This window comes from Pleurodeles waltl, chromosome 8 (assembly GCF_031143425.1).
Source record: "Pleurodeles waltl isolate 20211129_DDA chromosome 8, aPleWal1.hap1.20221129, whole genome shotgun sequence".
Classification (NCBI taxonomy): domain Eukaryota; kingdom Metazoa; phylum Chordata; class Amphibia; order Caudata; family Salamandridae; genus Pleurodeles; species Pleurodeles waltl.
In genome coordinates this window covers 20,109,020-20,173,298 of record NC_090447.1, presented here as the reverse complement: position 1 = coordinate 20,173,298, position 64,279 = coordinate 20,109,020, and the positions used below count along the sequence as shown (strand labels likewise).

At 46.9% G+C, this 64,279-nt stretch overlaps 1 protein-coding gene across 1 annotated transcript; it reads left to right on the top strand.

The window, feature by feature from the left end:
• Positions 1 to 13,884: 13,884 nt before the first annotated feature.
• LCMT2 (leucine carboxyl methyltransferase 2) lies at positions 13,885 to 63,571 on the top strand. The gene is made up of 14 exons (XM_069203633.1): positions 13,885 to 14,027; positions 21,620 to 21,744; positions 22,136 to 22,217; positions 23,193 to 23,382; positions 27,617 to 27,773; positions 29,106 to 29,295; positions 33,640 to 33,747; positions 48,034 to 48,121; positions 50,641 to 50,892; positions 51,319 to 51,540; positions 54,371 to 54,468; positions 58,420 to 58,607; positions 61,383 to 61,518; positions 62,138 to 63,571. Exons 1-14 carry the CDS (start codon positions 13,989 to 13,991, stop codon positions 62,294 to 62,296), a joined length of 2,034 nt encoding a protein of 677 aa, XP_069059734.1. The 5' UTR covers positions 13,885 to 13,988; the 3' UTR covers positions 62,297 to 63,571.
• Positions 63,572 to 64,279: the final 708 nt, after the last annotated feature.

Sequence of the window (64,279 nt, the reverse complement as noted above, 5' to 3'; positions counted from 1 at the left end):
CCATCTGGGCTTCATGTCCCTATATTGGGAGTCTTGTTTGAGACTGAGGCCAGACATCTGGGAACAGTCACGTTGTTGTGGTCTTTTGCACAATAGGTGATTAGAAAAAGCCTGATTGTTTTTTGGGGAGAGAGCCAGAGTCAAGAGTGATGTAGGTCCTGATCTTTGAGCCCCTAATGGTTGCTAGGTGTGGGTTTATTTTGTAGGCAAATAACCCTGAGACCACAATGGATGAATGTCTGATGCAAGCAGTGGTGCTAAAACAAATTTCAGAGTGGGCGTGATGGACAACAACACCATATCACTAAAGTTAGGGTTTCTTACGTTCAAACGGGTTTGTTTACTGCAATTCTTCTCCAGAACACTCCAGAAGAGAGGGTTCTCTTAGTCAATGTACCAGCATAAGCAAGAGAACAGGGTGGCAATTATACCATTCAGCTTACTGAGCATTACTTAAGTAAGGTGCACATTCGGTAATGATGGGTTTTGTGAGACTCACAGAAAAAGCTAGTGGAACATGAATCCTCTTTCAGCATGTATAGACACACTAAAGAAAACTAGGAATATATTTGTAGGACTTACTAAACCAAAGCCTATCCTACTGAATACAATATGAACAGTGGTGACTATGAAAACAAACAAGATAGTGGCAATTGTATTTGTCAATAGACAGAATAACAGAAAATACTGTTAACATTTTGATAGTAATTTAGGGTTTCTATGCATCAATATTACCAATCAGCCCTTCAATCTTCTAATTAAGCTGATCTTTGTACTAAAAAGGGCAAAGGGGCCTTCTACAAATTTCTTAGAGTACCTTGCTCACACGTGCCTAGTGTTAGAAGAACAGCCAAAGCATTGTTCAGTAGGGAGACAGCTGCTCTTTTGGGCTCTACTACATCACAGCCGCAGTATTGTCCTCAGGCTTGCAACTTGCAGCACTGAAGAAAACAATACATAAATCAGAATAATGATGATTCATGTTAGCTGAGAAGACAAAAATCTTTAAACTTTGGTGAAGCTTATGAATTTCCCCAGACGCGGATGAGGAAGCCGTAAGTCTCTCATTGAACGAGGACCCTTCGTTTTTGCTCCTGGTTCAGCTTCTGGAACCCCAGTTATTTGACTTTGAGCTGCGACAGGGGACCCTCAGAAAAATAATTCTAGTCTGGTAAGCTATCACAGGACTCCAGGCCACCCTGTGAGCAAGCTGCAAATTTAAAGCTGTTGCTGCTCTTGGTGCTGGCTTGATTATATTAAAACGATCACTCAAGGTCAGTGCTTGAGGGCTGCCACACAGAGCCTATCACAAATAGCAGTCACACTAGTTTATGTCCCAACTCCTGTATGCTATGATTACTCTCCAAAGACTAGTCCCAGAGGCTTGTGATGAATGACAGCTCTTGCTGTTTCCTATCAGTGGTAGGTTAATACTGTATTCCAATGGTCAGCATGATGATCATCTCACCACTACAGTTTTAAGTTTAATAAAACATCTACTGCCTCAGTCTCCCTCCCAACTTGGGCTGCTGTCAAAATAATTTTGAGCAATGTGTAACAACAGGCCACATGTACGAACGATTTTACACGCCGTTTGCGATGTGCAAAATGCACTTCCCGATGCACAAACCCAGTTTTGCGATTCAGTAAACTTTTTACTGAATCGGAAAAAGGGATTGCAACTCGCAATTAGGAAGGGGTGTTCCCTTCCTAATTGTGACTCGCAGTCCCATGTATGATTGTTTTGTGACCGTGAATGCGGTCGCAAAACAATCGCAGTTAGCAACAATGTCACACTGGTGCTAACACATTTGCAAACGAATGTCACTGAAAACATTTTTTCAGAGCAGACAGTGGTCCTTTGGACCACTGCCTGCCTGCTCTGAAAAAATGAAACAAAAACGTTTCATTTTTTGTTTTTGTAATGCATCTCATTTTCCTTTAAGGAAAACGGGCTGCATTACAAAAAAAAAAGACTGCTTTATTTAAAAACAGTCACAGACATGGTGGTCTGCTGTCTCCAGCAGGCCACCATCCCTGTGAGAGCCCCCATTCCCAAAGGGGTCGCAAATTGCAACCTACCTCATGAATAATCACGAGGTGGGCATTTGCAACCCACTTGCGAGGCACAAATAGTGTCAAGGACACTATACTAAATACGGTTTTGCGACTCGCAAATTATGAATCACTCTGACTCGCAATTTACGACTCGCAAAAAGATTTTTGAAACATAAAGCCCTAAATTACAAATGTATATTACTGTTGGGCTTTTAATTTCAGAAACTACTGCTTGTTATTGTTATACATATAGCAGGGTGAGGCTGTGCAATCTTAAACTCCACACCTTCATGTTCAACAGAGCGAACAAATCTGAAGCAGGAGTGTCCTGTAACAACTGAACACCTTCACTCTTTTTCTCATCTTCAAAAACTGCATGCAGAGAACCCTTTGACCAGGTGAAAAAAGCGAACTAGTCAAATAGAGCTAGACTGTTAAAATTGCTCCGATATTAACAGTTAGATACACCTATTTCAAGAGCAGAACTGACAGATATACATGCAAACCGGGAGAACGTCAGGGATGGAAAGTCACTGACTGAGCCCTACAAATTAGACCATATTCCAGTATTGAATAAATTACTTGATGCAGTGTAGGAAGGTAGCCTCTTTCTAGCCTTGTTACCCCCACTTTTAGCCTGTTTGTGGGTATATGTCAGGGCGTTTTTACTGTCTCACTGGGATCCTGCTAGCCAGGGCCCAGAGCTCATAGTGAAAACCCTATGTTGTCAGTGTGTTTGATATGTGTCACTGGGATCCTGCTAGTCAGGACCCCAATGCTCATAAGTTTGTGGCCTATATGTGTTCCCTGTGTGGTGCCTAACTGTATCACTGAGGCTCTGCTAACCAGAACTTCAGTGTTTATGCTCTCTCTGCTTTTAAAATTGTCACTGCAGGCTAGTGACAAATTTTACTAATTCTGATTGGCACACTGGAACACCCTTATAATTCCCTTGTATATGGTACCCAGGATATTGGGGTTCCAGGAGATCCCTATGGGCTGCAGCATTTCTTTTGCCACCCATAGGAAGCTCAGACAATTCTTACACAGGACTGCCACTGCAGCACGAGTGAAATAACGTCCATGTTATTTCACAGCCATTTTTCACTGCACATAAGTAACTTATAAGTCACCTATATGTCTAACCCTCACTTGGTGAAGGTTAGGTGCAAAGTTACTTAGTGTGTGGGCACCCTGGCACTAGCCAAGGTGCCCCCACATTGTTCAGGGCAAATTACCCATACTTTGTGAGTGCGGGGACACCATTACACGCGTGCACTACATATAGGTCACTACCTATATGTAGCGTCACAATGGTAACTCCGAACATGGCCATGTAACATGTCTAGGATCATGGAATTGTCAACCAAATACCATTGTGGTATTGGGAGGACAATTCCATGCATCCCCAGGTCTCTAGCACAGAACCTGGGTACTGGCAAACTGCCTTTCCGGGGTCTCCACTGCAGCTGCTGCCAACCCCTCAGACAGGTTTCTGCCTCCCTAGGGCCTGGGCAGCCCGGTCTACAGGAAGGCAGAACAAATAATTTTCTCTGAGAGGGAGTGTTACACCCTCTCCCTTTGGAAATAGGTGTGAAGGGCTGGGGATCGACCGCTGACTGCTCCAGGAAGCCTGCAAAACAGCAACACAGTAGCAAGACGACTACCAGCAACATTGTAGCTTCTCACCCTGCTGGCTTTCTCAACTGTTTCCTGGTGGCGCATGCTCTGAGGGCTGTCTGCCTTCACCCTGCACTGGAAGCCACGAAGAAATCTCCTGTGGGTCGACGGAATCTTTCCCCTGCCAACGCAGGCACCAAACTTCTGCATCACCGGTCCTCTGTGCCCCCTCTCATCCTGACGAGCGTGGTCCCTGGAACACAGGAGCTGGGTCCAAGTGTCTCCCACAGTCCAGTGGCCGTTCTGTCCAAATTTGGTGCAGGTAAGTCCTTGCCTCCCCACGCAAGACAGCAAACCTGTGTACTGCGTGATTTGCAGCTGCTCCGGCTTCTGTGCACTTTTCCAGGACTTCCTTTGTGCACAGCCTAGCCTGGGACCCCAGCACTCCGTCCTGCATTGCCCAACTCGCTGAGTTGGACTCCGACGTAGTGGGACCCTCCTTTGTGACTCTGAGTCGACCACTGTCCTCAGATCTACTAAGTGTCTGTTCCGGTACTTCTGCGGGTGCTGTCTGCTTTTGTGGGGGCTCTCTGAGTTGCTGAGCGCCCCATCTGTCTCCTCCTCTAAGGGGCAGCATCCTGGTCATTCCTGGTCCCCAGCAGCACCCAAAATCCTCAACCGCAACTCTTGCAGCGAGCAAGGCTTGTTTGCAGTATTTCTGCGTGGAAACACTTCAGCATCCTCCAGCACGCCGTGGGACATCTTCTGACCAAAGGAGAAGTTCCTGGCACCTTCCGTTGTTGCAGAATCTTCGGCTTCTTCCACCCGGAGGCAGCCCTTCTGCACCTTCATCCGGGGTTTAGTGGGCTCCTGCCCCCCCTGGACACTTGTGTGACTCTTGGACTTGTTGCCCTTCCTTTACAGGTCCAGGAATCCGTCTTCAGTGCTTTGGTAGCAGTTGTGGTTCTTGCAGAATCCCCTATCACAACTATACCGTCTTTCTGGGGTAGTAGGGTAACTTTACTCCCTACTTTTCAGGGTCTTGGGGTGGGGTATTGTGGACACCCTTACTGTTTTCTCACAGTCCCAGCGACCCTCTACAACCTCCCATCGGCCTGGGGTCCATTTGTGATTCGCATGCCACTTTTGGAGTATATGGTTTGTGTTACCCCTAGGCCTATGTCTACCTATTGCATCCTATTGTGATTCTACATTGTTTGCACTACTTTTCTTACTGTTACTTACCTGTTTTGGGTTTGTGTACATATAATTTGTGTATATTACTTACCTGCTAAGTGAGGGTATCTTCTGAGATACTTTTGGCATATTGTCACTAAAATAAAGTACCTTTATTTTTAGTTACCCTGAGTATTGTTTTCTTATGATATTGTGCATATGATATAAGTGGTATAGTAGGAACTTTGTATGTCTCCTAGTTCAGCCTAAGCTGCTTTGCCATAGCTACCTTCTAACAGCCTAAGCTGCTAGAAACACCTCTATTCTACTAATAAGGGATAACTGGACCTGGCACAAGGTGTAAGTACCACAAGGTACCCACTAGAAGCCAGGCCAGCCTCCTACATGCAGCGAATGAGCCCTATAGCAGTGGATACCTACCTACTGGATTAAAGAAGAGATGCTTCTATGATAATTAACACTGTAACGAAAATTATTAGCAAGCTCCTGCCTGAAGAACTTTAAAAAGTATTACTGCAGTTGTGCATGCAGACCTTTTACTCACATGGGAGTATAATATGTAACGTGGATAGAGAGGCATGCGTGCAGGATTGCTTAAAACGGAGGAGAAAATATTAAATATTAAAATGCTTCTCTGGATCTCTAGGAAGCTTTTGATTCTTTGGAATGGGGGTTCATGTCCAGGGTACTAAAAGAAATGACTCTGGCCTGCATATGATGCGCTGAATTAAATGGATGCACACTAAGATGAGAGACATGCTCTCTGAAAAGTGGTAACTGGGGTGAGGCACGAGGCAGGAGGGTCCAACGTTAGCCCTAATGTTTGTCCAGGCCATGGGCTTGCATAGTACGAAAGGAGATGGCGAAGAAGGGTATCGAAACAGGATACAGGGCCCAAGTAGGGTTCCTTTGTGCAGATACCACTCTAGTATACATGATGGACCTAGAAAGGGCAATGCAACGAATGCTATAATGCTCGAGGTTAGTAATTTATCTGGATTAAATACCTAGGTATATATGTGGCATTCACTGATTGCTGTGGATATAGGCAGGGTACTGTAAGGCGTTTATCATTCCTCCCGTTCCGTTGTTCTTAGGGAAGGCAGCCCTCACTGAAATGAAGTTAATGCTTAGGTGGCTGCACGCACTTCAGAGGACAACGTGCCAAACTAGCCCACGAAAATAACAGTATAATCACAGCTGCGCCCATCCTAGAAATAAACTGGCTGTGCCTAAAGTTGGGCACGAGTGACTGGCTCTCTCAGAACTTGAATTTTATTATTTGGCATTTCAGTGCAGAATTTGTCATTGTGATTCGGAGGCAGTCCCACCTGGAGAGGAGCAGTGTTCGGAGGAGGTGGGCTCCCGTTCGTGATCCGAGTGGTGGTGCAGGTCTGAGACAGCATGAGTACAAAGTAGTGAAAGGAGTGTATAATTTTTGTCCCATTAATATCTCTGACCTGGGAACCTTGAGAAGTTAAATAATATTGATGGTGGGAACGTAAAAAAATAAAAATCTGGAATTCCATCAGAAAACCCGAGAAATTTAAAGGAAGTCCTGAGAATATCTATCTCTATGTATCGGATAAGTGCCTGCTCCCGGCTCCCCTGCTCCACCGGCAGCGCCGCTCACCACGCGCCGGACCCGGAGCGCGACACCCAGGGCCCTCCACCCTCCGAGGCTTTCCCACCGTGTTAGGCCGCGCTGCACAGGTAAAGTGCTGTGTCTCCTTCAAGGATCCATCCGGAGGGGGCGAACACGCGGGGGCTGGAGAAGTGTGTGCTAATATTCTGTAACGTTTAAAAGTAAACAAGGGGCTCTTTGCGAGGAGATTGCCTCTGCCTGTCCACGCTGGAGAGGCGCTCCATCTTCAGGCAACCGGAAGACGCCGGTGATTCGTGAACAGCTGCGTTGCTGGTAAGCAGACCCTTCCCTAAGGCAGCCTTAGTACGCCAGCACCGCTGCATACATTAATCCCAACTACTCGGGAGGGGAAATCAAGCGCTCCCGCACCGCCTACACCCGGCAGCAGGTGCTGGAGTTGGAGAAGGAGTTCCACTACAACCGGTACCTGACCCGGCGGCGGCGGGTGGAGATCGCCCACACCCTGTGCCTGTCCGAGCGGCAGATCAAGATCTGGTTCCAGAACCGCCGCATGAAGTGGAAGGACCACAAGCTGCCCAACACCAAGATCCGCTCCAACCCATGCGCACGGCCCGGCGCGGCCCCCAGCAGCCTCTAGCCGCCCCGCGAGGCACTGGACATTGGATGGATTTTTGTTTTCTTTAGTTGGGGTTCCACGAGGTATCCCTCCCGTTACAAAAGAAATCTGTTATTTATAGAAGGGAATTCCTGCTACAAAGAGCACAGTTTGTGTTGTCCTGATGCACGCAGTACAAGATGAAAACAAGATGGCGGCCGCCATCGGGAGGATCACTCTCCCGGAGGGAGCGGAGGCGTTCTTCACCCCCTGAGCTGAGGGGAGAGGTCCCAGCAACGCACTGAGCGGAGCGGCAGCCCCGACAGGTTCGGCGGGGGCTGCTGCGGTGTTTCGGGGCCCCAGGGGGGGAGCCAGACTTCACTTGAGGAAGGCGAGAGAGGGGGGTCTTGGCCTGTCCTGGGCCCGGGTGGTTCCGAGGCGGCCTCAGCTGGCTCAGAGGCCCTGACGAGCGAACCATATTAGTGGAGGACAGTGGGGCGCCCTCTCCCCTTATAGTGGCAAAGCCGCCTGATGATAGGGGGGGACCAAGACGGATCCGACAGGGAGTCTTACTGAAAGTTATCCTCCTCTAGACTCTTAGGGCTTTTGGAAGTAGTTCTGTCTGAGTTAGGAGTGAGATGCACCCCTTGCACCATTTCTTCACAGCTGTGCAGCACTTAGTGCCAGTTGCAACGTTTAGGTTTGCGCAAGTACGCACGCTGGTCTTTCGCTGCATTGGCAGCAGCCCCGACATTCTGGACACAGGGCATTTGAGCCCCTTTGAGTTGGCCAGTTGACCAGGGGGTCCTGGTGGTTTATAGGGCGCCAGGCCCCATTGTTTATTTGTGGTGCTAGGAAATGTATTTCTTGTAGTTTGATTTTCAGACCCTGTTCTGGCTACCTCTAAACTGTGTTTTATGATTTTGAGGTTGTCTTGCATACTTTGGATTATGCTAGTGAAATTATGTTCCACCCTGTGCTTTTTGCCCATAATGTTGGTGATACGTAGGAGGTAAGTGTCTAATATTAGACTGTTGAGATTTTGGGCGTATAATGCGTTTGCTACCTATTGTGATGCTGTGCTTTATGTGGTTTATATCTCAGGATGATAAGTACAGTGATTTTCCTCTTACACCACTCCATCTTCAGTCCTACCTTGTTGAATCAGCCCTGTTCTGAAGTATCAATCTATCCCTAATCGCCTCACTTTCCTGTCTCCACAATACCTTCACCCGACGCCTGGATTTTGTGCCCCCTTCTTGCACTCATACTTCTCCTCACCACCACCGTCCTAGTAACACCCTTCCCTTATCCCCACCACCCTCCTCCTCCACAATTTCCCAACATGGCCACCGCTCGATTTAAGTCTGGAATTAATTGCTACAAAATCATCTACCCTTCTAACCTGACTAAAGCTGCAGCAAAACGTTTCAAGCATAACACCATTGAATGTTTCCCCGATTCCCTTTTTGTCGATCACTTTTACAATGGTCGGTATGGGGGGCTCAAAAACGATCTAATTTTTTTCACGCACGACATACCCTCTTGGTCTACCAGCTTTTACAATTCCTTTAACGTCACCTTCTCCTCCTCTATCCCTCATGGGAAACAGCTAAAAATTTCCCCCTCTGCGGGTTTTAACGGCTCCCTCACCATCTCACTCTATAACAACGGTACTGTTATGATCCAAGCCAAAGACACCTGTCTCTCTCTCTTTGACCGCCTCTTCCCTTCCCTACTCCCCTCCCCTGCGACCGGGCTATCCCTTGACTCTCCATCTAGCTCCACCAATTACTCCCTTTCTCCTCCCTTGACCCCCCCACTCTCCAACAGGCTGCACCCTGGGGAGGCACAGCTCGACCCTCTTCTCTCCCCTCGGACCTCCCCTCCTATTCTTCCCCCCTCACAGTTTGCCCCTCCCCTCTTCACTTCAGCCTTACCTCTAGCTAACACGCTCCTCGTCCATTCTGCACCGTCCCGGCACTCCATTCTCATCTCCTCCCCCCTATCCCTTCCGGCCACCCCCCTCCTGAGACCACCTCTCCTCCAGCCCTCTCCCCTTGTCTATGTTCCCTACGTTCCCCTTGTTCCCTCCTCCTCTCTGCTTTTCCACCCACTCCTCCCCTCACTATGTACCCCGATTTCCCCACAAATACATTCTATCTCTCTTCCTCCACACTCTCCTTCAGCAATGCTGTGCTACCCCCTTTCCTCCCCTGGTAACACCTTCCCTCCCTCGGACCGAGCAGAATCACCTCCTTTCTTCAACTTCCCTTTCTCCCAATCCCCCCCACTCTGCCTGATACCCGCTCCCTCACAGCCACCTCACTTAGCTACCAGGACCCATCCAACCCCTTCCCCTCCCTTCCTTCCAAACCTCCCTAATCCCTATGACTCCTCACACTCCTCCCCTCTCCTTCCGCCCCACCGCCCCACTCCTCTCCTATCGCCCCCTAATTCTGCCCCTAATTCCTATCCTTCTTGCAATGCGTACAACGTCAACTCTCCTCTCACCCCTGGCGCACCAACTCCTGCTCTCATCCAAAACCTTTCCCCACCTCTGAACCCTATACCCCTACTCCCCTCCCGTTCCCCCACCTCTCCCTGCCGTACACTGCCTAGTGCACCCCCTCCTGTTTCCATCGAGCCACCCAACATGCCGTGCTCTTCCTTACTCTCTCTGGAAAATAAGCTAGGCTCTCTAATCACCGCCATCTCCCAACTTGAAGCAACCATTTTAGTTTTAAGCTCCAAGATCTCGACTTTTCCTCACACCTCAATTCCTTTGACAAACACTCACCCTTCCACGAGATGCACCTCACCCCCACATCCCATTATAGCTAAGCATAGCCTGTCGTCTGCAAATCTACACAAGCACTCGAATGCCACCCTTCCATCACTTCCACTTCCCAGTAACCCTGTTATCTACTCTATTCCGACCATCTCCTCTGTCAGAACCACTCGCCCACCTAAACCCCGAGCGCCCTCATATAAGTACAATATCCCTATCACCCCTCATAGCCCAAGTGCCCCTGTCACCAAAACAGTTGTGTCAGAGCTGCGCTGTTTGCTCCACAACTGCAGATCTGCAATAAAACACAAACTTGAAATCTCCGATACCATCAACTTGCACAATATTGACATGCTCTTCCTCACAGAGACCTGGTTCAACGATACCTCTCACTCTATGTTTGATCTCCTTGTACCCACAGGCTATTCTATACTTAGAAATGACAGAATTGACAAAGTTGGGGGAGGTGTTGCAGTCATCTTCAGAAACTCCCTTCAACTTAAGGCTCTTCCTAACAGCTCCTTCCACACTTTTGAATGCCTATCTCTTGAGCTTCAATAGCACCACCGCACACCTCTCAGATTCCATGCTATTTACCACCCGCCTGGTAGCAGCCCTTCGTTTATGGAGGAACTCACGGACTGCATCAGCGACCAATACACGCAAAGCGACAATCAGATCTTCGTGGGTGACTTCAATGTCCATTGGGGCTCGCCTCAAGACACCCATGCGAATTTGCTGGCCACCTTCCTCTCTGCAAACGATCTTATCCAACACTCCACAGAAACAACACACTCTAAAGGCTCAATCCTGGACCTTGTTATTTCTAAAGCAGGCTTGCTGACTATCGCTACCCCTATTCATGTAGACTGGTCGGACCACCTCCTCATCCCATTCTCTCTTCACCTATCACACTCTATAACTCTTGGCCAGCCTAAGAGGGCTACTTCCTGGTTCCGTGACACTAAAAATATTGACCTCAGCACCCTCTGTGATTCTGCTTTATCATCACTTCCAAGGCTAGACCCGGACCTAGATGTTAACGAACTCACCTCCCAATGCCTCACAGTCCTTGCAGTCGAAATCAATAATGTCGCTCCTCTCCAAAGCAAAAAGAAAAGGCCCACTCCCTCAGCACCTTGGTTCAACAAATCCCTCTATGAAGAAAGGAAGTTCCTAAGAGCCCTTGAGAAACAATGGAGACATGCGCCATCCACTGAAAATTTGGCCACTCTTCGTTCAGCAAGATCCAAGTACCACAAGCTCATCTTCCTTGGAAAAGCGTCGCACTACAAATCCCTCCTTGACTCAGCCAAAAATAGACCCAAAAAACTATTCGACCTCATCAAGAACCCAAACAGCTCTCCCCCAACCTCCAAATTGGAAGATTCCACAAAGAAAGCAGCGGAATTCGCTGTATTCTTTGACGAAAAAGTAAAATCACTTGTAGATCAGGTCAGTCATCCTACCCCTACAGAGGAGCGCAAATCCTTAACCATTTGGCAGAACTTTGACCCCATCTCTGACGATGCTCTCCTTAAATGCATCCTCGATACAAAGCCCTCTAACCACTCTCTTGACCCCATCCCTAGTGCCATTGCCATTGACTTCTATACTAATTCTCTTTCCTATTGGACCACTCTGGTCAACCTCTCCCTCAGTCAAGGCTCCCTTCCTGTTTCCTTCAAAACTGGGCAGGTCACCCCTCTGCTTAAAAAACCCACCGCTGATGCGAACGACCTCAACAACTACCGTCCCATCACTAACCTACCCTTTCTTGCGAAAATCACAGAAAAATGTGTAGCGAAACAACTCTCTCGCCATATCAAGGAAAATGATCTCCTTGACAATTTCCAGTCCGGCTTCATTCAAAACTGCAGCACTGAAACAGCCCTGCTGCTAGTGATTGATGACGCGCTGCGGATACTCGATTCAGGGGAGTCTTGTCTTCTAATTCTTCTTGACCTTTCTGCAGCCTTTGACACTGTCAATCACAACACTCTCCTTAACACTCTTCAGCAGAGAATGGGCATGGAGGGCACTGTGCTCAAATGGTTTGCCTCCTTCCTCTCTGATAGATCCCAAATTATCAAAATAGCGAACAGTCTTTCAGCTCCTTTAGCGGTCAGTCAAGGTGTTCCTCAAGGCTCCATACTTGCACCCACACTGTTCAATCTCTATTTAGAACCGTTGGGAAATCTCCTGAGTAAATCCGGGATCCACTATCATCTATATGCGGATGACACTCAGATCTACCTTAAGGTGGCTTCCAAACATGATCTCTCCTTCCTTAGCTCTACTCTCGACTCCATTCAAAACTGGATGTCAACTCATCAACTGATCCTGAATCCCTCCTCCTCTCCTCCTCACTTTCTCATCCCCCAGTGCAATCATGGATGGATCAGATCAATCTAATGAACAATAAGCCCATCATTGTCGAGAGCGCAAAATCCCTTGGTGTCATTCTCGACAAAAAACTCAATCTACTCTCCCACATTGACTCCATTGCAAAGTCTGCTCGACACCAACTGCGCCTTCTTTGGGGGATTCGTCGCTTCTTCCCGGAGCACGACCTTAAAACCCTGGTCCAATCGCTGGTTCTCTCCAGATTGGACTACTGCAACTCTCTTCTTACTGGCCTTCCCAAATCCCACCTTTCCCCCCTGAAGTCTATTCTCCATTCAGCAGCTCGTTTCATATATGGGGCCAAAAGAAGCGACCACATCACACCCATTTTATCCACCCTCCGTTGGCTTCCCATCGAGGCAAGATCTATCTACAAAACTGCATGTATCACCCACAAAGCCTTGCACTCCTCCTCCCCTCGCTACCTGGTGAATAAACTGAAACTCTCTGGGGGCTCCAGACCATCACGTAATGCAGAAAAGTTATTGCTTGAACCTCCCATTTTCAAGAAGGAAAGATCGATGGCCCAATCCTTTTCAGGCAACGCGGTGAGAATCTGGAACTCACTTGCGCCTCAGCTTCGGACCACCACCTCTTCCCAGGCCTTCAAAACTGACCTCAAAGCTCTCCTCCTTCAAAGACACTTCCAAATGTAATTCTAGCCCTCTGTTTTCAGAAGGAAGTCCTTCCATTATAGGAAATTCTGTTCTCCATGCCTATAGAAGTGCCTTCCCAGGGTGTTTTTGTGTTTTTAGTGTCTGCCATTTAGTGCAGTATTTTACCTCTACCTGTATTTTGTACTCGTTTGTAACATGCACACGGCACCTTTCCTTTTACAACGTATCATTTGCTACCTCTTATATCGTTTGCTTTTGATACATGCACAACGGCCACCACTGCCTCATGTAACGTAACTATTGTTTGAGTGTTTTGAGTGTCTACCATTTATTGCAATTTTTTTTTTACCTCTACTCGTACTTTATGTGCTCTTGTAACCTGCACACGTCACTTTTTCCTCGTCACGTATCGTTTGCTACCTCGTGTATTTTTTTGCTCCTGATACTTGCACAATTTTCACTATTGCCTCATGTAATGTAACGCTTGTTTTTGTAACAGGCTCACTTGTAATTCTTCTCCTCTTGTATCTTTACTTTGCCTATTGTGAAGCGCTCTGACACCTTCGGGTAAAGTCCGCGCTATATAAAAAGGCATTAAATAAATAAATAAATAGGAGCCGGACACGCGCGCAGCGTCGCCTGATGTCAAACGGGGCCTGAGACAGCAGCCTGCGCACGGCTGAAGTGAGAGATTGATACCCCCCGGGGAGCCAGGACCGTTGTATGCAGAACCAGTGACAAGAGCTATCACTGGCACCAAAAATATAATTTAAAAAACATTAATAAAGGTCCGCGCGCACTCGAGCACCGTCTGTTGCGAAGGCGGAAGTGACCGTTTCCCTTCAGCAGCCTCGACCGGTGACCACGCCCCTTCACCGTCCCGCCCAATAACATCCGGCCTCCTAACCACGCCCCTCTATCCCGTCCAATCACCTCGGGCCTCCCGTAGTAGTCCTTTGTCGACGACTTTTCCGTCTGGTGGAAACCCAACGCACCCTGTGAATGTTTCAGGTTGCGGGCGCCTTGTCCGTTTTCAGTGTCTACGTGCGCCGTGCAGTGTAGTCCCTTTTCTGTGTCAGTGCCACCTCCAGGCCGGAGATGGGGAAGCGGCGGGGCCGAGCGGCCCGGGACACCGCGGTGAGAGGGGCCGGGCGCTGGGGGAGGCCCAGGCGTGCGGTGCTAGGAGAGAGCGGGGGCTGGGCGGTTTGTGCCCTGCTGCCCGGTGTGCGTGTTACATGTGTGAAATTCAGTGCTGCTCCACCCGTGTGGCGCAGATCATGTATGAGCCCGCCAGGCGTCTTCAGCTGGCAGCGCGCCTGCGCCCCTGCTTTACCCGTCACACTCAAAACTACAACTCCCAGAATGCACATGCGGTAATACTTTCACCCCGCGCACAGCCTGCAGTGGCCCCTCCGTGCCCCGGGCAGGGGGTCCGGCACTAGCACAAAACATACTGTGTCCATGTGACGAGGGTCATTCATGAGAGCAGAGAAGAGGGGGATTAACCAAATTACTCGTGGTGTGTGACATCACACCATCACAGGAAGTGACACCACAGCCCTTCACCTCACAGGAAGTGACATCACGAGAAGTGACATCAGATCTTAACTCTTCACACACGTTTCGCAGGTCTATCAGTACATTTTGAGATTTAACAAATGAGATTTTGTTTCTGGGTTGTGCCAAAAACCTTAAGCAACCCCAATGCAATATGTGTTCCTCAATTCATACATTTTTTTTTGCCACAAAGATGTTGGCAACAAGGACAAACATAGCAGTAAATCTATTCAGCGTAATTGGTTGTGAAGTCTGCATTTTAAAATATCTTATTGGGTTAAAGCAACTGCTGCAGAGTTCTTTGTGTGCCCAGTAAATCCCAAGAAACTAAAACAGCAGGATAACTGTGGGGGGTAACAGATTAGCATGAGAGACTTATATTTCTCTAGTCAATGTATAATGTAAACGTTTGATGTAAAGCGCTCTGACACCCTGGATTGGGATGAGTAGCGCTGTAAAATAAATAAAACAAAATAGTGTTTTTTAAAACATTATCCATGTGAGTACTGGAACAGACCAACACATCAGACATTCATACAGTACATGCATATCTCCAATATACAGGGATTGAACACCTCTAAAAAGCATGCCTCTTAAGTATTTGTGAAGTGGTAGCAACAACCTATGAGCCTTTGTTTTCCCTCCCTTGTATTTGCATCTATGTGTGAGGATCAGATAGGTCTCAGTCAGGATAGTGGAACAAAAGGAGGCCTGATGGTCCCTTAAATGCGGTCTTTGTTATGGGCCCAGCTGGAGTCTGAAACATGAAAGCTGCCAGCACTTTGCTGGTTGAAACAAGAGCAGACAAGGTGCAGCCGCTGCTGAATGTGTCCTGGACTTATTCAGCATATTTCAGTGGGGCCCACTTCTTGGAGGGTGGACAGATCCACCCTGTGATAATAGTGGGTTGATGCCATGTACCTGCGTTTACCCTCAACTTGTGCCCGCATAACAGTCACAGCTGCAGTGTACCTAGCACCAACTCAATATATTCATAATTGTCTTCCCAATACACTTTTATTATTATTACTCAAATAGTGTTTCTCCAAACATCAGCTTATGAATTCTCAACATATACACATATTTATTTGAAATACACGATTTTGAATTTTGGTGTACATACATTAATTCAACCAAGCAAAAGCTTCTATAAAGCAGGCTGGGCTTCACAAAGGAGAACTACCAGTAGCACACAAGCTACTCGTTGCAGAAGCCTGGTCTAGTCCAATATGGGCAGTACTCATATAACGCTATAGTACATTAACTGTCTTCCATTTTCTTGCTGAAAAAGTTCAACAAGAGCTATGTGAGCGCCATTACGATACTCCACAGATGAGGGTGTTTGTATCCAGAGCTGCAGGGGGGCAGGATGATTCACTGAGTCCTTCCGATCATGAAGCAGAAAATCCATTGGCGAGAATCGCCTTTTGTTCATATCTTGTGTAGCAATCCGATGAGGATGGGGTGAGATACAGTACCAAAGGTCACGGATAGGTGCAGGATGTTATGGGTGGCCATTTTCCCTCTGTCTAGGGCGGTGGTCTTGAAACTGGGGTGGGGGGCAGGGGGTGCCTCAAGTGATCCCAGAGGAGGCTCCAGGCTCTGACCAAAAGAAGCATTGTAGAGATAACAGGGCTTTGTTTTAAGCAGAAACATGTATTTGCATTTTTAAAAAGGTAACAGTAATTAACTGAAAATGTTTAAATAGGTCTAGACATATTTAAACATTGTCAGCTTAAAAAAATAATTGTGAAAAAATCAGAGGGGGGGGGCAATGATTTTTATTCTTCAACTGGGGGGGTGGGGGGCATTAAAGAGTTTGGAGACCACTGGACTAGGGCCATACAAATGTCATCAGTTGTGGCGATGAAGGCAGTTCCTTTTTTGGTTGGGTCAGAACCTGGAATTTGGGGTGCCGAGAAGTTGGTGAGCACTGAAATGGTTGGTTAGGCATTTGTTAATTAGCTTTTCCGGGACTTTGAACAGGTACAGAGATGTGACTGTGGGACACTGGAGAGTGCGCGGAGATAAGGATTATGTGCAGGGAGGAATATGAGCAGAACAGCACAAAGGTGGAGGGGGGTAAGAAATCAATGAAAGACGTGCAGGAAAGTGCAAAGGTATACCCCCCTCTCTAGGAACCACCTGGCTCAACCCACTATCCATGCTCGGGACCGATTCAAGCTAAAACTCCTTATTTGTCCAGAATCAACTCCTGGTTCTTTGGGTCTAGCTTGGCATAAAGCAGTCAATCTTAATTTAGGGGCAATGTGTAAAATCTTTATGCAGTGCTCAAACAGTGATAAAGTAAAAACATAACACAAGAAAAATCCCAAACTCATTTAGAAAAGCATGGAATATTTTACAATGACACTAAAACTGCAATAATCTAATAAGCAGAACAGGAGCTGCAAACTTTTAAAGTTTGAGTTGAAAATAGTGCCAAAAAGCACAAAGCGCCAGTTGTGGGTGTCTGGTCGCATGAGACTGGATCAAAGTCAAACATAAAGGCTGACCGCGATGGATGGCCTTTCAAATACAGGTGCCAGGTTCATCCTGATGGAACCTTACCTTCTGATTTAGAAAGTTTTATGGAGGTTAAATGTCTTCAGCAGGACGAGGCAGCAGACTGGATCTTTCGAGGGGCTCAGTGATGTCGGAGAGTTGCGGAGCGAGGACTCTGCATCAGTCAGTGGGTTGTTGTCATTGGACACAATGGCAGTCAGGGTTGTTGGTGTTGCTCAGATGCTGCTTAGCATCCAGTCAGGTGAAGCCATCGACAAAGGGTTTTGGTGTTGATGTTTGAGGGACGTTGAGTGCAACAAAACATTCAGTTAGGCAGGGAGGAGTACTCTCTGGCCACTGTCAAAGGTCCAGGATCTTTGGAACAGTACCTGGGGGGTTAGGACTCGCTCCCAAAGAGGCCAGCAGAGGGGACCAAGTCCGGCCCAGTGGGGACTGTTTGGCTAGAAAGCAGGAAAATGTCTTTGGAAGCTTGTTGTTTGCTGGGTAGCTCACACCGGTCAGCCACCTGTCCCTTGGAATCACTTTCTTGAGGTCCTGGAGTCAGGGTAACCAGGTCCCAACTTGCTTTACGTTTTTCAGACAAACAGGGCAGTTTTCCTTCTTATTTGTCTCTGGTCAGGAGAGTATGGAGGATAGTTCTGGGGATGACACTTTTATGCCCAGTGCTAGCATGTGGGTGGGGAGAATTATTTGTCCACTCCTTAAACTAGTTCTGAGCAGGTCCCCCCGGAACTGGGTTTGGAGTCAACCTGACTAGAAAGACAAAAAGGAGGCATGTCTACAGGTACACTTCTTCTAACAGCAGGGATGTGGAATTCCTGTCGCCCGACACTCGGGACATATTGTTTGGGGTCAAGGGCAACACGTTTTCATGTTTATTTTGTCCTTGGGACAAGTAGGCCCAACCCCCTACAGCACAAACCCTTTGACTGCTCGTTTACAGAGATGGAAACTGTCTGCAGTTAAGGTAATATGTGCGTCCATATGTTAGTGCTGTTGGAACTTGTATTTATGGTTCATTAATGAAAATCCTTCTTTATTAGGGTGAGCTCTGTAAATAAATGTTTCAAGGTCACACTGCACTACTGACAGTGGTTCTAGTAAAAAAAAAAGTGTGCATTAATTTCCACACCCCTGTAACAGTTACAGGGTAGGCATCCTTTTAAGCTCAGGAAAGGGCTGTTCGCAGCCCCTGATGCCTTCCTGTCAAGGAGGGACGCTTCCTCTCCACACCTAGGAGCCCTTGCCCACTGTCTCGGAGCAATACACATCTCACCACAGGGCAGCGAGGAATAGTCAGGCGACAGTTGGACACTGGCAGAAAAGCCTTTTAGTTTTACGTAGGAAATAAACAACTTTCTAAAAGTGTACTTTTCAAAATAGTAATGCAAAATGCAACCTTACCATTAAATTGGACATTTAGTTGTTTTTCTAGCTGTTCCCAAATTGAATTCAGCAGTTATAAATAGTAATGGTGTAAGCCGGTGTTAGCCTTTTTTGAGAGCTAGCCTTGCCATAGTGAAAACCAAGGCTTGTAAAACATGAAATCTACATGTCCTAGTTTTAAATACCCTGTACCCAGCACTATGGGAATTTATGGCCTATTTTAGGGTTCAGTTATAAGTATTTAAAGGAAAGTTTGGCCCTGTCAAAAGGGTTGTTATATCATGTTGAAATTACAATTTGAAGCTACATGCCCAGGTTGCAGTGGCCAGCATGAGGCATGTTCTAAGGTGTGACTTTAGTGGAAAACACAATAAGTGCTGCAGGCCCACTAGTAGCAATTCATTTACAGGCCAGGGGGACGTGTTGTACCATATACTTGGCACTTACCAGTAAATTCAATGTGCCAATAAGGTTTATACCCATTTCAACATGTTTGAAAGGAAGAGCACAAGCATGTTACCCCTGGTTAGCAGGGGTAAAGTGCACAGAATCCCATGGCCAACAAAATCTGGTTCAGCCAAAGAAGGAAATATCTGGGGGGGGGGGGGGCGACCACCAAAAAGATGATGATTTCCAACAACAGACAAAGACCTAGCAGCATGCAAATATCATGTCTGCCATAATATGAATATTCACTAGTCACACTGCAATGTTACATGGTTTGTTTTATAGTCAAGGGAGATTGGTGTTGAATAACTCATTTGTCTCATATAGCACTAGCTGCCACTTCCTTGCAGATACATTGCATTCTCAACAGATATCAATTACCATTACAGGTCTCGAAAAATCTACTCACCCAGTCGTTATGGCAAGTCAGATTTTATGAGGTCATGCTAAATCTAGAGCCTACTCGCCCATTCTGGCGAGTTGACAAAGAACAGATGTCCTGTTCACTCCAAAAGTGAGAAAGCTATAAAATGCCTTTATATCTTCTTTCTATCTTGTCTTATTTGCTCTGTGTTTCAAGAAAGAGGTCAGAAGTCAGTTGACTTCTATGACTGCAGAGTTCCAGGATTTTGTAGGGTGAACTATCTGACCTGCTGTACAAAGTGTGAAATAAGAGGTTGCAGGTTGTCAGATTTTGCCTAACACACAACATTTAAATAACTAAGCCAACTGTATAAACATTTCATAATATATTTCAGTAGTTGTGAAAGCCCATTGTTGTACTTCTGTGGGATGAAAAATATTTTAATAGGATGAAAACAAATCCGAACAATTTACCTCGTGATGTGCAAATGATACATGTTTTCTGAATGTTTTCACAGATTATTTTTAATACACTATATAGTTTTATCAGTAAAGCTGCAAGTTTGTCGGAAAGTTTTAGGCCATTTCAATGGAAATTTACTGTCTGTAAATGACAGTGCGCTACCACATCGTGCTTTAGTAATGTATTTATTAAACTTAAGTGTTTAAACATAAACTGAGATACAATCCTGCCCCTGCCCTGATGGCAATGCTATTAGTAATCCAAGAGACAAGTCAGATTTAATGTGTAGCCTTTATATGGGCTAGATTCTTATTATACACAGAACAACTGTTTAGTCTGTTTAATCAAATAAGAGTTTTTTGGTACAGCAGAAATGCAGAGCTCACTTATTTGAAGGTGCACTCCTTTGTGAGAATGAAGAAAAAGGCGGCTATGTAAAATAAAATATTTGCCTAGGATCATGCAATTAGAGACCAGTTTACAGATCAAGTACATTTCAGTTAGGGCAAGTAGATTATTCTAGTTATTCGAGGCCTGCATTACTCAATTTAATGGTACTCTTTACCAGCCTACAAAAACAAACGCTGGTTCAAAACCTCTACTGTGACAATGGCTTGTGCTTGTTGCATGGAGGTCAGCAGCCTTCGCACAGCCACTCTCATAGAGACCTGTGCCCGAAGTAGGGAAGTCAGATGCCGGTAATCCTTGGCTCTGGCAGTGGCACCTGCTGCGTGCAGGTGAACTGTCCACAAAACCCTCCACTGTCAAGGACCCATGTCTGGTGCAGGTAGACAGGGTTTCTTCCTACAACTGCTCTGACACTGAGCTGTGTCTGTTGCGTGGAGATCACCTGTCTGGTGCTCCGACATTGAATGACCTGTTTCTGGTGCGTGGCGATCACATATATGTTTCTCTGACATTGAATGACGTGTTTCTGGTGCATGGAGATCACATGTCTGTAACTCTGACATTGAATGGCCTGTTTCTGGTGTGTGGAGATCGCTTGCTGCTCTGACATTAAATTACCTGTTTCTGGTGCGTGTAGATTGTCTGTCTGATGCTGTGACATTGAATGACCTGTTTCTGGTGCATGTAGATTGTTTGATGCTGTGGCATTGAATGATAGGTTTCTGGTGTGTGTAGATTGTTTGTCTGATGCTGAGGCATTGAATGACAGTTTTCTGGTGCGTGGAGATTGTCTGATGCTGTGGCATTGAATGACAGTTTTCTGGTGCGTGTAGATTGTCTGATGCTGTGGCATTGAATGACAGGTTTCTGGTGTGTGGAGATTGTCTGATGCTGTGGCATTGAATGACAGGTTTCTGGTGCGTGTAGATTGTTTGTCTGATGCTGTGGCATTGAATGACCTGTTTCTGGTGCGTGGAGATTGTCTGTCTGATGCTGTGGCATTGCATGACCTGTTTCTGGTGCATGTAGATTGTTTGTCTGATGCTGTGGCATTGAATGACAGGTTTCTGGTGTGTGGAGGTCTCTTATCTGCTGCTCTGACATTAAATTACATGTTTCTGGTGCATGTACATTGTCTGTCTGATGCTGTGGCATTGAATGACCTGTTTCTGGTGCGTGGAGATTGTCTGTCTGATGCTGTGGCATTGCATGACCTGTTTCTGGTGCGTGGAGATTGTTTGATGCTGTGGCATTGAATGACAGGTTTCTGGTGTGTGTAGATTGTCTGATGCTGTGGCATTGAATGACAGGTTTCTGGTGTGTGTGTAGATTGTCTGATGCTGTGGCATTGAATGACAGGTTTCTGGTGCATGTACATTGTTTGTCTGATGCTGTGGCATTGAATGACAGGTTTCTGGTGCGTGTAGATTGTTTGTCTGATGCTGTGGCATTGAATGACAGGTTTCTGGTGTGTGTAGATTGTCTGATGCTCTGGCATTGAGTGACCTGCTTCTGGTGCGAGGAGGTCAGCACTTTCTAAAGACCTCTGAACTCACTTTCTCTTCTGTCTGCTTCTTAGGTTCAAGGAACCAACGACAGCAGCATCGTCAGTAAATGCTCTATGGCAGCCCTGGGGTATTTTCCTGATGACTTTCTCAGCTGTTTTGTGACAAAGAACAGCAGAAGAGCTCCTTTGATAAATAGGTTTGTATTTGTGGTCCTGTTACATGCCTTCCAGAGCTTGTGGTCTACCTCTGTCTGCGTTGAAGGGATGACATTTCTCTGTGTAGGGGTCAGCACCTGTTTCTCAAGGCATCCATCTTGTGAACAGAGACAGCACTGCTGGTGGAAGCCGGCAAGTGTTACCTTAACGTGCCAGTCTTGTCAAACTGTTAGGTCTTCTCACTGGGATGTTGGGCCTGTCCTCTCCTCCTTGGGATCTGTTTTAGTACCTCGTCCTATTGCTCTTTACTTCAGCCCCAGAGCAGCACTACACGTTGCCAATGGCTTCTTTTACGTTTCAAGTCAGTGCCAGCGGCGCACACCTTTGTGTATCAGTGGCCGGTCACTTCATGGATCTGTTTCATCCATCCAGGGGCTACTACATCCGTGCACGAGCCGTGGACCAGTGTGTGAGGAACTTCCTGCTGCAGACACAGGACTCCTCTCGGAGGCAGGTGAGGACATGAAACCCACTTAATGTTATTGCACAAACCAGGCCAAGGTCTCTTTATGGGACTAACAAAACAAGTACTGGCTGCAGGTCGCCCAGGAAGAATATTTCTAGAAAAGTGGATTTTTTTGTACAGAAACCATTCCTTTTAAGATTTTGTCTGAAAGTTCCTAAATATGTTGTGCTTTCGATGTCTCCTGAGAACCTTCCAGGTGGGACTTGAGCCTGCAAAGACTTGCTGGTGGGTTTTTTATTTATGACTTTTCTGGGTGTGATTTGACCGTTGACTCACTATGATGTGCCTCAGGTGCTCGGATGGTTTAGTTTTGAGTCGGAGTGGGTAGTGGTCTGAGGTGTATTCTTCAGTGTACAGATCAGGCACAAAAACTTTATAAATGATTTCACCTTGGCTTCTGAAAGCTTGTGCTTTCAGGCCGAATGAGCATGATGGTGATTTTTGAGTACCAGCTGCTAAGTGTGTATATTTTTCATTGTATGTTCTACACCATTGGGATCCCTTTTGTCTGTATGTGTTAAAACAACAAAGAAAATAGGCAAATAACAGAGCCACAGCTTTAAAACTTGGATTATTTTTTACACACAATTTAGGCAGTGCTGTTCCATAATTTGTCCTCCATTTGTGAAGAGCTCCAGTGGCCCTGAATAATTGTTTTATGCTACACAGCGTCACAAATCTTGATTGGTGTGAGGGCCTAGGCCCCCAAACAAGAGTTGTTTAAAAAAATATATATTATTGCATAGAGGTCCTTGGCCCATGTGTGATTTTGGCACATGGATGGGTGGAGTTCACTGACATACTAACTAGCCACTGATCCACTAACATCCCTGCTCCCTCTGGCATCTCGTGAAACAATCCTGTTTATCTGTGTACTTTCCCTGTGGCTGGAATGCTCTTTAACCCCTCCATGGGTTCCGGATCCCACAGCCTCCATCATTTTGTGTTCTCTCTTCCCCGCAGATTCTGTCTTTAGGTGCTGGCTTTGATTCTTTATATTTCCGTCTAAAATCAGACGGTGCTCTCAAGAATGCTGTGGTGTGTGAAGTGGACTTTCCTGAAGTGATTCGCCGAAAAGCTGCCCTGATAAGCCGCACAAAAGAGCTCACAGAGCTGGTGGGAGTGTCGGAGAGCACCCGGTGCCCCTCCTCTGGTAAGGTCAGTGATGGCAAAGCAAGTCCTGGTCTTGTGTGCCTGTGGGGCAAACATTGTACAGAGTGAAGAGATGCAGGGTGTCCAGATAAAGAACATGTATTGCTTGCCTTAAACAGTCGGGGTGTACAATTTAATAAAATATCTACTTGTCCGTGGGAAAGATTGCTTCATAAATCTACTTGTCCTGTAAAAAATCTACTTGTCCCTTTGGTGCCACGTAACGTGGCAGTAAACTATGGCAGCAAATTTGTTATATAAAGACTCTGGTAATAGCCTCTCTGATTATGTCAGGGCTCATACTATAGTAGGGTGTGAATGCTTATTTTGCCACCTTTCCACTGATGTACATACTAAGGCTCTAGGCAGCAGTAAGCAATAATTCCTGGTTTGGAATGCCCTTTTGATTCTGTGAAAACCAATGAACTTGTATGTTTTAGGGGTTTTTATTGCTCTTCTTTAATTGTTTTCCATACTGAGAAAGCTTGAACATTTTTCCCTGACTGTAAAGGGAAAAAAGTAATTGGACAGAAAGTTAACTTGTAAATGCTCAAGAAATGTTTGCATGAGTAAATCTAGACATACGTATTTGTGTGAGGTAAAATGTAGTTCAAAAATATTTTCTAGGAATACCATTTTGTGGCCTACTTCTGTAAATTCTTGGTAATTCACGAGTCACAAATCTGCACTAATACAGGGACATTTACCATGCACTTTTGTGACTTACTTTAAGAATTGGGCCCCAATTAGGTTTGATGTTAACCAAGACCTTTTGTTTTTATTTCAGCTCTGTCTCTGTCTGCAGGCTGGCTTCACTATGAGTGACAGCATTGTGCTCTTTTACAAGGAGCATATTGGCACACAAAGTAGTTTTGTTCAATGGCAGGAACTACTATGGCAATGTGTGCTTTTTGAGACCCAAACATATTATTGCTTTTGCCAATGTTTGTTATAATATTGAGGCCTCTCAGCTCCCACAGCAATACACTTTTACAAAAAACGATGTAAAAACAAGACACGCATTGTCAAAAACAAAAGGCTGAGGACCAGTGTTGGGGTGTGGGAGTGTTGTGCAGTTCAGTCGAAGAGCCAGGTCTTGAGCTCTTTCCTGAATTGAGGCAGTAAGGGTGATTGACTGAGATGTAGCGGTAGGGAGTTCCAGGTCTACGCAGCGAGGTAGGAGAAGGATCTGCCTCCGGCCAAGGTCTTGCGGATCAGTGGGATAGTGGCCATGGCCAGTTGGGCAGAGCGGAGATGTCTGGTGAGTGTGTAGAAGGCGAGGCGGTGGTTGAGGTATGCAAGTCCGATGTTGTGGAGGGTCTTCTACACATGCGTGAGGAGCTTAGAGGTGATTCTTTTGTTGATCGGGAGCCAGTGAAGGTCTCTCAGGTGACCGTAGATGTGGCTGCGGTGGTGGATGTTCAGGATAAGTCTGGCCGAGGAGTTCTGGATTCTCTGTAATTTCTTTTGGAGTTTTTGGGTGGTGCCAGTGTAGAGTGCGTTGCCGAAGCAAGCAGAGCATGTGGAAGCAAGAGGATTAAATGGCGTTGATTTGGTAGTTCATTGAGAGCGAGGAGTCGAGGATGATGCAGAGGTTACGTGCGTAGTCGGTAGGTGTGGGGGGGGTTCGGAGCCCCATGGGCCACAAGAAGTCCTCCCAGGTAAAGGGGTTGGTGCGTAGGATGGGGGCTTTTGTTTTGTCTGAGTTTAGTTTGAGGCAGCTGTCTTTCATCCAGGCGGCAACTGCCTTCACCCCGTTGTGAAAGTTGCTCTTAGCGGCAGTAGGTTCATCGGTGAGGGAGAGAATCAGCTGGGTGTCGCCAGCGCAGGAGACAACGTTGAGTCTGTGGTTTCTGAGGATGTCTACAAGTGGGGCCATGTAGATGTTTAAGAGGGTGGGGCTCAGAGAGAAGCCCTGAGGAACCCCGCAGCTGATCTCTATAGGTTCTGAGAACGGTGGGAGCTTGACTCTGGGTTCTGCCTGTGAGGAAGGACAGGATCCACTCTAAGGTTTTGCTGTGGATGCCAGCATCGTGGAGTCTTGAGCAGAGGGTGTAATGGGAAATGGTGTCGAAAGTGGCAGAGAGGTCCAGGAGGATGAGGGCTGCGGTTTTGCCTCGGTTGCAGAGAGTGCAGATGTCTGTTGCAGCGAGGAGTGCAGTCTGGTGCTGTGGTTGCTTCTGAAGCCTGATTGGGAGTGGTCCAGGGTGTGGTTAGTTTCAATGAATTTGGTGAGTTGGGCGTTGATGGCCTTCTCAATGACTTTGGCAGGGAAAGGGGGCAGCAAGATGGGTCTGTAAGTTTTCAGGTCCTTTGGGTCCGCAAAGGGTTTTTTCAGCAGGGGGTTGATTTCTGCATATTTCCACTCTTCAGGGAAGGTGGCAGACTTAATAAAGCAGTTGATGGTGTGGCAAAGTTCGGGGGCGATGGTGGCGTCGGCTTGGTTGAAGATGTGGTGGGGGCCGGTGTCCGAGGGGGCTCCAGAGTGGATGGTTTTTATGGTCCTTAGGGTGTCATCAGTGGTGAGGGTGGTCCAGATGAGCAGGGTCGGCTGAGAAGTGGATCATTTGGGTGCAGTGGTTGCGGGTGGGCTGGATAGGTCCTGGGTTGCGAAGCTGTATTAGATATCTATAATCTTGCGGTAGAAGAAGATGGAAAGGTTGTCGCAGAGGTCTGTGGTATCCGTGTTGGGTTCGGCGAATTCTTTGATCACGGTGAAGAGTTCTTTGCTGTTGTGTGCATTCGTATTGATACGTTTCTGTATGACAGTTTTCTTTGTGACTCTGATGAGGTGGTGACAGCAGTTTTGAAGGCTTCGTGGTCAGCCGGGGTCTTGCTGCTTCTCCATCTTCTCTCAAGCCGTCTGCAGATGCGCTTGGATTCTTGGAGGGTGGGGGAGAACCAGCTGGCTTCCTCAGAGGGCTGTTTGCCAGAGGGTTTCCTGAGGGGAGGCAGTGTGTTGGTGCAGTGGGAGATTCATAAGTGGAGTTTGCTTGCTGGTGTGTTGGCATCCATGAAGGTAGGCAATGTTGTTTTATGGCGGGTGGTGGCAAGTTGGTCTTCGGAGACCTCGTTCCAGTTTCTGCGTGGGTAGTGGGAGCAGTGGTGTTAGGTGGGTTTGGTGAAGAAGTGGACGCAGTGGTGGTCAGTCCAATGTCATTTGGAGCGGTGAGTGACAGAGATGTTGTTGTTAGCGGAGAAGATGGGGTCGAGGGTGTGTCCTGCTGAGTGGGTTGGGGAGGTGACAAGTTGTTTGAGCCCAATGGTGTTGAGGTTCCCCAGTAGGGATGATGTGTTGTGGTCGTTAATGTTCATGTGGAAATTGAGGTCGCCGCGGAGGATGTAGTCTATTGAGGTGAGAACGTGGTATGCGTTTAAGTCGGCAATGGATTCGCAAAAGGGGGGGGCGGGGTCTGGGAGGTCTGTAGACAAGGGATCAAAGGACAGAATAAACATGACAACTTCTTCTCCTTGGCCCCAAACAGTATGCACTGGGCATCGGGCTATAGGAATTCCACAACCCCGACAGTACTCCCTTTTTAATGCTCTTTGAATGTATTGTGCATTACATTAAGTTTAATCTGCACACGCTATCAACTGCCTTTTTTTAATTGTTCAAGGGTGCTTAATTATGCATTTCTTTGGCTACGCTTTCATATCAGTGGTGTCATGGCCCCTTCTCAGTATATTGGTGTAGTTCTTATACTGGTTGTGCTAGGACCAGGATGCTTCAGTAGAATTCAGGGTAATGTAACAGTGTATGCCAACCTTGTTGATATGTTTCGTACATCCTTATGTTAGGAAGCTTGAGTGGCCTTCACCAGGCTCTTCGGGACAGGGAGCAGGGGTGTTAATTAGTAAACAGAATACAAATGTGTTTTTCTGAAATAAGACAAACGTTCCTGTTCCAACAGAAAGAGAACCCATTGGCTTCTTCATTTACTTCATTTTGTGTGTTTTTTTTAATACCCGTTTCCCCCAAGCTAACCAATCATCTCCTGTAATTATCTGTCTTTTCACATTCTTGATCACTACTCTACCTCCTTTTCAACACTGTCATCTGTTAAATCAGCAGATAAATGTTCTTGTTATTATGCAGAATAATAAAACTAGTGTTATCTTTATATTCAAACATCTTTAATCAGAAGTTCCAGTATCTGGGATGTGGCACTTCTGTCTTGGGCGCCAGCGCGTGGTCAGCTGTTAACGTTCTTGTTTGGCTTCTTCTCCTGCAGGTCTTGTTGGGCTCCATGGAGACGATTATATGTTGCTTGGGGTTGACCTGAGTGACTTGTCACTGCTGGAGAATGGGCTGAAGCAGGCGGGCCTGGATCCTGGCAGTCCGACCCTACTGCTGGCCGAGGTCGTGCTTACCTACATGGACAATTCACAGTGAGTATCTGGATCTCAGCTCTTCCCATGCTCGAGACAGCAGTGGTCAGCACAGGATACATGTGATGCGTTCCAGGGCTCTGCGAGAGTGTCTTGTCAGAACATAACTTATTTTATTGTATGAAGGAGTCTTCAGGCTTCTGGCCTTTACAAATATTGGGGGTCATTATAAACACAGCGGGATTTCCCACGGTGTTCATGCTGTCGGTCTAAACACAGACCGCCAGCCCACTGAAGACCCCGCCGGCCCAATAAAGAACATTCTGCTGGGCTGGCAGGCGGAAACAGTGTTTCCGCCTGCCAGCCTAGCGAAATGCTGGGCCTGGACATTGCCGACGGCTCCACACGGAGCAGTCGTCAATGTTGCAGTGCGGGGGGGGTGCAGCAGCACCCGTCGCGCATATCATTGCCCGTAAATGTGACAGTGACATGCGCAACGAGACTGTGCACGGGGGCCCCTCAGCACCCCTTCCGCCAGCCTTTCCCTGTCTGGGAAACCACCAGGGAAAGACTAGGGGAACACAGGTTCTTTATCTGGCAGGCAGCGCTGCTTGCCATGTCGGTGGCGGTCTAGACCGCCATGTTCATGATGACCCCCATTATCTCACATTTTACTCATTTGTTTATTTACTGCTGCAAGATAGACATCCTCCATTTTGGCGCTGTAGAAATTCTAAAAAAAAAAAAACACGGCTGCATAGCTGCTCATCTTGACTTTGGACACGGAGACATTCCTGAAACAGAAATTTGAAAGTGTCTCTGCTGCTTGTGTGTGCTTGGCTGCCGCTAATTAACCTGCATCATGACCTTCGAATGCAAGGTCGGAAGCCTTGTTTAACAAGCACTGGCAAAGCCAATAGGACTTGTTTTTGGGACCTATTAGGTTTGCAGATGGTTAGTGTGATGCACTACAGCATCCCGGTGCTGTGCCTCATGGCTGAAGGACGCAGTCACCCGGGTCATTTTGTAGGCCTGTCCACCATTCATGCACATGGCAACCAATTGAAGTCATGTCTTTTTCTGTCTTCTTTTTCGTTACCGATCTGAGTTTTTTTTTTTCTTCTTAAAGCAGGTGGGAGCGAAAGCAGCACATGGGGACTGAGGAGGCAGAATCAACTTGGGGGAATGCAGTGGAGGGAAACAACATGGGTGAAGGTTGGGGTCAGTGGGTGAGATTAATTCAAGCATTCCGTCCATCACTTTTTTGTATACTATTTATGGTGATGGCAATGTTTGTACCTGCAGTTGCATATAACTTCCTAGTCATTACGCCCTCTGCTTTAATTCTTCAAGTTAATTTAATAATGTGTTCTTCCTCTACCTCTCCCTCAGATCCTCGGCTGTGATCAGCTGGGCAGCAGATCAATTCCAGTCAGCATGCTTTGTGCTGTATGAACAGATCCATCCAGAGGATCCTTTTGGACAAGTCATGCAAAAACACTTCTGCCAGCTGAACTCGAGGCTGCATGCCCTCACACAATTCCCAGACCGAGAAGCGCAGAGAAAGCGTTTTTTGGATGGAGTAAGTACAAAAGGAACCCATGGTTGTGGCCTTATCCTGTATAAAGAGTTTAACTTACCAGAGTAATTGTGGAAGTGGACAGTGACTTCCAAAGCACTTTCTGTGTGCTAATAAACAACTTCCTTTATTAAAATGTGTTTTTATTGAACCAGGGCAAGATATGGCTCATTAATGTGTTACACTTAGTCCCCGTGACATCAGAGCAACAACAATTCTGCTTCAGATCCAGTGGCATGTTATTAGGGTGGTCCAGGTACATGATACAATTATGATAAAACAATACAGTGAAAGAACTAAAAAAAAAATAACATAATAGAACCAAGCAGCAGCCGGAGACAGTTACAACTACATCTTTAGCTGATACAGTGTCCGTCATCTATGTCTAATTATGCTGGAGGGGAAGGGGAGAATAAAGAGAAGACCAATTATCGTAGGATTAGTGCAGGGCCATGCGGGGGGAAGAAGGAGGGAGGGGCATGCGACGGTCACAGCCACTTGCAACATGTGGCTCCCAACACTCAGAGGCCCTTCCAAGTACACTCAGTCCCCTGCAAACCCAGACGTTCCAGCAGTGCTTTTATAATCCGGGAGGGACCCTGGCCCGCAATCCTGGGAGGCAAGTACGGTCTGAGCCGTCGGTTCGTCTGTTTCCATCAGACTATCCAAAATTCAAAATCCGGTCAGCATGGTCATCAGTGCGCACCGTCTGTGATCACCTCGCCTCCACTTGCGTATCATTCCCATTCCTTTACAAAGCATTGGTGCTGTAGTTTGCGTCCAGCGGATTGCCTCTCCCTCTTGGCGAACAGTCCCAGAAGGGGGAATTTGTGGTGCATCTTAGTTTCGGTTCAGTAAGCAGTGCGTGATGGAGGGCTCCCAAAACACCCGTGTTGATACTTGCAACAGCTGTATGATCCCAGTCCTTGGACTCTCATAGTTTGGTACAGCTACACGTCGTGTGGAGAAAGGACGCCGGAGCAGATGCACACCTGGGGCAAGTGTCCGACGAGCTCCATCAATGCTGTGGAGGCGCTGTGAGTTCATATAGGCTAGGTGCCCTGAGTGAGCTTAAATCTCGCGTTACTCGCCGCTTCCTAAATTGAGCAAATGCCATTTTTCAGGCACTTTCCAAGAGTGGCTGTGACATGTCAACGGTCCATCTGCCTCGGACCTCTGCCAGATCATTAATCGAGTTCTTTGCAACATGTGTAGCTGTAGATCACATGCTGTGCACAGTCCTACCATCTAGTTTTGGGCTCCAATAATTAGAATTTGTTTCTGTTTAATGAAGGAGCTTTAGTTTCAAAGTGACTCTTGGTTCTGCCTTTGAAATCGATAATGCCCCTGGACAGTCTCCACCTTGGATAGTTTTTCCTTCATTGAACTCAGACATGCTTAGAGTGCTGCATCAATGTTGCTTCCGAACATTGAAGTTTATCAACACTGGACACCTGAGAAAGAACACAACTGATGTCAAGCAGACAGATCAAGTCACTCATCTGAGGGAGTGTTAAGTTTAAGGTTAGGTTTTGCCCCTCTTGCAGTAGCACATTTCTGTGGTCAAACCTTTAGCGGGTCTATATCTGCTGCCTACTGAGGGACCACAGCAAAGCTGTCTACTGAGCATGTTATACCTTCTCGCCAAAGAAAACTCTTGAACCCAGCAGGACAGAAGGTGGACACAGTATTCAGAAATGTAGTGCCCGGACACTGAGTCGCCGTATCCGTGAATGTTAAGGGCCTTGAGTCCGATGATGAAACAGGTGGACCATTCAGTTCACCAGAGGAAAACAGGGTCTAGAGTCCAATTTCTATATGGTCTTCAACACTCCGACTCTGGAAATGGTGACTCTTCTGGGACCCCATTAAAACCCACACCAAGGACAAAGGCCATACATTGCCTGCCTGGGGTCGACACCAAGGAACAAACACAGTATTCTGTCCTCACAATAATTCAACATCTCACACAGGTGAGCCTCCCTAAGAGGATCAACCTTGAAAAATCAATCCCACGGAGAGAAACAGGGCCCAGAAGCACCATGCCTCTTTCAAAGTGCTAGCATTGAAAAGCCTTGAAGTTAGATCCCTCCCCAACCCATTCCTATTGAGAACCCTTGGTGCTGGAAGGCATCCTTGATGCAGTAGTAACCAGGCCTAGAAAGGCTTGTGGTAAGTGCACAACACAATAGTTGTTCAAGGTTCTGTAATTCGATTGATAACAGCTCCTGAGTATTTACAAAATGTTTAGCTGTGGCGGCGTCTTACTCAAGACTAGTCCAAATTCATGTCTCCATATCTAGCTGATTTCCTGATAGGAGAGACAGGTCTTTCACAATACGTTACCGACTCTCTACTGACTATTCGACTCCTCCACAAACAGGAGTCATGATCAGTGCCAAAAAATCCAATCTCAGCTGACAGCAAATCTATGAGTTCCCAGAAGCAGCACTCAGTTCTGTCACAGTCTTACCCTAGCGACAACAGAGTAATGGCATTTCAAACGCTGTTTCTCCTTTACCTGATGTTGCATCTTGTCACCACACGAGTATTGAAACGACTGAGAAGGGTGGCACCATGCATTGCATTATTACCCTATGCAAGGTTGCACATGTACCTTTACAAGAATACTTAACAGACAGTGGACACAAGAGATGAGACATTGAGAAGATCTAGTGTTGGTAGAGCCCTGATTTCGGCACAAGCTGTAGTGATAGAACAATGGCAGATCACTTCTAGACCTTGTTCTGCAGCCATCGAAGACCACTAACACAGATGATCCTAAGAGGTTAGGTACCACACTCATGCACTGGTACAGAGCATGGTCAAGGTGTGATGGAGTCTAATCTACATCACTCTGAGGCTTGTAGTACAGAGTACGTTCAGGATAGGAAGGAGAGTTGGTGGTGTCATGTAGAAGCTTGAGGTACACCACGCCTCGTGGTGGTTCTAATTAACCCTTATTGAGGCTTGCGGTAATGGGTGTGTGCACAATATGAAGAGCAGCACGCCCAGTGTTGGTTCCACTTAAACCTTATTAAGGCTTGGAATAAAGAGCGTGTGCTTGCAATTAAGAGCAGCACGCCCAGTGTTGGTTCCACTCACATTGTGCCGAGGCCTGTGATGCAGAGCATGTGCAGGATGTGAATGAGAACCCCTCCCTGATCAGTTTAACTTGTATCATGCAGACACTTGGGGTGCACAGCATTTCCAGGTTTTGACGAGCAGCACCATTAGAGTTGGTTCCACTTGAATCATGGTTAGGCTTGGGGTAGGAAGTGTGTAGATACCCTGAAGAGCTCCACGCCCAGTGGTGACTCTGCCTACGTTACGTTCAGGCTTGGGCGCAGAGCATGTTCAGGCAGTGAATGAGAACCCCTCTCTGATTGATTGGTCTGATCTGCATCATGCAGAATCGTGTGTACAGAGCTAGTCTAGGTTTTGAACTGTATTACGCTTAGTGTTGGCTTCACTTACACCACGTTTAACGTTCGGGTAGGGAGTGAGTACGTATGAAGAGCCGCACGCACAGTGTTGGTTCCACTGATAGCATAGTGAAGCGTGAGGTGCAGAGGATATAAAGAATGTAACAGAGAGCCCCCCCACCTATCGATCTCATATACATCGTGCTGACCACCGCTTTACACAGTGTGTACAAAATATGCACGAGATCCCTTCTGCTATTGGTCTTGCAGAGGCTTGTGGTGCGGAGCATGTCAAAGATATCAGTGAGTATCCCCTTCCCCCACTATTTCCCGCCAGTCATCGGTATGACGGACTTGTGGAGGCTTGTGGTGCAGAACGTTGCCAGGGTATGCCCAAGGTCTCATCTACATCATTCAGAGGGTTGGGGTACATGCTATGGCCAGGAAGTGAAGACCAGTGTGCCCAGTGTTGGTTTCACTTACACTGTGTTGAAACTTGGGGTGCAGAGCATGTCCGGGTTTGGTTTTCCTTATGCCTTGTTGAGGCTTGGGCTTTAGAGCATGTGTAGTTTATGAAGAGCAGCACCCTGGTCTTGGATTTACTCGCACCGTGTTGAGGATTGGGGTGGACAGTGTGTAAAGGTTGTGTAGTAGTGCACTTCCAGCAATACAGAATAACTTTTTAGAAGCTCTAGTTCACAGAAACCTGAAATATCTGATAACAGATCATGCTATAACCCTGGTTGGCCCTGGGCACATGTAGCTGGTCAATGATATGACTGCAGACACCTAAAGCATCAGCGTTTCCTTGTGTAACATGCTATGGTGCTGATCGATTGCAGAACAACGTACGGTGCATGGACTGTGGTGAACCGGAGCTTCTTTCTTGATCTTCTGCTTTCTTTGTCCCGTTTCTCCGCAGGGTTGGGAAGAATGTGCTGTCCTCGATATGAATGAGTTCTACCACCGCTTCATCAGTGAGTCTGAGCGAAAGCGGATCGAGGACTTGGAGCCGTTTGATGAGTTTGAGGTAACGTCATGTTATGTCTGAGACAGAAGGAACTTTGAGGCACTCCTCGTCATCTGGATGCTTCTTGCACACCTGGTGATGTATCAAGACATGGTACTGACCAGAAACATGTGAGCACTGCACCTTCTCCTCCCCTGATCCTTTAACCACTTTGCCCTTTCTGTTCTTCAGTTTCTGTGAACAAGCAGCCTGATTCCTTGCTTTGGGTAGCAAACGTTTATGTGCAGCCATACTCCTGTTCAGCCCTATGCAAGGTGGTTGATCTAATCTAATGGCAGAGACTACCTGGGAGTGCCTGTGGTGGAAATGCAGGGTGTTCTCACTCCTTTTGCAGGATTAATGCTATGCGAATTTCCATAGTTGGGAAACTACCCACAAAGGTTTGGCCCCAACTCTTTACCCAAAAAGTAGCATATTGTCATAAGGGAAGCGGCCCCTTGGGCAAGTGCCGCTCCTCAAGGGGAGGCATTTTATTTAAGGCCATTTCTGCCCCCCGAGGGCAGATCGACCTATATTAATTAGGCTGATTGGCCCCCAGGGGGGGCAGAAGCCATTAGGCACCAGGGATATTTTTTTTATATATTGATAAGGGGAGCGACTGCTTAGGCAATGGTCGCTCCCAGGAGGGTAGTCTTTTCATTAGGCCTTTTCTGCCTCCCGTGGGGACGGATCAACCTATATTAATTAGGCCTATCTGCCCCCGGGGGGGCAGAAGCCATTAGGCACCAAGGAAGTTTTGTTTTATTTATATTGATAAGGGGAGTGACCCCTTAGGCAACGGTCGCTCCCCGGGGGGCAATTTCTTTATTAGGCCTTTTCTGCCCCCCCGGGGGCAGATCGGCCTATAGTAATTAGGCCTTTTCTGCCCCGGGGGGCGTGGGTGCAGAAGCCACTAGAGACCAGGGAATTTTTTTAAATTACTTATATTGATTTTTTTTCAAAATAAGAGGGTGGGGGTATGGCCATACCCCCACCCCAGATAAATGGGGCCAAAGTTGTTCTGCCCACCAGTGGGCAGATGGGGCAAATACCCCCAATCCACACCCCAGGGGGCAAAAAGTCTACTAGATGCCAGGGAATTAAAAAAACAAAAACAAAAAATAGTGTGGTGGTGGCTACCAACCAGTATGGGTATGGTTATGCCCCCAACCCAACTGAAGGGGGTAACAGTCTTTCAGCTCTCCCCGCACACTAAAACATCTTATCCCACGGCAAGCAAGAGGACATTTGATTATTTCGGGTTTTGGTTTTACATTTGGGCCCTGAGATCTTGGCTAACTCTCAAAATCGTCCCACTTGGAATGGTGAGGGCCGCACTTTTTGGACTTTAGGATGCTGCCATGTAGAAAAATCCACAAGAACTAGACACATCTGAAAACTAAACATTTGGGTGAGTCCAGGGTGGTGTGCTTCACATGCGCCCGCTCCATTTTCTTACCCACAATGCTCTGCAAACCTCCATCTTTGCTGGAAATCACACATTTTTTTCCCACATTTTTGTGATGGATCCTTCCCTAATCTGCAGGAATCCACAAAATTCCTACCACCCAGCATTGTTGCATCGATACCAATAGAAATTCTGCACTACTTGTCAGCCTAAAAATGTTTTTTCTCAAACTGCCCTTTTGGACCCGCTTTGGTTCCCCCTAAATTTCAACATGTTTTTGGCTCTTCCCTGTCACAGGCACAAGTGAGGTATCATTTTTACCGGGAGACTGAGGGGAATGTTGGGTGGTAGGAAATTTGTCCTGGTCCGGTGACTCCACACAGAAATGTGGGAATTTTATTTTTTTTAGCTAAATTTGAGTTTGCTGAGGATTCTGGTAAGAAGACACTGGGGGATCCACGCAAGTCACACCTCCTGGACTCCCTCGGGTATCTAGTTTTCAGAAATGTCTGGGTTTGGTAGGTTTCCCTGAATGGCTGCTGAGCCCAGGATCAAAAACGCAGGTGCCCCCCGCAAAAACAGGTAGTTTTGTATTTGATAATTTTGATGTGTCCAGATAGTGTTTTGGAGCATTTCCTTTTGTGGACACTAATCCTACCAAATTTGTGGCTCATCTCACATTCCAGAACTTTCTGTCACCGAAATGTGAGGAAAAAGTGTTTCTTGGGCCAAATTTTGAGGTTTTTAAAGGATTCTGGATAACAGAACCTGGTGAGAGCCCCACAAGTCACCCCATCCTGGATTCCCCTAGGTGTATAGTTTTGAAAAATGCACGGGTTTGGTAGGTTTCCCAAGGTGCTGGCTGAGCTAGAGGCCAAATTCCACAGCTTGGTACTTTGTAAAAAACAGCTCTGTTTTCTTTGGGAAAATGTGATGTGTCCATGTTGTGTTTTGGGGCATTTCCTTTCGCGAGCACTAGGCCTACCCCTACAAGTGAGGTATAATTTTTATCAGGAGACTTGGGGGAACAATGGGTGGAAGGAAATTTGTGGCTCCTCCAGAACTTTCTGTCACTGAAATGTAAGGAAAAGGTGTTTTTGGCCATATTTTTAGGTTTGCAAAGTATTCTGGGTAACAGAACCTGGTGAGAGCCCCACACGTCACCCCATCTTGGATTCCCCTAGGTGTCTAGTTTTAAAATATGCACAGGTTTGGAGGGTTTCCTTAAGCGCAGGCTGAGCTAGAGGCCAAAATCCACAGCTGGGGCACTTTCCCAAAAACGGCTCTGTTTTCTTTGGGAAAATGTGATGTGTCCACGTTGTGTTTTAGGGCATCTCCTGTTGCTGGCGTTAGGTCTACCCACACAAGTGAGGTACCATTTTTATCGGGAGACTTGGGGGAACGCTGGGTGGAAGGACATTTGTGGCTCCTCTCAGATTCCAGAACTTTCTGTCACCGAAATGTGAGGAAAAAGTGTTTTTTTGCCAAATTTTGAGGTTTGCACAGGATTCTGGGTAACAGAACCTGGTGAGAGCCTCACAAGTCACCCCATCCTGGATTCCCCTAGGTGTCTAGTTTTACAAAAATGCATAGGTTTGGTGGGTTTCCTTAGGTGCCGGCTGTGCTAGAGGCCAAAATCCATAGCTAGGCACACCAGATCATCAGATCACATCAGATTTCAATGTAAAAATGTGATGTGTCCATGTTGCGTTTCCTGTCACGGGCATTAGGCCTAGACACACAAGTGAGATATTATTTTTATCGGGAGACTTGGGGGAACACAGAATAGCAGAACAAGTGTTGTTGCCCCTTGTCTTTCTCTTCATTTGTTCCTTCAAAATGTAAGACAATGTGTAAAGAAAACGTCTGCTAGAGAAATGCCCTGTAATTCACTTGCTAGAATGAGGACCACGGAATTCAGAGATGTGAAAATAACCACTGGTTCTCAACACCTTATCCTGTGCCCATTTTGGAAATACAAAGGTTTCATTGATAGCTATTTTTCGCTCTTTATATTTCAGCAAATGAATTGCTATATTCTCGGTATAGAATGAAACCCCATTGCCAGGTGCATATCATGTATTGGCTCTGGGTACCTAGGGTTCTTGATGAACCTACAAGCCCTATATATTCCCACAACCAGAAGAGTCCAGCAGACATAACAGTATATTTCTTTCAAAAATCTGACATGGCAGAAAAAAGTTACAGAGTAAAACGGGGAGAGAAATGGCAGTTTTTTTCACCTCAGTTGCAATATTTTTTTTAAATTAGCTGTTATTTTCTGTAGGAAAACCTTGTAAGATCTACACAAAAAACCCATTGGTGAATTCCGAATGTTGTCTACTTTTCAGAAATGTTTAGCGTTCCGGGATCCAGCATTGGTTTCACACCCATTTCTGTCACTAACTGGAAGGAGACCAGAAGCACACAAAATAGTAAAAATGGGCTATGTCCCAGTAAAATGCCAAAATTGTGTTGAAAAATGTGGTTTTCAGATTCTAGTCTGCCTGTTCCTAAAAGCTGGGAAGATGGTGATTTTAGCAACGCAAGCCCTTTGTTGATGTTGTTTTCAGGGAAAAAACCACAAGCCTTCTTCTGCAGCTCTTTTTTTCCATTGTTTGGAAAAAAACGAAATTGTAGCTGTATTTTGGCTAATTTCTTGGTCTCCTCCAGGGGAACCCACAAACTCTGGGTACCTGTAGAATCCCTAGGATGTTGGAAAAAAGGACACAAATTTGGCATTGGTAGCTTATGTGGACAAAAAGTTATGAGGGCCTAAGCGCGAACTGCCCCAAATAGCCAAAAAAAGGCCTGGCATCTGAGGGGGAAAAGGCCTGGCAGCGAAGGGGTGAACTACTATATTATTAATTGAATCTGTCCTGTTTATTTCAATGTTCTGTCCTATCTCTCTGTCTACTCACCTCCCTGTCCACCTGTCTCACGGTCCATCTGTCAGCCTGCCTATCTTTGCAACCCTGCACATCCGTCTCTGTCTTGGCAAGTCTAGCTATCTGTCTTCCTTTCTGTCTGTCTGTCTGTCTGTCTGGCCTGGCATCTATTTTTTCCATATTTTCTATGTAAAGCAAATCTGTCTGTCTGTCTATCTGTACAACTCTGTCCTTCTGTCTGTATAACCATCTATTTGTCTTTGCATGTCTCTCTATGTATGTGCCTTTCAACCATCCCTATCTATTTGTAATAAAGATTTTTAAAAAAAGCTTTCGCAAAAACAGCAGTGTAGGAAAGTGCCATTTTTAGACATGGTTGCCCCCACTTTTTGCTCATTGGTACTGAGGTTTTTCAACTGAGGTGCTAAACAGGTCCCCGGTGCCAGAGCTCTTGCCCTTAAAAAAACATGTAAAACGTGTACAGTTGGCACACTCCTGTACCTTTGTAAGTACATAGTAAATGGTACGTAGGGCCGGGGTACTGGATAGGGTCCCTAAAGGCTGCAGCACACATTGTGCCACCCTTGGGGACCCCACTAAAACAAGTTGCACACAGCTAGCAATTGCAGTCTGTGTCCATTGTATGCCGCGCCCCCGTCACTGCATCTAAATATATGCAAGTCACCCACACAGCAGGCTTTAGAGCCCTAAGGCAGGGTGCACTCTATGTGATGTGATGGCATGTCTGCCGGAGCAGATATGCTCCTGTGTCTAGTTTAATTACTGGATATTACAAGTGAGTGAAAAGTGAAGCCATCTTAAGGTATCTACTTGACACTCCACATTATGAGTTCCCCAGCTACATAGTGTCTACACTGAAACCTACGGTATCAAACACCCCATCTTAATAAATCTAGACTGGTGCCAGACTCAGACGTATTATGACCTGCAACCAGAGGGCACCTTAGAGGTGCCCCCTTAAACTCACTAGTCTCTTAATGTACTGGCTGACTGGTCTCGACCAGCCTGCTCCACAGACCCGTTCCTGACCCCTGGAGGTGAGAGCCTGCGGTCTCAGAGGCCAGAAACAATGTCTACTTTGGAGGAAGGTGGTATTACCTACTCCAGTAGGATGGCTAGTAAATCTACTTAACAAGGCCAGGGACTTCAATGACCCTGCCGCCTTTTGGTATGTGACCCCCAGCTTCCCCGAGACCTGGGAGTTGCCCCCTCCTGCCTTGAGGCCCACGTGGCACCAGGACAGGTGGTAAAATTAGTTAGGCAGTAGGTGTGCTCCACCTTTTGGCTAGTCACATTTCTATGGTGGGATACCCGAAGTGGACACTCATGGAAGGGTTCCACCATTGAATAGGAGTTCTGGGACAGAGATATGCCCACCTCCCACAGGAAGTGGCCATATAGGGAGGTGTAGTCACCCCACGAGTAAGTAGCCCACTGGCTACTAGTCTACACTCCCCCAAACGCTCCTAAATTGAGTATTTAGGTTGCCCTCTGACACCTGAAGAATAGATTTGTTTGACCCAAGAAAAAGATTACAAAGCAGAGCTGAAGGAGCGAGAATTGTGGACGACTGGTGGACTTCAGGCACAAAACCCCGCCCGCCTTCCTGCTTCTGTCCCAACAGTCGCAACATCCTAACTCGTCTTGCAGCTGTGGGGGCTACAAAAAGCCTCGGAGGTTCTACAGCACTTTGCCAGCCTGTCAGCATTTCCCTTGGAGTGGAGGAGCCACATCCTGCAGGTACCAACCGTAAGATCTGGCTCACCGTTCTGCTGACCACTTGTTCCACAGATGCAGCAGCCTTCCAGGAGGTGGTCACCGTGGTCCAAGAGGCCAGTCCCATCTCCGCTCCAAGTGAGACGACATAAGGATCCATCAGAGCCGTTACCTAGGGTACCAGACCCCTTGCAACTACCAAGCCTTGTTGAAGACCAGTCCAGATTGCAGCTATGCATCCGAAGACCAACCATTGAGGGATGTCAGCATTCCCAAAGACATCGTCCAGAGTTGGTCCAGCTGCATTGTTTTGCCCCTTTCTTGCTGGTCCCTCAAAATGCTGTGGGTGATGACGCAGAAGCACCGATGACAAAAACCTGCCACACCCTTGCACCCTGGCCCGGGTTCACGACATGCAGCAGAGATTTCTTGCTCCCGGACATCTCCCCAAGTCCCCCCTTACAGGTGACCCCTGTCCTCGCCACCTGAGGGGTGCGCAAGATATCCCACCCAACTAGCAGCACTGCACCCGGCGTCCCAGAGCAGATAAAATTGTTTTCTCGCCTCGCTTGTGACTTTGCACCCCTAGCACCCTACAATCCAAAGGGGACGCCTTAGAACTGTTTTCAGGGACCCCTTTGCAGTGCAATAAAAGTACTTTGGAACCTTTACCACATAAAACACATTTGAGTAAAAGCGTTACTTACTTGCTAAACAAATACAAATTGCAACAGTATTTATCTTCTGGAATGTCCTCTGGTGTGAAAACCTAATATAAACAAAGTAACTATTTTTCTAAACTTTGGTCTTGAGCTTTTGTCTCATTTATTGACTCTGCGCGTTCATCAAATGCTTAGCAGTGTCCCCTGATAAGCCCGCTGCTCGCCCACGCTACCACAAAGGAGCTTTTACAATTGTCACGTTTCCTCCTGTGACCCAGTAAGCGTTGCCTGAATTATCTGTAGCGTACCCCACATTGGGTACACTGCATAGATAGCCAGCTTCCTACAGGGAGACTGGCGGCCACTGCCAGACTCTTTGACTTTTTAAAGTTTGTGTTAGTCGAGACATTTTAATTTTACTAAAATCCTGTTTATAACAGTGATATGGGATTTCAGCCACACTTCCTCCATTAGTCTTTAGTTGTTGTTCACATGTTTCTTCCACCCACTCCAGCATGTATCATGGGGCAGTGGGTCTGCCCACTTCAGCCATTGGCTGACTTCACTTGAGTTATGGCATGCAGCCCTTTCACAAGGAGCACATCGACCCACAAAGTAGTTCTCTTCAGTACCAGTTACTTCTATGCTAGTACGTGCTTTCTTTAGACCAAAAAATATTTTTGCACTTAGTCATTTTTTTTTCTATTGATGAGGGCTCACAAGTTCACCAACAATAAAGTTTTGCAAAAACTACAAAAGAACAAAATAAGAATTGCCAAAGACCAAAGGCTGGCGGCCAGCACCAGACCTGTTGTCCACTGTTTGTTTTATCTTTTGTTTTGTGCTGTGTTTGCTGACTTGGGCCAATCATGGTATTGCCACCTGTTGAGCCCATCCTCCGGGCAGTAAATTAAGTGAACCCACCTCCAGCATCAACTTCTGTGGTCCCACTTAATCCTGCATCATCTTATGTGGTACAACCCACCCCTGCATCAGCTTCTGTAGTACCCCCCCCCCCACCCTTGATTCAGCTTCTGTGGTACCAGCCACACCTGCATCAGCTTCTGCGCGGTACCACCCACACCTGCATCAGCTTCTATGGTACGACCCACTCCTGCATCAGCCTTTATGGTACCACTCACCCCCACATCAGCTTCTGTGGTACCACCCATCCCTGCATCAGCTTCTATGGTACCACCCACTCTACATCAGTTTCTGTGGTACCATTCACCCGCGCATCAGCTTCTATTGTACCACTCTTTCATCACCTTGTGTGGTGCCACCCACCACTTCATCAGCTTCTGTGGTACCACGCACCACTTCATCAGCTTCTAGGGTACCACTCACCCCCTGCATCAGCTTCTATGGTACCTCCCACACCTGCATCAGCTTCTGTGGCACCACCCACCACTGCATCAGCTTCTGTGGTACCCTCCATGCCCTCATCAGCTTCTGTGGTACCACCCACCCCTGCATCACCTGTGATACCACCCACCCCTGCATCAGCTTTTGTGGTATCACACACCCCCACATAAGCTTCTGTGGTACCATCCACCCCTGCATCACCTGTGATACTACCCACCCCTGCATCAGCGTCTGTGGTACCATCCACCCCTGCATCACCTGTGGTACCACCCACCCCTGCATCACCTTTTGTTGTACCACCCACCCCTGCATCACCTTTTGTGGTACTCCCCACCCCATCATCAGCTTCTATGGTACCACCCCCCCTGCATCAGGTTCTGTCGTACCACCTACCCCTACATCACCTGTGGTACCATCCACCCCTGCATCAGCTTCTGTGGTTCCACCCACCCCTGCATCATCTTCTATGGCCCCACCCACCGCACAGAGCCGGTCAGCTTCATACCCACATCAGATGCCCGTAGTCACTGTGCAGAAGTTGAACACACTTCAAACATTTGCCTGAGTGCACATTTTGTTTGTGTATGAATCATTGCAATCCGCACGGTGGCAGTGTTGCTCGGGACATTGAGGGGGCTTGCCGATGCCACTAATTCCCGCGGTGGCGGCCCCTCCCGGTCTCAGTAGATAAGTTTGTCTTTCTGCGGCAGGAATTCCCCACGTGCATTGTCAGATATGTGAAATGATGGGGTCTCAACCCAGCTGCCCCCGCTGCTCGTACTTGCTTTTATTTTCTGTAAATGATGGGTTTGCAAACGGCGCCCGACATGACCCAGCGTGGGGGTGGGGGGGAGAGGTGTGGATAAGGACAACAGGTACCTTTTGTAGTTGGAGCGGGAGGCTGTTTGGGGTGTGCAAACTTCACGTGCTTTTTTAGGTTGGGGGGCGCTGTTTGGGGTGTGCAAACTTCACATGTGCTTTTTAGGTTGGGGGGCGCTGTTTGGGGTGTGCAAACTTCACATGTGCTTTTTAGGTTGGGGGGCGCTGTGTGGGGTGTGCAAACTTCACATGTGCTTTTTAGGTTGGGGGGCGCTGTGTGGGTTGTGCAAACTTCACATGTGCTTTTTAGGTTGGGGGGCGCTGTGTGGGGTGTGCAAACTTCACATGTGCTTTTTAGGTTGGGGGGCGCTGTTTGGGGTGTGTAAACTTCACATGTGCTTTTTAGGTTGGGGGGCGCTGTGTGGGTTGTGCAAACTTCACATGTGCTTTTTAGGTTGGGGGGCGCTGTGTGGGGTGTGCAAACTTCACATGTGCTTTTTACGGTTGGGGGCGCTGTTTGGGGTGTGCAAACTTCACATGTGCTTTTTTAGGTTGGGGGGCGCTGTTTAGGGTGTGCAAACTTCACATGTGCTTTTTTTAGGTTGGGGGCGCTGTTTGGGGTGTGCAAACCTCACATGCGCTTTTTTTTTTTTTTTTTTTAGGTCCGGCCTAGGGACCGCTGTAGCCTGGTCCTCCCTCGTGTAATGAAAGCACATACACAGCGAGGGGCTGAGCCGACCTGCCTGGTCAGGGTCGGATTGTGCAACAAACAGCTTGTTTGTTTGACTTTGACAGGATGTCTCCAATCAATTATGTGTTTTTTTTTTTTTTTTTTTTTTTTTTAAGTGTATTTCCTTAACGCCGAGTAGTGTTTACCTCACTGCCTCGCATTATATCGCTGCATTAAGGAGCATTTATTAAAGGTGAGAGTTTTTAAAGATGCACTGACATTTGTTCCTCCCCCGCCCTAATGACAACGGCATTGTGAACTAAGAGGCTGAGCGTCACCTGTTTTTGGCATCAGTTACTGCACATGCACCAATGTCACAGGCTTTTAACACAAACATGTACGATTTGTTTTAGAGATCACGTTCTGATTAGGCCACACCCCTAACTGTGAAAGACACACCCCTTTTAGAGACCCCCCAGTTTTTTGTTTCCACTTAAATCCCTGGGTCTGGGCTCTGGAGCAGTGTGTGTGTCGGGCACATCGGTCCCGTGGGCACCAGCAGACCCCAGGAGAGCACACACTCGCCAGCAGGTGCCCCTCACACAGGGCATCACGTTCCTGCTTACAGGTGCATACCCCAGAGGATGGGTACCAGGGGCTCCATCAGTGCTGAGATGGTGGTAGGGGGGCTGGTACGGATGGCACCGCCAGGCCGCTCTTCAATCACAGTCTGTGTAGGACACCCGAAGAGTCCCCACAGTGAGGAGAGCTCTGAGCCCAGCTTGTCACAGCTGTCAGATGGGGCAGCCTGGGCCCCCTCTAATCCTAGTGGCCTGTGCGTGTGCCTCATCCGGTGTCAGGATAGACGTGGCGGCCATTGCAGTGGTCCTGCCTGCATCTTCTCTCCCACCCCTCGCTAGTGTGAGGATCTGCAACTTAGAGAGCTCCTAGACACCCTCCCCCCCAGCCTGGGCCCCCTCTAATCCTAGTGGCCTGTGCGTGTGCCTCATCAGGTGTCAGGAGAGACGTGGCGGCCATTGCAGTGGTCCTGCCTGCATCCCTTCTCCCACCCCTCGCTAGTGTGAGGATCTCCACCTTAGAGAGCTCCTATACAAATCCTCCCCCCCCCGGCCTGGGCCCCCCTCTAATCCTAGTGGCCTGTGCGTGGTGCCTCATCGGGTGTCAGGATAGACGTGGCGGCCATTGCAGTGGTCCTGCCTGCATCTTCTCTCCCACCACTCGCTAGTGTGAGGATCTGCAACTTAGAGAGCTCCTAGACACCCTCTCCCCCCCCTCAGCCTGGGCCCCCTCTAATCCTAGTGGCCTGTGTGTGTGCCTCATCCGGTGTCAGGAGAGACGTGGCGGCCATTGCAGTGGTCCTGCCTGCATCCCTTCTCCCACCCCTCGCTAGTGTGAGGATCTTCACCTTAGAGAGCTCCTAGACACCCCCACCCCCCCTCAGCCTGGGCCCCCTCTATCCGGTGTCTGGAGAGACGTGGCGGCCATTGCAGTGCTCCTTCCTGCATCCCTTCTCCCACCCCTCGCTAGTGTGAGGATCTCCACCTTAGAGAGCTCCTATACAAATCCCCCCCTCTCCCCCAGCCTGGGCCCCCCTCTAATCCTAGTGGCCTGTGCATGTGCCTCATCAGGTGTCAGGAGAGATGTGGGGGCCATTGCAGTGGTCCTGCCTGCATCTTCTCTCCCAGCCCTCGCTAGTGTGAGGATCTGCACCTTAGAGAGCTCCTAGACACCCCCCCCCCCTCCCCCCCTACAGCCTGGGCCCCCTCTAATCCTAGTGGCCTGTGCATGTGCCTCATCCGATGTCAGGAGAGACGTGGCGGCCATTACAGTGGTCCTGCCTGCATCCCTTCTCCCAGCCCTCGCTAGTGTGAGGATCTGCACCTTAGAGAGCTCCTAGACACGAACCCCCCCTCAGCCTGGCCCACCCTCTCCGCACAGATGCATAGCAGGTCCTGCGGGCCCTGTGGCGCCTTGATGCTTGCATTCTCAAGCAGCGCCAACAGGAAGTGCCCTTCAGCAGAGACCACGGAGGGAGGTGGCCCGGGTGTTGTACTCACAGCGCTGGAAGTCACGTCCAGACCCAGGGTTCTTCCAACACGATCTGTGGCAAACAACAAAACTAGGAACACGTGTTCATTGAGCTTTACCAGTTCCCCAGATCTATACCCATTCCTGTGGTACGGGGCCTGAGGGCAGATAGCCACAATCACTTAAATTAGTAATTTTGGTACTGTCAGGTGATCTATTTTTTAAAACACTTTTATATTGAATTTTCAAGCAAACATGAGCAGGGCCATATTTGGTTCAAAATTCAAGCAAACATGGCCCAGCTCATGTTTGCTTGAAAAACCCATCTAAAATATATTAGGAGTACATCCGAATAGACAATGTTCCACAAGAAGGTGTGTTTGTACACCTCTCCCACGTCTATCGTACACAGCTTTATCCGTGCACTTTCTCGGTAGCGCAACAGCCCCAGTTGAAGGGGGTGTGTCACTGGGTGCACCCATGATGTTGTAAGCCTTTCACCCCAGGTTATCAAATGCTCCTTAGTTCTTCCGTCTCCCGGGTAACAATGAGTCTCTGGTCCACTATAGGAACAGATGCTTTACTGCTGGGGAAGGGGTCTGGTTTATTCTAGAACTGTCAGTCTAGTTTATTCTAGAACTATCTTTCAGTCTGGTTTATTCTAGAACTATCCTCCAGTCTGGTTTATCCTTCAGTCTGTTGTTTTTTTAGAACTATTCTTCAGTCTGGTTCATTCTAGAACTATCCACCAATCAGGTTTATTCTAGAACTATTCTTCAGTCTGGTTCATTCTAGAACTATCCACCAATCAGGTTTATTCTAGAACTATCCTTCAGTCTGGTTTACACTAGAACTATCCACCAGTCTGGTTTATTCTAGAACTATCCTTCAGTCTGGTTTACACTAGAACTATCCACCAGTCTGGTTTATTCTAGAACTATACTTCAGTCTGGTTTACACTACAACTATCCACCAGTCTGGTTTATTCTAGAACTATTCTTCAGTCTGGTTCATTCTAGAACTATTCACCAATCAGGTTTATTCTAGAACTATCCTTCAGTCTGGTTTACACTAGAACTATCCTTCAGTCTGGTTTATACTAGAACTATCCTTTAGTCTGGTTTATCCTTTAGTCTGTTTTATCTAGAACTATTCTTCAGTCTGGTTCATTCTAGAACTATCCACCAGTCTGGTTTATACTAGAACTATCCTTCAGTCTGGTTTAGTCTAGAACTATCCTTCAGTCTTGTTTAGTCTAGAACTATCCTTCAGTCTGGTTTAGTCTAGAACTATTCTTCAGCAGTGCTACAGATCAGCTTCTGTCGCAAGTCAGCACTTTACGGAAGAAATAAACAGCAGCTTTTGTGTGTGGTGCACGAGCACTGACTCCGAGTGAATAGACGAACCTGTTAAAAGCTCCAGATTGCTGGCACTTGTACTCAAGGGTCCGAGAGGACTAGGTTTCTAGAAAGGCCATCAAAGGAAGCGACCACTGCTTGAATGGAAGGTCTGGGCCCGCACCTGGGAAGTCATTTCTAGGTTTTCGAGGGTGCACCTAAGGATAGACCGTGAAACAAATTGGTGACTTCAGATTAAATGCACAGCTCTTCCTTGAAGCAAAGGGGCATGTGGGGGATATCAGGAGGATCAGAACCAGGCTGCGCTGCTCAAGGAAGGAAGGATGGATGAGGGGAAAGAAAAAACATGTCCGAGCCAGGAGTATCGTATCTCTGATCACGATAGATGTGTGCTGGACAAATCCCGTGTGTTGCGAATTTCCCACATATGTAATCTGAGGCAACATTTACCCATTCATCAAAGGAAAATGTATGTCTTCCCCTGTGTTGATAAAATGACACAAAATGCTGTGTCTGAGGAGTGAACTTTGAGTCTGGCAGGCCTCCTCTCCTTGGGTCACCTTTTCATATCTATGTATTTTATGATGTCTACCCGGAGTTCCCAGATGTTCATGGTGGATGTTGGATTAATGAGCCTCCTATACACAACGGAAGGCAGGACGCCCAGTGATGGGGGCTGAAGCACTTAGTACAGGAAGCTTGGGTGGTGGGTGAGCATCTTTAGAAGATCACACCGAGTGGCCTCCATAGATGTGATGATCCCTTTCATCTTAAGATTGTGTTCTTGAGTCCTCCCACCCTGATGTTTATACCGTTTCAGTTATCTTTGCCAGACATCGTGTCCTGGGTGCCTAAGGGGAGTTGGTCCAACTTAGTTTCAAGCTCTGCTTTCACGTCCCACGAGATCCCTACAGAGAGGGCGCAGGGGCGCGGTTGTTACAGTTCCAGACACCACTGATCTCCACGTGGGCGAAATGTAAAAGATAGTTTACCTGTTTACCTGTTACCTGTGAGCGATCAGACCTCCTAAATGCCGCGCAGAGGTTGGAGGGGCCTGAGCCATCGCTCCTCACCAAGCGCGCGCTCGGGCTTCCTTAGCCTTGTCTGTCTCCGTGAGGTCACAGCTCCAGTGCACCACTCTCTGGTGTACTTGTTGCATGCAGCATGAGAGGTGTACGAGCGCCTTCTGCGTCTTGTGGGATCGCCATGCGCAAAGGCTCTCATTCTGTGCGAGTGGAGGTTCTCACTCTGGGTGACAGGTGGGCTATGTGCCGGGGAGGACTGGTAGAGAGCTGCTTACTAGCTCTCCTGCATCCCTGTTCATTCACTCTCTCTTTTTATTTCATTCCAGGAGTGGCATCTGAAGTGCTCGCATTACATCATACTGACGGCTTCTAAGGGTGGCCTCGCTAGGACCTCCCCTCCCCGCGGCTCTGCAGGTAAGCAGGGTCTCTGCTGGCCCTTGATTGTGAAGCTCTGTAGGCAACAGATGTCATTGAAGGCACCGGGTGAGGCGCTGCATGTGAGATGTCCTGGCCTGTCTGTCATCTATGACTCTGTAGATCAGATACCCTGGTCTCCCTATCATCTACAGCTTGTCAGATCAGATGCCCTGATCCCCCTGCCAGCTACAGCTCTGCAGATTAGATGCCCTGATCTCCCTGCCAGGTACAGCTCTGCAGATCAGATGTCCTGGTCTCCCTGCCAGATACAGCTCTGCAGATCAGATGTCCTGGTCTCTCTGCCAGATACAGCTCTGCAGCTCAGATGCCCTGGTCTCCCTGCCAGATACAGCTCTGCAGATCAGATGTCCTGGTCTCCCTGCCAGATACAGCTCTGCAGATCAGATGTCCTGGTCTCTCTGCCAGATACAGCTCTGCAGATCAGATGCCCTGGTCTCCCTGCCAGATACAGCTCTGCAGATCAGATGCCCTGATCTCCCTGCCAGATACAGCTCTGCAGCTCTGCAGATCAGATGCCCTGATCTCCCTGCCAGATACAGCTCTGCAGATCAGACGCCCTGATCTCCCTGCCAGGTACAGCTCTGCAGATCAGATGTCATTGTCTCCCTGCCAGATACAGCTCTGCAGATCAGATGCCCTGGTCTCCCTGCCAGATACAGCTCTGCATATCAGATGCCCTGGTCTCCCTGCCAGATACAGCTCTGCAGATCAGATGCCCTGGTCTCCCTGCCAGATACAGCTCTGCAGATCAGATGTCCTAGTCTCCCACCGATGTACAGCTCTGCAGATCAGAAGCCCTGGTCTCCCTTCCAGGTAGACCTCTGCAGATCAGATACCCTAGACCTCCTGCCAGGTATACCTCTGCAGATCAGATGCCCTGGTCTCCCTTCCAGGTACAGCTCTGACATGCTCTGGTCTCCCTACTTTGTAAGACCCTCTAGCTAGAAGAAGCTCTGGTCTTCCTGCCATTTGAGGCTCTGCAGATGAGATGTTCATGTCTCCCTGCTGTGAGCGCCTCTGTTGGTGAGATGTCCTTGCCCTTTGCCGTGTGTAGTTCTACAGGTAGAAGATACCCTGGTGTCCCTATCGATAATGCTCTACAGGTGAGATGTCCTGATCTCTCTTCCGTGTGACGCTCTGCAGCCGGGAGATGTCCTAGTGTCCCTACTGTGGGGGAGACTGCAGCTGGGAGAAATCGTGGGTTCCTTTCTACAAGCGTGTTGAGACAAACATCCTCTGCAGGGCTTGGAAATACTGTGACAGTCTGCCCTTTCTGTTTTTCTGCCAGAACCTGTCCCTCCAGGTAACTTGAGAATGTGTGAGTTGCTGTAGCTGAAACATGACTTTATGGATCCCTTTGTCAGCAGAGCTGCTCTCCTGACAGCCGTCCAGAGTGAATACCCATCTGTGTGAAAGTGGGTGGTGCCCACACGGCCCATGAGTGGTGGGGTGGCAGTGTTTTTAGCTCTGGAGCACACATCTTTTCACTTCCTACCTGGTGCAGAGCTGCTCTCCCCTGCAGGTGCCCGCCCATTCCCTGCCCATGACTTGGGCACCCTGTGATCCTTGTATGTGAGCCGTGTGGATAGTGTTTAACATGTATGTCTGTGCTTCAGTGTGTAAGGATGAATAGGTGTCTATTTGTGAGATCAGTGCTTGAGCCATTTTTTTGGATGAATGTTCCAAACTCACCTTTCCCCCCAAAGACTATGTTTTGCCAGCTGCATTACAGAGCCTTCCATCCGCTTGCTCCTGCCAGGGCTCTCTGCTGGGGGCAGAAGAAGGATGTGAGGTCTGTGAATCTAACATCATGTTTTCCTGCTCGGTTCTGTGCTGTGTGCCTTGATGTGGTTATTCTCATATATTATTGACTCCCCCTACCCTTCTCTCTGCCTCTAGAACAGGGGTCTCCAAACCTTTCAGCACAAGGGCCACATCGTATATCTTACAAATATTCGCAGGCTGAAAAAAAAACAGTTTTATAAATGAGTTTACAAAATGTAAATGAATGATATAGGTTTACATGGATTTATTTTGTAATCGCCATGATATGATTCGGAACAGAAGAGAAATGTGATAATTACATGGAAACAATACTGTGCTTAAACTGAGATAAATAATTATTATAAATATGATATATAAATATATAACAATATATAAATACATATATAACTAATTATACAATATAGTAATATACAAATCATAATAGTGATGTATAAATACGTAAATAATAATATATACATTTGTGTACATTAGAAGCTTCAAGAAGCTCTGCTGCCACCTGCCGGCTTCTAAAGGAGTTGCATATTCCGATTAATAGCTAAATATAAAGCTAAATAGATAAATCCTATTAATGCTAAAGTTGCTGCGGGCCGGATAAAATCTTACAGAGCTCCGCATGTGGCCCGCGGGCCGTAGTTTGGAGACCCCTGTTCTGGAACAATCCCCACACCACCTGCAGATTAAAGCTTTAATAGGGCTCTGTTTGCTTGAAGGTTTCACAGTTGCTGACACCCCGGAGACCCGTGGTTCTATCCTGGCCAGAGAGTGCCCCATGGCTCCACCTCACACTGGACCCCGGAGGTTTGGCCACAAGTCGGCCCTCCTTGGGCCAGACGTGATCATCAGCACCGGAGGCTTCGGGGAGAAAAGCGGGCGCCATGGACGTCAGCGGGACATCCATACCCTCATCAGACAGGGTCGGCGATGGGTGACCGGCTGCCGGCACGCAAGCGAGGAGCACTGGGGTGAGGATAGCCAGCAGAAGAGCCGGGCCCCCGTACCGAGTGTTTACTTAACGCCTTCTGTATCTTTGCCTTCCGAGCTGCTGTTTGCTGCTGAGGGAAGTGCTGGCGAGGAGAGCAGGTGTTAGGGTTAGAATAACAAGAGCATTGCACAGTAGCTCATGTTCCTTACAGATCCTTGTAAGTCAGTGTTGAAATCCAAAACAACTGCTCTTTTCATTAAAGTGTAGAAAAGAAAGGCACTGCCATTCTCATTTTCAGATTTCCTTGAACTGTGATGAAGTAAAATGAGGATTTTAAATATATTTTACAATTTCCTTTGTGACTAACCAGATCCAGTATCCACCTTTCCGCTTTGCGGACAGTAATGGTCTGTGGAGGCCCTGGATTGTGTGTTTGTGATCTCGTTTACCTGTGTTTCCCCTCTAGATGCTCGTCTGTTCCACACCATGACGTGGCTGCCCGATTCCAAGTGTTGTCTGGTGCTGGGGGGGAGGCTGTCTCCTTTGCATCCTTGCTCTGGGATATTGTGCTTGACCTGGGAGGAGTCTGCAGAAGGTAACACGTGCCGTGTGGCCGCAGGACCCCCCAGTCCTGAAGAAGAACCTCCTCCTCGCTGGCGTCACTCCGCTACAGAGGTGGTCTTCCGCGGTGAGTCTTTACTGATGATAACATCTGCTCCTGTTGTGGGGTTAATGTGACGTAGACAGGATCCATACCAGTGGAATCTTGTTCTGGCCTTTGCAAAATCGTCAAATCCAATGTGGTAAACGTCTTTCATCGTGAAATATTTATTTTTTGCCTTTTACAAGGAAGATCACTCAGACCCCTTTTTCTTCTCCATTTGTGCCTCTTAAATGTTTTCTTTCCTAGCTTTGTTTTTTCACCATCGTGTCCTCGTACCACATCCATATTGCTCTCCTCCAGCTCTAACCCCAATCTTCCAAACTTCTTTTCCTTAACACATTTTTTCCTGTTTCCTAGTTCATTGCCCTTCCTTCTTCTTCATGGACATAGAAGACAGAGTACTACAAACTGTTTTTATTTCTTCATGTAATAACCACAACCCATTCTAATTCAATTTAATGATTTATTTTGATAAACCTTAATATTTTAGCTGTTAAAGATATTTTATCCTATTTTATTATCAAACCTGGAATTCAGTACCAATCCGATTTTTCAATGTTTTGGTAGTTTATCAAATTAGAGATTCACCAGTCTGCGTTCTTCTGATGGGCAGTCTCCAGTTTGGGTTTTCTGCAAGATTCACGGGTGCCCCTCCACTGAGCCCAGGAAGGTGAAATGGGGCCCTGATGGTTCTGCAGAAATTGCTGCTTCCAAAGATCGTCAGTCAGGTGCTGAGGATTTACACGTCTCTGAAGGTGACCTCTTGGAATTGGGCTCTGGATAAAAATTGTTTTCATCGTCTCATATCACTTGAGCTTCTACAAATAGTCTGGCCTGATAAAAATCTACCATATTACCTAGTGGTGGTCACAACTAAGTAGTTCTAGTTAGGACCTAGTTTCTGTAGAAAAGACGTTTTTTACTTGTCTATATCTTTGGTCCCAGGTAGATGAATCTTATTGAAATTGTCCCAAAAAAGTTGACACTCATGTCAGCTGCTGTCTGGAAAGTTTTGGGGTGATCCATCAAGCAGGTGCTGAGAAAAATGGGGGGAGTCCAAAAATGCTTTTTCCCCATTAATTTTTTCCACAGGGCTTTGGAACAGCGATAGCACCTGAACCTCTGGATGGGATTACACCAAATTTGGCAGAAAGGTGGCTCTTGGTCCAGAAAGTTACCTTTTTGATATTTGGTGTAAATCCGTTCAGTAGTTCTTGAGACATTAAAGAAAATACAAATTTATATGTATATATAGGGACGCAAAGGATTCGCAAGCCCTCCTGAGATCCGATTGGCTGCCAGTACTTCAACAAGGAAGTGTTGGCGGCCATGTTGGGACTTGGCTGAAGCCAAGACCCAGAAGAAAAGATAAAAAAAAGAAGAAAAAAAGGGGCCAGGGTAAATACACCCTGACCCCTTAGCTCTGGTGCTGGGGTCCCAGCAGGACCCCCCCACCCCCCTCCGGGCAAAAAAGCATTTCTTTACAAAAAAAATAAATGATCGCAAGTCGCATTGTTTTTAATGCGGGGCTCCTCCCTTGGGCAAACACCATGCACTGCTGATTATCCCAGATATTACAGCACTCATGACAACTTCTATAACGTCATTAAAAATAGTATAGTTACTTGAGAACTCTAACTATAACTTCTGAATTTCTTTTGTATTGAACGAGTACATTCAGAGTCTAACTATAATGTCCCTGTAACTTTTGGTTTTATCAGTGGATAGATTTTAAACTAAAGTCAATTCCTTCATTTTCAGGACAGAGCTATAGCTTTACATTGCTGCCTACATCTGTGGCCTGTAGTAACTACATGCTTGATTTATAAATCAGCAGTGGTTTGTGTTGCTGACTTGAGAATGCAGAGAACTGAACCCTTATCCAAGCTTTGGATGATAAACAAAAAAGAAGTTGTTCTGTGCAAAATCACTCCATCTCCAAATGCGCAATATTGAAAATATTTGTAATTGTGTAATGCTAAAATGTCTCTGGTAAATACAACTATAGTGTATTCTGTGTAGTACAGTCTTGATTGCAAGTTCCCACTAAAACTACCCCATCCCCTTTTGACTTCTGTAATACGATTCATTTCGATCCCACGCCATATGTTTGAGATTCTTAGGATAAGAAACATTCTCGGTTGGTCACCCATGTCTGCCACACATGATGTGAGCAAGTAGTGGGAACCAGTGGAGTTCTCTGAGCATCAGATTACTTCTGTCATGTTTACAACAACCTTCAGTGTGACTGGTAGCTGAACTTGGAGCACTTTGAGTTAAAGGGTTAGTATGTGCAAACACGCATGGCCTTCATCGACCCTGTAAACCCATTCTGAATTCAGTTTCAGGTAAGGAGCCCCCCCCCCTGTTAGGCACGGTCATCTCCTGCCCAGCAGCTCTGTGTTTTGTGCTTGAAGGGGGTGATAACGCTGAGGTGGATGTGGAAGCCGAGAGACTTGACCCTGTCTGCGAGGTGTCGAGTCAAGCCATCCAGATCGCGCCTCTACTTGTTAGCAGGTACTGGCGACGAGAGAACTCTGTCTTGGTGACGCTAAGCTTTGGGAGAGATTTGGACAACCATGCTTGAATGGCAGTGAGGCAGTCCTGCTGACTTTCAGACTTGTGACTGATAATATTTTCAGTGCATTCAAACAGGCGGAATCTTGGCAACAGAGCTTATTGAGGGCGAGTCCTCGACTGTGGATAGACTTATCATGGATTGTTGCTCTCACGCCTGCGCTTCATGGTGGATAGTCTGTTTATTCCTGACTGCGCTGACGCTAGGATGACATTGACTGTGCTGTGTCTTTCAGGTAGGGTTGAGTTAAAATATTCTTGTTTTGGTGTGTTTCAGGTGATAGCTACATATTTGTGTATGGAGGCCGCTCTCCCTTGAACGCGCAGTTAGAGGACTGGCATTTTCTGCACTCGAAGAAGCTCAAATGGGAGAAGGCCAGTGCTCACAGTTATATTCATTATTTTGTTCCGTTATACTGATGTTATTCTGCTGTTAATGTTAATGTTTCTAACCCAATCCAGACTAAGGGAATTGTTTTTGAATATGAGATACGAAAAAGTTATCTTTAAAAATAAAACATTGAAAGCCATGTTTATCGTAAAATGAGGAATCTTATATTAAGTAGATTTGGATTCCCTATGTTATCTCTTACCCACAGTTTTTCCGACCTAATTCGTCTCGCTCTTGTCTGTTCCTTTAGTCTAGTTTCCCTTTCATAGCTTAACTATCTTGCTAGACAAAACTAATCTGCTCCAGCCAACTGATACCTTTGAGGGGTCATACTTGATCCATTCTGTTGTCTGCATGTTTACCCCAGTCTAGGCTAGTCTGTTGACGCAGGTCTTTGGCAAAAAGGCCACACCATGTTCCCCTTTTGTGGATGAAGCCAATTCCAGCAGATCAGCCTGGGGTCTGGAGAAGGAACACCTAAAAAGAGGGGCAAGGTCATATTCATGCCCACTACAAAACATCTCCAAAAAGCAGGAAGAGAACCTGCACATCCCGTGCATCATGTGTCCATCTCTGGTACAGAGATCTGAGCTGAGCATCAGGCACTCATTGGCTGCTGGTGTGGACATTATGGGGTGCCTGCCCTCCCCACAGGGCCTGAGTAACTGTCCATGTGAGAACTAGTTCAGGGGCCCATGGAGGGGTTCCTTGACCTTCATTGTGACATCTGATATGTAATACTGAAGCCCCAATTGAAAACCAAACACGCTCCTTCAGCACTTGAATTTCAAGGTGGCCGTGGTGGAGCAGCCCGAGCCTTGGAAACTCAGTAACGCCCATAAAGACCCTCAATAAATAATTGCCTAGTCAGTGCTTTTAATTTTAAAGAAGCATTAGCAAAGCCAATAGGTCTCTGCAATGGGTGAACTATTGCCTTTGGCAGTGGGGTGGGGGTGGTGAGAGGGAGTGCAGTGTGGTGGTGAACGGGAGGGCGGGTGGTGGTGTCTACTGCAGTGCTGAGGGCGGATCATGGATGGGGTGGAGCGGCAACAAGACCGCAGCTGTGTTTGAGCTCCAAAGATAGTCGCACTGCGGGAGTAAGTGCTCCTGGTCACTAAGAAGCCACGGAAAGAGTTGTAAAATCCAGACACGAAGGGGGGTGGGGATGAGATGAAGCAGGGACAGGTGGGAGGGTGTCAGGGAAAAGAAGCAAGAAGGGACAGGGATATGGCACACCACAGAATAATAACAAGAAACAAGCAGAAAGCCACAAACATGGGCAGAAAACCTCACACAGAGGGCAAGAAACCAGCAGAAAGACAAAAACAGGAGGCAAGAAACAAGCAGAAAGGCACAAACAATGCAAAAAATGAGCAGAAAGGCACAAACAAGGCAAGAAATGAGCAGAAAACAAGGAGGCGGAAACAGAGGGCAAGAAACGAAGCAGAAAGGCACAGACACCAGTCAAGAAACGAGCAGAAAGGCATAAACACAGGTCAAGAAACAAGCAGAAAAGCAGAAACAGGTGGAACGAAAGGAGCATATAACAAGCATAACGGCAGAAATGGAAGTCAAGAAATGAGCTGAATGGCACAAACAGACAGGCACAAGCAGAGGAATAAACAAGCAGAAAGGCAGAAACAGAGGTCAAGAATTAAACAGAAAGGCAGAAACAGAGGTCAAGAATTGAACAGAAAGGCAGAAACAGATGGCACCAAAGGAGCAGAAAACTAGCATAAAGGCAAAAATAGAAGTCAAGAAACGAGCGGAATGGCACAAAAAGGCACAAACTGAGGAATAAATTAGCAGAAAGGCAAAAACAGAAGTCAAGAAACAAAGAGAAATCAGGCAGAGAGGAACTAAAAGAAAGCAGCCATATGAAAACCTGAGCAACAGGAACAAAAGTGCTCCTAATGTGCGGCAGGACCGGTCAGCTATTGAAAATAAAATAAAAAAGTAGTCCCAAACAATGGCTAAAAACTTGGACGCTGAGGACCTTAACTGTAGTTAGCCGGTGCTCTTGGGGAGGGCTAAATACAGAAAAGGCATGACGCATGGATGCCCTTGACGAACGGAGATGCTGCAAAATGGAAAGACTATGCTGGCAGCTAACGGGGAGGCTCTGGGCGGATTGAAGCCCACGCTGTAGGTGCAGCAGTCTCGGTTCTGAGACACGCATGTGCGCTTTCTAGAGCCAAGACCTAAAAAGAAAGGTGAATTAATGCCCAAAAGATGACTATTATTCATTAAATTAGAAATATATATGTATTCTTAATACAGTTGACAAAATAGTATATCAAACAATACGCAATCTCTTGGTGGGAATAACAGACACAAATCCCCCTAAAGGGTGCTTGCGGATAACCAGGATGGAAATCACGTACCCTAAAGACATGTCACAGTGGTGAACTGACCTCCTAAATCCTACCTGTCCTATCTGACACTGTGGCTGCCTGCAGGTCCTAACCTCTGCAACTAATAATATCCTTAACCAGGCCGACTGCAGTAACATGAATTAGTGATCAGCATAGTAAGGCCTTCAAACCATGGCAAAGTAATCACAGTTAGTATAAAGTAAAGGGAACATCAATTATGAGGCGAAATAAGGCAAACACAATCAAAAACTCTGGAACGAGCACAACAATTGCAGTGAATTTGCTTAGGAGTAAAAAAAAAAAGTGCTTGAGCTAACCACAATGATGCTACTTAATGTTAAAATAGTCAACAAAACCAGAACAAATGGTTAATTACAGGAAGGAAAAGTTTGTTCATTACAGAATTCTGAAAATCATACAACTTTGCTGTATCCAAGGGCTTGGTAGGAGTACGCGGGAGACAGCTAAGTAAGGCTTCCGCAGTAGAGCCACTCAAAAGGTGGTATAGCATCTGCGTAATTAAGTTTTTAATTTGTGTGTAAAAGTCAAAATACAAAATTAAAGAAGCGACCCTTGATCATAGGACGGCGGATACTTTATGACGCGCTACCTGACCCTTGCATCACATGAAAGGCAGCGCTCATAGCAAAATAATGGAGACCCAGGGAATGTGGGGTCCATTACATACTCATGATCTCTGGCCTGTGGGAAACATTGCCCTAGATGCACGTGCTATTGTGATTATCACTCGACACTGCACAGCCCCTGTTAAACAGTTTGGATGCAGGTCTTGGCCCTAGGCTTTGTTACCCTCTATCTAGAACCTTTCTTCTTTGGCTCTGTTCTGTTAGTTATACTAGTTTACATTTTGCTGTTTTGATTAAAAAAACCTTTGTTTTGTCAAATTCACTGAAATTGCTTTATGTGAGTTTGAAACGTCAAACCTCAAGTGTTCAACGATTCAGCTTCTTGGAGGGTCAACATCCAGCTAGGACTATGGGCTGATTGCGACTTTGGCAGATACTCTGTTACAAATGTGACGGATATCACACCCACAGTTTTACAAGTTCCCTAGGATATAATACGGCGGGCGGGATATTCGTCACTTTTGTGACGGAGTATCCCATCCGCCAAGGTCGTACTCAGGTACAGTGTGTCATCAAGCGAGCAGGGCAATAGTACCCAACAGACAAGAGCTCTATGTGAGCAGGGCAATAGTACCCTACCGCCAGGGACTCTAGCTGTAAATGACAGGTGCTCAACAAAAGATTGTCCCTGGCTGCAACAGGACCTGGTGTAAAGTTCCGCCTGTGACCTGAGATCCCTCCCATTTTGTGACCTCAACTGCATCACCTCCTGTGTTTCAGGATTTCCTTGTTCTTGGTCCCGTGCTTTTAAACTGGCCGTAACCGATTGTTCCATAGAATGCTTTAGTTTATCATTAAGCCAGTCGGTAGTAGGAAGCTGTGTTAAAGGATGGTGATGAGACATCTCTTTTTGCTGAAGGTCTTTGGTTTACCTGAACCGTTTCCCCATCTCCTGATTTTCTCCCCCTTTTAGATCCCAGTGGAGGGGCTGGTTCCCGAAGGGCGACATTCGCATAGCGCCTGCAGTTGGAAGGGGGGTGCGCTTATCGCTGGAGGTTTGGGAGCCGAGGGTCTGCCTTTGGGGTCCGTGCTCTTCCTATCACCAGCACCTACTGGCTTTGTGTGGCAGAGTTTTGAAACCCACCCCTCCATGGTCCCCAGGTAAGAGCATGTGCACAGCAATACCCTCAACTTCATTCATGATAATTCTCTCAATTAAACATTGGCCATGAAGCTGTGTTCAAGTAACCAAGCTGCCAGCTGCAGTGGGATTGTGGGATTCAGGACTCTGTTTGTGTTGTTGAAATGCCCTACTGGTGGAAGGCAGGGATTAAATTCAACCCCCACTCTGATCACAATGTGGGTCTTTCCTGCTCTCTCCCCTTGAAAAATATCATACCTTATAAACACTTCCCAGCAAAACAATATATAAACTGTGTCAGCCTGGGAAGAGTCCTTAAAGAGTATTCTGTAGGCACCTTGTGCATAGGACCCGTTATGAACATTAGTTCAGCCCTTTTTGGCTTTCAAGACAGCGAGCGAGTTGTGCTCTGGCATTGTCACATTGTTGACAAATGCCTCAAACACCACTGAAAATAAACATTGGGCTGTGGTAGAGAGGTGCTTAGAGCTTGGGTAACAGAAGGTTTGCATCATGCTATGTAGTACACGGTCTGCACACTACTGGCTGTAGAGTTGGACCTCTTTCTCACGGTTGAATGCTCAACATTTTATTCGTAGTCTTCTGTAGCGTATGTTTCCAGTAAATTGTGGGTTTCCCTGGATGTAGATGTGCTATCCAAGTCCTGCCTGAGGGCGAAACACCGGCTTAGAGATTATATATTTGAACGCTTCCAGACCCAAACCTAAGGGCCAGAGTGTGCTTAGTATGTGTCCACAACAGAACAATCTTCAGACAAGGTTATACATAATTAACACTGGGCCTCGTGCAAAGATTCCTAATAAGGAATCGTAAATTGCATCACGATTTGCAATTTGTGATTTCTTATAAATAAAATCTGATAAAATAGATTGGAAGAAGTGAATACAATTTGCACACTGACTTTGACCAAAACGTGACTGTTGTGTCTTAGCATGCCTCCTGCGACTTGTGAAATGATTTTCAGTTGGGGGTTAGGACCTCTCTCACTACCCATCTGCTGGCGTGGCGGGTTGCACCACGCTGCCTGGGAATGGCTGTGCACAAGGAGATGCTGGGCTAATGTTTCAGAGCCTCTCCTTGGTGCCTCAGAGACCACTTCAAATATCCCTAGGATATACCACAAAACTACACCACACAGGTTTAGAAAAATAGATATTTATCTGAATAAAATAAGGTCAAAATGATAAAGATCCAATAAGTACAAGTTGAAATATCACTTTTAGAAGGTTTAAAAAAATCGTAATCCTTAAAAATGAACAGTTGTCTCTTTGTTACACACAGTACCTGGTATGAGTCAAAACACTTTTGGGGAAGGCAGAGTCCTTCTCAGAAAAGTCAGAGGCCAACGGGGCAGCAGTCTTTCTCAGCAAAGCATTCCAGATGAGTCCTTTGGGACAGCCAGGCAGCTCCTCTTGACAAGATGCAGATGTAGGTCCAGAAGTGTTTCAGTTGGTGGGATCACAGATCCAGTTTATGTACTCAAAAATGCCTTTAAAGTGGTTTTGAAGTGCACATGATCACCTTTCAATACAGGTCTGTCTGCCAGGGTCCCAGTAAGGGGTTTGTCAATCCATTGTGTGAGGGCAGGCCACTGGCCTTTGAAATGTAATTGTCAGACCCTCCACCCTTCCTGCCCAGGAAGACCCATTCAGTATGCAGATGTGTGCAGGTGCGACTGAGCATCCTGTGTTTGTGGTTGTCTGGGTGAAATTCACAAGAGAGCTGTCAACCAGCCCAGCCCAGATTTTGATTGCCGACAGGCTGTAAGGCACAGAGGATTATTAAGTGCAGAGAAATGCTCACTTTCTAAAAGTGGCATTTCTAAAATAGTAATATAAAATCCAACCTCACCAATAAGCAGGATTTTCTATTACCATTCTGGCCATACTAAATATGACATTGTTATTCCTTTCAGATCAGAATCTACCACTCAAAAAGTATATGAGGGCAGTCCTAATGCTAGTCTGTGAAAGGAGCAGGCCTCACAGCAGTGGAAAACAACTTTGAGAGTTTTTCACTATCAGGACATATAAAACACATATGTACATGTCCTGCCTTTTACCTACATAGCACCTTGCTCTATGGGTTACCTAGGGCCTACCCTAGGGGTGAGCATATGCAATTTAGCACTAGTTAGCAGTGGTAAAGTGTGCAGAGTCCTAAAACCAGCAAAAACAGTGTCTGAAAAGTGGAGGGAGTCAAAAAGTTGGGGGTGACCACCCTAAGGCTGTCAGGTTTACGCTCCATAGTCTCCTCCTTATACTGTCACAGGTATGTCAGGGAGATCAAAAACTGGTGCTCCAAGCTGTGGTATCACAATCGAGTTTTCATGGTATTTAAATGTATTGCCCCGTCCAGCTTAAACTGCTGTGTCTGTGCTGTCATGGTCACAAGCTCCACACATGCAACAATGTTGTGCTGTATTAAATATTCTTCATATTGCTCCAGATTTGTACGCTAAGATAGAATACTGTTCCTTAATCATTCTATTCATGTTTCTTTCTTCATGTATAGTATAACTATTTGATTTTGTCTCCATCTGAATTTCACTTTCTTGTGTTCCTCATCTGTAGCTGTGCCCCTGCTTCACTCATCTGTTGCCAAGTCTGCGAAGACTCCCACGTACTGCCCCTTGTTTCCATAGGACCCATTGCCTCTCCATGTCCCTTCTTCCTCCTCTCTGTGCTGTAGGCTTCGGCCCAGGTGCTATCGGTTCCCAGTCTGTACAGCCCCATCGAGCCCTGATGCATTGCTTGTGCTCCCTCTCCCTCCAGGTACTCTCATACAGCCCACGTGTACAAAGGAAAACTCCTGCTGGTGGGGGGCGTGTGGATTCATTCTCCGTCGGTCCCCGGAGTCACTGTGATCGACCTGAGCTCTGGCCAGACTTCTGAGTTTAAAATCAACACAGTGAGTACATAGTCCTACCCTTCGCCCATGCAACGTTTACTGTTCTGCATACCATTATCAGTGAATTCACGGCATGTTTCATCTACTCAAACTGAGGTCACGTAGGCACCTTGCATTGTATGTTCCCACGGTACTCGAGTGCCACCTGCTTGTGTTCTCTTCAGGCCCCTCTGCATCACATTAAGTACTGCAATAATGAGATATCTAGCCTTTTCTTCGTTTCTTAGGTGGGCTTCGGAGCAAACCTTCCTCTAAATATTGCCAGGTGCTGTCACACTTAGGGTAGGCTTTGCCTGTCTGGCCTGGCTATCCCAAGCGAGTCAATTGTAAGTAAGTGCCTGAGTTAGCAGTGTGTTGTTCTGTCGTAGACTGAGCTTGCCCCATCTGCACACGTGCACCCTGGATGTACACTGCAAAGAACAGGTCCCATATCCTGTGCACCACCATCCTGTCCCAGATAGCAGCATGTCGGGGAGGAATTTCCCAGTTACATTTAAAGATTATTTTCTGCCATCTTGGGTCATGGGCAGTTAAGACACGCGTGCGATGCTCCGTAGATGCTGATCTCCAGAATTTGTGTTGAATCCGTCTTTTGACGTGTGGTGCTCTTGCTTTGCAGACATCGCTGGGGTGGCCGTTGATGCTTCACAATCACAGCAGCATCCTCCTTCCTGATGAGACGTCTTTGATGGTTTTGGGTGGTGGAGGCAACTGCTTCTCCTTCGGAACTCATCTGAACCATCAGCCTGTTTTATTGGACTTGGCGGAGATCCTGTGAACATCACTGCAGGAAGTGAAATTTGACTCATGATTGTGGGCATGCCTGCATCACCAAGGGAAGCTTCTTGTGATTGGACAGTGTATGTGTCAGAACATGGCATTCTAATGCTATGAATGAGTCTGAAGCCGGAGTGGTTCTGTCATGAAAGATGTTCTGGGCAATCATGAGCTTCACAGGGTGCATCTTTCAACTGTTAACATGGTCTGTTATAGTTTGGAGTAAACATAATATTTTTATATGCATCTAGTTGACAAGCAATTTCTTAAATAAACTTATTATGGCACGTCTGAGCTCCCATACTTAAAAACATTCCACAGGTCAACTTTTGTTGCCGGACTCTTGGAATAGGTCTCACTCTTGCCTGCTTGATCCTTCCCCTGTGGACTTCCTCCCTGCCTTGCTTTTCTTCCTGGGTGACCTGTGATTGGTAACTGGTGACAGAAGTCAATCAATCAATTAGTGATTTCTAAAGCACGGCTAATCACCCATAGTGTCTCAAGGTGCTGTGCCAGCACCGTGATCATAAGACGTAGCTGCCAAATTCAGCTGTTTCGAACATGGTGTACTCTGAGCTCCTTTGTAGTGGGGTAAATTTGGAAGACAAGACTCCCAAGATAATTCACCCCTTTCTGGCTGGGAACCTTCCATGTTTCAATTGCTTCAGTAGTGGGGCAGCATGTCTTGGAACCTCTGGCAGAAAGGTCTACCCTAGCTCTTTTATCGAATCAAAGGTCTCACTTTAAATTTTGAAACCTGACACCGTGCACATGGTTTACGCCTAACCACCCAAACACTCTGCCCTCCTTCCATCCACCCCCCCAAACTGAGACCCAGTCTTCTAGTTCCCTAGTACTCCTCTCCGTCTTGTAAGTTCATATGTTTTTGTGCAGCTGTCACAAACACTTCCTTCATTCTTCATGACCTTGAATCCTGGGGGTCACTCGAAGGGGGCCCTCTCCTTGTGTTCTCTGACAATTGCTTACGCCACGGTTCTTGTTAGCCTATGATTGATCCCAAACTTGCAGCCTTGAGTGCCTTGAACCCGGTGTCACATGTCCTTGCGCCCTTTCTGGTGCTGCCTACCACTGCAGGCCATAAAAGAACCATCTTGTATAGTGCGCACCCTCTTCTGAGTCTTCACCTGCAGATGGTTTGAGCGGGTGTATTTATTATTAATTAGAGAGTTTTACTGAGCACGAACATGGCCCGAGGGTATCAGATCGATGCACATAGCACTTGTTACAGTAATAAAGATTTGAGTCAAAGATACAAGTGCAGCTTACTTACAATATGTACAGATAGCAGTTTTTAATGCAGAACTCATGAGTTAAATTTAATATTTAAAGGTGTTGCTTGCCTACACTGTGTACAGGTAACATAAGAAGACCATAGAGGAGATGGTTCTTATTTCTTGAGATTCTTGTGGCATTTCCTGAAAAGGATCATGTATGAAGTCTTTTCCTTTTTCTGTCTGGGATGTTTCTGAAGCATCGAGCCAGTCCTGTATAGCTAGCTCTGTCCTCCCGATCGCCTCAGATTGTGTGCTAGATATTTTGGAGTTCTGTGGTGGACAGCCTGTGGTAGCCCTCCATCCTTGACATATACAGACAAATCCAGGAAGTGTACTTCCTTTGTGCTTATCACACTGCTAAATTGTACAGTTAGATTGTTCTTGTTTGGCTTATCGCAGATGACTCTGTTCCCCTCCATATTACAAATAAGTAATTGATGTAACAGGTCCATATGACCACGTTTTCTGACCACTCTTCAGCAGATGTCTGGTCATAGGACTTGTCTGTATATGTCACGGATGGAAGGCTACATAGCAAAGCGTACAGAAAACCTTTACTTTGATGTCACTGACTATGTCATGAGTGATGTAACATGTGATGTCATAAGCTTTGCCTTGCAGGGGTGCAAGTTATAGTTATCTCAGGTAACTATAACTGCTGAATTTCTCTGGTTTTGTGGAAGCTAATT

What these genes read in the sequence shown, in the direction of transcription:
- LCMT2 (XM_069203633.1), top strand. Translation starts at nt 13,989, where the DNA reads ATGGGGAAGCGGCGGGGCCGAGCGGCCCGGGACACCGCG. An exon ending in CACCCGGTGCCCCTCCTCTG is followed by an intron (nt 23,383 to 27,616) that starts GTAAGGTCAGTG and finishes CTTCTCCTGCAG; the next exon opens with GTCTTGTTGGGCTCCATGGA. An exon ending in GAAAGCGTTTTTTGGATGGA is followed by an intron (nt 29,296 to 33,639) that starts GTAAGTACAAAA and finishes GTTTCTCCGCAG; the next exon opens with GGTTGGGAAGAATGTGCTGT.